A 72089-nucleotide genomic window follows, 5' to 3' on the forward strand; every position below is an offset into this window, starting at 1 on the left:
TTTTGAATGAAACCAATTGAATCTAATATAGAATTAAATGCAATGCTGAGGCTGTTATTTTCAACATCTACATGAATGTTAAAATCTCCCACTATAATGACTTTATCTGATCTAAGCACTAAATCAGACAGGAAGTCAGGGAATTCAGTTAAAAACTCTGAGTAAGGAACAGGTGGACGGTACAAAATGACAAGTAGAACTGGTTTTTGTGTTTTCCAGTTTGTATGTGAGAGACTAAGAGTGAGGCTCTCAAATGAGTTATAACTGTTCTGAGGATGAAAGTTTAATAATAAGTTTGACTGGAAGATTGCAGCTACTCCTCCACCTCGACCTGTGCTTCGAGGAACATGATAATTTTTATGACTGAGGGGGGTTGATTCATTCAGACTGACATATTCATCCTGCTGTAACCAGGTTTCAGTAAGATAAAGTAGGTCAATTTGGTGATCAGTTATCAAATCATTTACTAACAGAGATTTAGAAGAAAGGGACCTAATATTTAATAATCCACATTTGACAGTTCTGTTTTTCTGTTCAATAAGAGGAGTGGTCTTAATTTTTATTAAGTTTTTATGAATAACTCCTCTTCTGTTAACTTCTGATTTGTTTGATTTATATGTTCGAGGGGCAGACACAGTCTCTATGTGGTTTGAAGGGGGCGGCGGCTCTAAGGAAACTGCAGAGAAGCCTCCGCTACCAGCTTCCCAGTCCCCGACGCCTGCTTTCCCGTCTCTGCTGCCAACCTCCTAGCCTGCCTGCGACTATGCAGGCAGGCTTCCTGCGACTCATGGCTGGAGACACTGACAAGCTTTGTCAGTGACAAGCTTTGTCAGTGTCTCGAGCCAGCCTGCCAGAGTCTCCAACCATCATGCTAAAATCTCCAGTCCCTCAGACTGGGTCTCCAGTCCCTCAACCTGAGCCTCCAAACCCTCAGCCTGAGTCTCCAAGCTGCTCTATGGACTTGTGTGCCGACAGCTGCGTCCCCGCTGATGCTCTGCCCCTGCTACTCAGACTTCAGTGTGTTGCCTCTCTTGTTCTGAGTCTTCTCAGTGGGTCAGTTGATCCATATAACATATGAACATATACATCTTAAAGACCTCATAGTACCATATTATCCCAATAGACCACTTCGCTCTCAGAGTGCAGGTCTACTTGTGGTTCACAGAGATTCCAAAAGCGGAATGGGAGGCAGAGCCTTTAGCTATCAAGCTCCTCTCCAGTGGAACCAGCTCCCAGTCTGGGTTCAGGAGGCAGAGACTCTCTGTACTTTTAAGGCTAGACTTAAAATCTTCCTCTTTGACAAAGCATACAGTGGGTACGGAAAGTATTCAGACCCCTTTAAATTTTTCACTCTTTGTGTCATTGCAGCCATTTGCCAAAATCAAAAAAGTTCATTTTATTTCTCATTAATGTACACTCAGCACCCCATCTTGACAGAAAAAAACAGAAATGTAGAAATTTTTGCTAATTTATTAAAAAAGAAAAACTGAAATATCACATGGTCATAAATATTCAGACCCTGTGCTCAGTATTGAGTAGAAGCACCCTTTTGAGCTAGTACAGCCATGAGTCTTCTTGGGAATGATGCACAATTTTTCACACCAGGATTTGGGGATCCTCTGCCATTCTTCCTTGCAGATCCTCTCCAGTTCTGTCAGGGTGGATGGTGAACGTTGGTGGACAGTCATTTTCAGGTCTCTCCAGAGATGCTCAATTGGGTTTAGGTCAGGGCTCTGGCTGGGCCAGTCAAGAACGGTCACAGAGTTGTTCTGAAGCCACTCCGTTGTTATTTTAGCTGTGTGCTTAGGGTCATTGTCCTGTTGAAAGGTGAACCTTCAGCCCAGTCTGAGGTCCTGAGCACTCTGGAAGAGGTTTTCTTCCAGGATATCTCTGTACTTGGCCGGATTCATCTTTCCTTCAATTGCAACCAGTCGTCCTGTCACTGCAGCTGAAAAACACCCCGACAACATGATGCTCCCACCACCATGTTTCACTGTAGGGATTGTATTGGGCAGGTGATGAGCAGTGCCTGGTTTTCTCCACACATACCGCTTAGAATTAACGCCAAAAAGTTCAATCTTGGTCTCATCAGACCAGAGAATCTTATTTCTCATAGTCTGGGAGTCCTTCATGTGTTTTTTGGCAAACTCTATGCGGGCTTTCATGTGTCTTGCACTGAGGAGAGGCTTCCGTCAGGCCACTCTGCCATAAAGCCCCGACTGGTGGAGGGCTGCAGTGATAGTTGACTTTGTGGAACTTTCTCCCATCTCCCTACAGCATCTCTGGAGCTCAGCCACAGTGATCTTTGGGTTCTTCTTTACCGCTCTCACCAAGGCTCTTCTCCCATGATTGCTCAGTTTGGCTGGACGGCCAGGTCTAGGAAGAGTTCTGGTCGTCCCAAACTTTTTCCATTTGAGGATTATGGATGCCACTGTGCTCTTAGGAACCTTGAGTGCTGCAGAAATTCTTTTGTAACCTTGGCCAGATCTGTGCCTTGCCACAATTCTGTCTCTGAGCTCCTTGGGCAGTTCCTTCGACCTCATGATTCTCATTTGCTCTGACATGCACTGTGAGCTGTAAGGTCTTATATAGACAGGTGTGGGTCTTATATAGACAGGTGTGTGCCTTTCCTAATCAAGTCCAATCAGTTTAATTAAACACAGCTGGACTCCAATGAAGGAGCAGAACCATCTCAAGGAGGATCAGAAGAAATGGACAGCATGTGAGTTAAATATGAGTGTCACTGCAAAGGGTCTGAATACTTTTGACCATGTGATATTTCAGTTTTTCTTTTTTAATAAATTTGCAAAAATTTCTACATTTCTTTTTTTTTCTGTCAAGATGGGGTGCTGAGTGTACATTAATGAGAAATAAAATGAACTTTTTTGATTTTGGTAAATGGCTGCAATGACACAAAGAGTGAAAAATTTAAAGGGGTCTGAATACTTTCCGTACCCACTGTATATTTAGGGCTGGGTTCAGGCAACCCTGAACCATCCCTTAGTTATGCTGCTATAGGCCTAGACTGCCCGAGGACCATCGGTGCACTGAGCTCCCCTTCCCTTCCCCTCTCTTCGTCTCCTCCCACCTCACATGTATATTCCACCATTGAATGTCTCTAACCTTGTGCTCTCTCTCTCCCCTAGTTTGTGCTCTCTCTGTATCTTCTGCAGGTGTCCCTGGTCCTGGAGCTGTATATCGCTGATGTGCAGTTACTGGCCCCACCAACCTGCAGTGTCTTGATGTGTCTTGTTGTTTATTGTTGCTGTTCTTTTCTCTCTCTTCTATCCACTCACCCCAACCGGTCGAGGCAGATGGCCACCCAAGCTGAGCCTGGTTCTGCTGGAGGTCTTTTCTTCCGTTAAAGGGAGTTTTTCCTCTCCACTGTGGCTTGCTCATAAGGGATTTGTTGGGGTATTTTGTTTTTTGTAAATTGCCTTGAGATTGATTGTATTGTGATTTGGCGCAATACAAATAAATTTGAATGGAATCCTGCTGACACCACTGTGCCTGATGCTGAATCAGTAGATCAGCAGCCTATGGGTTGATGGACTTGACCAACCTGATGGTCTGCTCTAGGGGTCAACAGCTTTGTTGACATGGACTAGACACGCCCCTGTCAACAAGGCTCTTTTTGCTAAAAGTGACTTATACTCTGGTGTAATAGTTAAAATGTAATCATTTTAAAAAGTGGAAAGCCCAGTGGCAGTGAGTGATGCCATACTGGGTTATCTCTGTGTTCGGCATTATTTTAGAACATAGATTTGATTCTTAATCTACGTTGGTAGCGAGATGTGTCATGGAGATGTGTGTTTTGCTTTCAAAAGACCTGACAGAAATAAAGTTTAAATTATCAAAAAGATTCTACCCCAATGTAAATAGCTTTCACTTGACACACTGCAATGTCCTTCCTATTGTACTGGATAGCGGGTCAATTATATCAATTTTTTTGATCCACTCTACATGGACTTGTTGGAAATCATTGTCACATTCAGTGAACGAGTGTGACTCATGGTTGCCTGCTAGACTGTAGATTGACACTTTAATTGTAAATCACCTCTTAAAACACACACTGACAAGTATTATGTGAACTAAGGTTCATTATTTTTACAAAGTAATGCACTCTATTTGTATATTCTTCTGTTTTTTAGAATGCATTGTCCAACACATTGAGACAGCTTAGGCAGCTGATCGTGAAGAAGCATTGACGGACACCTGACTGCAGAGGGAGCCACAGTGAACATGTAGAGACCACTGGCCTGACGTTCCTGACATTCCTTTCCACTTCAACTACCCTCATTTGTATTCAGATATATTTGAGATTGATTAGAATATTACCTGTATAAATGTATGATTCAAAGACATGTTTATCTACTTACCATTGCCACAAAGCCACACATTATATATACAGTATACTGTTCTGTATACTTTTCCTTTCAATGCTGTTTATTTTGTTGTGCCTGGCAGATGAAGTTACACACACATGAACACGGCTATAATGCTGTACATGGGGATAAGCTGGAGCCTATCCCAGCTCTCTCAATTTGCTCTGCGAAAGGCAGGGGTACACCCTGGACAGGTCACCACTCTATCACAGTGGCTCAGTATGGTTTCTTTATAATAAAAGGTGAAAATATAAAAACAATACACAAAAGGGAATAAAAGATAAGATACACTTCTATTCCTAAAGGGAAAGTCAGAGATTAGAGAGGGGAAATAATTTTAAGTCAAATTACTTTTGATAGTGGCACTTCTTTTCAAAATGAATAAAGCCCAACAGTTTGACATATGTATCTAAATAAAGCTTATTTTGAAAGTAACTGACAGACTTCTGCTGTAAGAGGTAGGAGTCATACACAGTGAGCTTGAAAAGGTTGCTGTAGGTGGGTGTGTACCTCTGTGAAAAGTTCTTGTCAGCAGTACAAAAAGCTCTGATGAGTGTTTGAGTGTCTCTCTCAATGTCTAGTTTACTCAGCCACATTTACCACTTACACTGGCACCCCCCCCCCCCCCCCCCCCCCCCCCACACACACACACACACATACACACACACACATGCTTCAGACATGCATGATTATTGCTCAGCAGACATAAACCTCTTGAAGCTGTTCTCTCTGCTGTCTCCTACAAGTGTACAGGTTTGTCAACACAGGTAAAAACATTTCTTCTACCCTATATAGCTTTCTCTCTCCTTCACTTTGTCATTGTTTGTTTTTCTCTATATATAAGAATCAGATGTTAAAAGAGTTTTTGTTTATTTCCACAAACTGTTTCATTTCAAAGTTCATGGCAGAAGGAAGTCTTAATACATCTCGTTTCTCAAGCCTAAATACATTTTATTGCCAAAATGAATGCACAAAATTGTAAATGAAGAATGTGATTTTTGAACATGCAGAGGTAAGTGAACAAAAGTTTAGGGTGCACCTAAAAAGCAAATAATGCCACCATAAGTGCCATATTATCCCAATAGAGCACTTTGGTCTCAGAGTGCAGGTCTACTTATGGTTCCCAGAGTTTCCAAAAGTATAATGGGAGGCAGAGCCTTTAGCTATCAAACTCCTCTCCCGTGGAACCAGCTCCCAGTCTGGGTTCAGGAGGCAGACACTCTCTGTACTTTTAAGGCTAGATTTAAAACCTTCCTTTTTGACAAAGCATATAGTTAGGGCTGGCTTCAGGTAACCCTGAACCATCCCTTAGTTATGCTGCTATAGGCCTAGACTGCCCGAGGACCATCAGTGCACTGAGCTCCCCTACCTTAACCCTCCCCTTCCCCTCTCTTCCTCTCCTCCCTCCTCACATGTATATTCCACCATTGAATGTCACTAACCTTGTGCTCTCTCCCCTAGTTTGTGCTCTCTCCCTCTCTCTGTGTTCTCTCTCTGTGCCTTCTGCAGGCGTCCCTGGTCCAGGAGCTGTATATTGCTGATGTGCAGTTACTGGCCCCACCAACCTGCAGTGTCTGTTTGTTGTTTATTGTTGCTGTTCTTTTCTCTCTCTTCTATCCACTCACCCCAACCGGTAGAGGCAGATGGCTACCCAAACTGAGCCCGGTTCTGCTGGAGGTTTTTTCTTCTGTTAAAGGGAGTTTTTCCTCTCCACTGTCACCAAGTGCTTGCTCATAAAGGAATTGTTGGGTTTTTAGTTGTAGTTTTTGTAAAGTGCCTTGAGATGATTTGTATTGTGATTTGGTGCTATACAAATAAAATTGAATTGAATTGAATTGAACTGAATTGAATTGAATTGAATTGAACTGACATCAATGAAACTGGAGTAATGCTGCATATAGGTGCCCTGACAGGTGTTGGCCTTTAGGTACTTATTGTGCATGTGTGGGGTGGGGCACCAGATCAAACTATTGCATTTTCACCAATATAGCACTCTATTTCCTTTGGTTATTGTCCTTCTTTTCACTTTTTCCTTTTCTTCTCCAATGTATATTCCACCATTGAATGGTCAGTCATCTGCCATCAGCAGTGTTGTGGTCAAGTGAAAATTTTAACAGAAGACAAGCATTTGATCAGCCCTAAATTCTTCAAAGTACATTGGGTATGTCACATTTTTCAAAGTCTGTTTTTTAAGCTTGACTTTTGTATTAAAAGTCAAGCATTTAGTTGCCCTACTATAATAATGTAATAATTTTGAGGAAAACGTTTAATAACACCATATTTCTCAATCACTCAAAATTGTTAGTTTTTGTGTTGAAATAGTGGATGTGAAAAGAATTCTTCACTTTACATAATCTGACACTTCAGTGTCTTAATATGACAGATTTAGGGCACTGGAGTTATTGGGTTTGATCAGTCACAAATTTTTCACCTCCGACTGAAATAAATGTAAATCTGATTATTTACTTAATGTTGAGTGACCTGATATGTTTGAACAGTATGAGGCCATTTGCCTTCTCTGTCATCAGTCTGTTAAACACTTAGAATCAAATACATGTACAGTAACATGAGACAAGGGCATCAAGAAAGCCATATGATCGTGTGTTAGACAATACTCTAATCCAGTCTGTCATTGTTGTGAAATTGGTTCAGCATTCATTTAGAATGTGGAAGTGAAAGAGAGGCAAAGATACACACACACACACACACACAGGCACAGGGTGAGCAGTAAAGCAGTTCAGCCATACAACCCTGCAGACATGTGTGGCCTTAGATAGCTTGTTGTTTTTGAACATAAGAACATATGCAGTTACTGATAGGCAAATTCTCTGGGTGCCATCACTGACTTCACGCTACTGCAGCCTGTGAAGGAAGGAGCATATGGCTCAACAAACACAGGGACATATAGAAAGATGCACATCAGAAGATAGCAGGAGGTCAAACTGTCTTCACTGAGCTAAAGAACAGGCATTTATTGGACAGAGTTTTGCTATTGAGCATAGATAATTCCATGGTCTTTATTCCACCATTATCATTTGACCAAGATATCCACTTATGCACAAGGTAACTGCTAATCACACAGGGACCATTTACACAGGAGATGTAATGTGAGCATCATGTTATCAGAGTATCAGCAGCAACTTCAGAGTTCTGTGTGTCTGTTTTGAGTTATAGTACAGACTTGTAGGTCACCTGTTGTTTACAAACATTTACAGCCCAACACACAATCAGAGTACCTACATGTGTAAAATGCAGAAAAATAGGCCTGAAATATAAAATTGTTTTTGGTCAAGTTTATATGCGCATAAGCGCAGTATAACACAGCCAATAGACACTGATTTGTACAGAGACATGCATGATAGACAAAAAGTGAGTCCTCCAGCATTGCCAGTAGAGAGGTGTGTACCTTTCCAAATCATGTCCAATCAATTTACCCCGGTCCCAGGCCCGGGATAAAAATTGTATTTCCAGGTGTGTCACCAAAGATCGTCGGACAAATTACAATAAAGTCTGACAATCTATATATCAAATGAAAGGAGAAAGTCTCACAATTCAAATGATATAAAGCAATTTAGGGTTGGCTCCCCAGCCCAGGAGACCAGAGTTCCAGTCTCTGTCATCCCAGCCGCCAGAGTCCCTCCTGGCCGTCCAGGCCAGAGAAATTGAGTCCCTCGTTGCTGGCTAGCCTAGGGAACCAGAGTGTCTCTTCACTGCCCAGTCCAGAGAACCAGCGTCCCTCCTCGTTGCCCAGTGACCGGAACCTCAGTGTGCCGACGAGGCCGTCCCCGCTGAGATTACACTTCGGAATCCAGAACCTCAGTGCGCTGATGAGGACTGACTACAGTTTCTTAATGTTTAACAAGAGTGAAAATATTGGAAAAACGCTAGTTCTTACCTTTTCTGTCGTGTTACTTCATACATGTACTGAAATATCAAGTATTGCATGTCGTTTTTTTCATTCGAATCCAGGGAACATCCATGCATCCATGTGTTAGTCCAAAAGACCTATTATCCCTGAGTAAATCCATAAAACCATTGTCCTCCTCATGAAAAGCTTTAATCTGGTTCGTTTTATGGTTAATTTCCCCGTTTATTCAATAAAGATTGACATAGCAAGCTTCTGTGAATCACATGAGCCCTCATTCAAACCTGCTTGTTATGTTTTACAGCGTAACTAAACATAAAACTAATAGAAATCACCCTTAGAGCAAATCCCACCAGGGGGATAGACCAACTTCTAATGACAGTAGAATCAGCCAGTCGCATTGTTTGTCAATGATGACTGACATATCTTGTAGCCATTTCAAAACCCATTTTAATTTATCACAGGTGGACTCCAATCAGGTGTAGACACATCTCAGCAATGATGAAGAGAAATGGGGGGCACATGAGCTAATTTTTATGTGATGTGGCAAAGGGTCTGAATACTCACGTAAATGTGATATTTCAATCTTTTCTTCTGGGTAAATTTACAAACATTCCTAAAATTCAGTTTTCACTTTGTCATTATGTGGCACTGAGTGTAGATGAAAAAAAAAATGTAAACAAATGAAACAATTCAGACCCAAAGAATTGGGACAGAAAACAGACCCACGTTAATCAACTAATGCTACGACAAGGAACAAAGGAACACAGTAGGTATAAATAGACTGAGGACAGAACTAATTAACACAAGTGAAGCAAATCTAAACTGATGAACTAACAAGAAACAAAGTTACCTATAACTGATCAAAGGAACACAGGAAACCAGGACATCAAAATAAAAGTCTGACAGGAAATGGAAAACTAAGGCTGCGGCTCAGGCTGCTGCGGCCCTGGAGGCTGCAGCTCTGGAGACTGCGGCTCGGACTGCTGCGGCTCCGGAAGCTCGGGCTGCTGTGGCTCTGCCAGGTACTAAGGTGAAGGGATAGTCGGGGACTCAGGGGAGAAGCCCGCCGGAAACTCAGGTGGAGGGCTGGCTGAAGACTGAGGCGAGGGACTAGCCAGAGACTCAGGAGAGAGGCCTGCTGGAGACTCAGGGGAAGGGCTGGCCAGGACCTCAGCGTGGACGCTGTCGTCTGCGCACTTAGGCTCTGGATGTAGAACTGGAGCCTCAGCAGGGATTCTATCGTCGGTACACTGAGGCTCTGGTAGTGGCAATGGGACCTCAGTGGGAACGCTGTCGTCGGTGCACTGAGGCTCAGGAATCAGGACTGGGGCATGCTGCTGAGGCGCTGGAGGCTCTGGAAGTGAGAAGGCAACGCTGGACTCCGGCGGCGAGAAGGCACTGGGCTTGGGTTGCCGGACAGAGATGCGGCTACACCTCTCTGACGACGACACCATTGGTGACGACGATGCAAAACAGAAGACCCGGGCTGGGAGAGAGAGAGAGTTAGAGGGGACTCAGGCTGAGGGAGATGAAACTGCTCAGGCTGAGGGAGTGAGGCCTCAGAGTGAGGGGAAGGAACCTCAGGCTGAGGGAGAAGGTATTCATGCTCGCTAGCTGTAGAAGAAGCTGACCCCTTCCCACGTTGTCGTTGTGCAGCGGGCGTGCTGCAAGCGGGAACAGGAATGACGTCCAATGGGGTCAGGGGCTGAGTTATGAGTTTCTTCCAAATGCTGACACCTCTGCCGGCATCAGCGGGAATGGTCTCGTCGGCGCACTGAGGTTCAGGACGCTGGTGGGGAACCTCAGCGGTGACGGCCTCGTCAATGCACTGAGGTTCTGGATCCCGAGGTGTAATCTCAGCGGGGATGGCCTCGTCAGCACACTGAGGTTCCGGACACTGGGCAGCGAGGAGGGACTTAGGTTCTCTGGACTGGGCAGTGAAGAGACACTGGTTCTCTAGGCTGGGCAGCGACGAGGGACTTAGGTTCTCTGGGCTGGGCGGCCAGGAGGGACTCTGGCGGCTGGGATGACAGAGACTGGAACTCTGGTCTCCTGGGCTGGGAGGCCAGGAGGGACTCTGGTCTCCTGGGCTGGGAAGCCAGGAGGGACTCTGGAGACTGCAACGCTGGAGACTGGAACACTGGCAACTGGGACACCGATGACTGGGACGTTGGCGTGTAACCATGCTGAAAGGTCTGCAGAGAGGGTGGGAGTACCGCGAGGCATCGCCGCTTTGGGACATGGAAAGATAACTTCTGAAATTACAGGATTCTATAGTATGTTTATTCATTTTTCTTGTATGTTGTGTTCTTGGAAGTTGTATACTATTTGAAATTGACAAAATCAGATTTATTTCTGCTGGGAAAAGGTCATCATGCATGTGGAGCCAGGTATTTAATATGTGGAAAAGTGAAACAGGCGTAGTCATAACAGGCTAGCCTGTCTTACCCTCTTGCAGCTGATTTGTAGTTCTAAATTCCTTGTGTAGATTAATGATTGGAACACTGACAGTTATTTCCTCAATAAATATAACAACAAACACAAGACATCCAGTTCTTGTTGACCAGTGGAAAAGCTGCAGCCAGGCCCTCTAACATAAACAGTTAAATGGAACTGCCTGGTTACCTGAAATCTAAAATAAACAGAACAGTTTTTTACAGCAGCTTGTCAGGGCTCACATATGTCTCTAGTAAAAGTAACATCCCTTTACATTCATTCATTCATTGATCTTAGATTATCCTCATATCATTGAACTGAAACACACACACAAACACACATACAGCTACTTTTACAAGGTGGCTTGCTGATTATAAAGGCAGTAAAAATCAGTGGTGCAGAATGGGAACAGCAGTACAAGCATGTTGTAAAACAAGCAGCAGTTGATCAATTATGGCTTATAACTGAATCATTTAGGTCTGTTTTTATCTATAATCAGATGATAAGAAAATGTGCTATTCTAACTAGGTTCAAGCTATGTTGATCTTATTCACACATACCTTTACTGGGACAACTGTTACTTACAGGTACACAATTCATAAAATGCACTTTAGACATATATGAATGGCATCTGAGCTGGTGCAGTGATACTGTGTGTTTCCTGGCACCTAAACCCATTGCAGCAATGCACCTTGTTATGCAAATATGTTGCCAATTATACCCGTCTGGCCAATGTTAGAATAAGCACCAGAGTCATTTTTATCTTGTCTTGGGGCTGGACCCAATCCCAGTAAACAGAGGTGGGGTACACCCTGGATACATCACCAGTCTATTGCAGGGCTGGCAGGGCTGACACACAGAGACAGACAAACACTTACATCCACACCAATGGGCAATTTAGCGTCACCAATTAACCTACCCCAGTTACTACAAACTAACTGATCCATACCAAACCTGGGGCCAGGTTTATTCCAGCATAGAAGGACTGACTAATTTCCGAGTCTCTGGGCAACTGATAATGCAAACATGGATCCTCTTGTTGATAAGACATGGTTCATAAACACTGCACAAAAGCCAGTAAATACAGGACACCTTCTGGGCTCTATCGGGACCGAAAAGCAAATGTTGGCCCAAGGTCCCCTAATATGCTGGCCTGATCATGGCTGCTGTAGACCAGGCTTAGTGTTAAAACATTACAGAGGACAGACAATGATTTACAGTATAATAGAATCACGCACCAATAAAATACTTACTGTTTCTTGCTGATATTTTAGAGTGTATTTGAAGATCTCTTCGGTAATAAAACAAGACACAAGGGCATAACATCTGGGCATTTTAAATTAAACTGTACTCTAAGTATATTTCTAAATGCTGGGTATTGGGCATGTTCATATCACCCCCATTTTAGCTTAATTAGACTGGCTCCCTGTTATGGTGAGAGTGAATTATTAAATTGTATTACTTTAGTAGGTATTAATTGTCACGGCTCCAGCGAACATCTGAACTTTTAACCCCTTGCCATCTTCTAAATAAACTTGCACCACCTGACAAGGATTTATTAGTAGTTCCAGCCACCTCCCTAAAAACTAAAGGGGATAAAACCCTTGCTGATCAGGCCTGATAGATCTGGAATACCTTGCCTAAAGAGATAAGGCAAGATGAGCCTGTTACCGTATTTGAAACCCTCTTAAAAACATGTTTCTTCAGGATAGCGTTTATCTGCCTTTAATGTTTTTATTTTTGTCTCTATGGGCTTTGCTACTTATTCTAAATATCTGTTTAATTTAATTATTTATTTATTTTTGCTAGTTTTACTAGTTTATTTGGTTGTTGTTGCTTGCACTTTGGACTCTGTAATAAAAGTTATTTTTTTTATTATGATTATTACTGTATTTAAAAATCTCCGTAACATCCTAATAGCCCTGCAAACGGATGTTTGCAACATTTAGCTATAACTATTTATTATCAGTGTGTGTGCCCTGGCAAGGCAGCTTGTTTGAGCAGCTAATCGTTCAGATGGACTCTAAATTGGATAGTGAGGCAGAAAATCCTGCACTCTTTTAACTAGCATGTGAATACTTTTAAAACCTCCCTATCTTCCATTTGGATATGGCCTAATTGAAAAGCAAATAGAACACTTGAGTGCACCCATGAATCAGTGAGTGATATCTCCTTAGCTGCAGGAGGAATGGATCTCTCCTGCCAGGCCTCCTGTTTTCCATTGCTTCAAATGGCCTCCCTCTTGCATTACCAATTGGATTATTCTTTTGGGGATTAATGTCTAGATGTGGGTCCTTTTCGCACACACAGTAAGTGGTTTCTGGGACATCTTCAGGCCACACTGTTGACTCACCATATGGGATGCTGAAGAAAAGGTGGGCTGACAGAACAAAAAGAAGAGACAGTAGTGAATATGAAGGGGATTTTACAAATGAGAAATACATATGAAACAAAGTGAGGATTATCACCAACTATTCAACTTCCTTTTCAAACTGATCAACAAAATAGTAGCTGATTGCTGACGTAATTTATTATTGGCATATGTTTTATTCAGGGAATTTCAGTTTCAGTGGGTAGCAATTTAAATTAAATTCATTAAATTAAAGAAGTTAAAAATTAAAGAAATGAAATAATTAAATTAAACAAGTAAAACAAGGTAATAAGTTAAAAAAATAATATAGTCTATAGTATGAAATTGCTTTTTGCAGTGTTTTTACAGAACTAAAATCTGCATCCAATTATCACTGAAAATTTGTACTCCTTGCTTCTTTGGCATTTCTTGTTTGTTTAAAATAATGACCTGATCATTGCTTCAGTCAAAACTGTAGTTAAGATTAAGTCCCATTTGTTTCTAATAATTTAGGATAGCTACCAGGGCATCTGATGATCCAACAGTAAAATGCAATGTCTATTCTTTTTGTTCCAATGATCTGACAAATATCAATCTATGTTCCTACTCTCACCTATGGTCATGAGCTTTGAGTCATGACCGAAAGGACAAGATCTCAGATACAAGCAGCTGAAATGAGCTTCCTTCGCAGGGTGGCCGGGTGCTCCCTTATAGATAGGGTGAGGAGCTCGGTCACCCAGGAGGAGCTCGGAGTAGAGCAACTGCTCCTCCACATCGAGAGGAGCCAGCTGTGGTGGGTGGGTGGTATACCAGATACCTCCTGGGCGCCTCCCTGGTGAGGTGTTCCAGGCATGTCCCACTGGGAGGAGGCCCCAGGGAAGATCCAGGACACACTGGAAGGACTATGTCACTCAGCTGGCCTGGGAACGCCTCGATGTCCCCCAGATGAGCTGGAGGAAGTGACCAGGGAGAAGGAAGTCTGGGCATCCCTGCTTAGACTACTGCCCCCACAACCTGGTCCCCAGATAAGCAGAAGAAGATGGATGAATGGATGGATCTGATAAATTAGTATTAATGCATTTAAAAATAGGAAATTGTGTGTGTATGGGTATTTGTTGGCATAGGACTGAATTCAATTCAATTCATCCATTATCTATACCCGCTCCATCCTTAACCAGGGTCACGGGGATCTGCTGGAGCCTATCCCAGCTCTCTTTCAGGTGGAAGGCTGGGGTACACCCTGGACAGGTCACCAGTCCATCACAGGGCCACATAGAGACAAACAACCACACACACTCACACTCACTCCTATGGGCAATTTAGTCACCAATCAAACTGACATGCATGTTTTTGGACTGTGGGAAGAAACCAGAGTATACAGAGTAAACCCACGCAAGCACGGGGGGAACATACAAACTCCACACAGAAAGGCCGGGTTGCGAACCCAGGACCTTCTTGCTATGAGGCAACAGAGCTAACCTCTCATCCACCATGCTGCCTCAATTAAATTTAATTTATTTGTATAGCGCCAAATCACAATACAAATCATCTCAAGGCACTTAACAAAATCAAAAAACACAACAAATCTCTTATGAGCAGCACTTGGCGACAGTGGAGAGGAAAAACTCCCTTTAACAGAAGAAAAGCCACCAGCAGAACCGGGCTCAGTTTGGGCGGCCATCTGCCTTGACCGGTTTGGGTGAGTAGATAGAGGAGATAAAAAAGAACAGCAACAATAAACAGCAAATAGACACTGCAGGTTGGTGGGACCAGTAACTGCACATCAGCAATATACAGCTCCAGGACCAGGGACACCTGCAGAAGGTACAGAGAGAGAGAACAGAGAGAGAGGGAGAGGAAGAGAGCACAAACTAGGGGAGAGAGAGAGCACAAAGGTAGTGAGTTAGTGAATGTGACTAATGTATTTATTTGCTAATATACAGAAGATAACTACAGTAGAGGTAAATGAATAGTACTTGTAGCAATGGGTGCCTGAAACAATACTATACTATATTTATTAAGCATTTATTGTTAACCTAATAGTCATGTGAGACAGCATCACTATTTTCAGCAAATGTCCTTTACATGTGTATTTCTGTCACACTCCATTTTTTCAGACATAACTATTTCTGTCACTTTATGAATCATTAAGTGCAACACTACGATTGGCTTTCATGGAGTGTAACAAAGACATAGGCACACTCAAAGGTTAAATTTCTATCTAAAACGCGGTTTACCTTGTCATTTGTATGTTTCATGTTTTTACATCCTCCTCCTGAATCCTCCTTAATGTGCGTCGCTAAATTACTACCCCTTTCTTTCACGCTATAATTAGTTCCTCTTCGCTCGCAGATCGGTCAGTGGCCTAGTTAACTTAGTGTTATGTCTAACAACGCCACTGGTAAGGTCAGTGGACACTGTCAAGTGAGACATTGTTAACACCAGCGCTCAAAACCAAGTGACACCAGTGCATATGCTAAAGACAACACCATTGTGAATGTTAGCAGCGCTGAAGCAGCAGTGTAGAATAGCTCTTTAGATATGTACACTTTATACACACTACAAGGTTAGCAAATACTGTTAGACATAGGTACTGCCAATACAAATCAAGTTCCACCAGGGCTGAACGATGCTAAGGGTAAAGCATAGACAACTCCGGCTAGATTGGAATGGTCTTCCTTTATCTAAAACCATAGGAAGAATCTTAAAGGATGGCAATTAGTCTGCAATACCAATTATTTGCTCCCCACAATACCTGTCTCTAGTCCCAATAGAAACAAATGTGGATGGAAGAAACCAAGTGGCAGTGGTGTAAACACATGGACAACCCCATTACCATCCACCACCAGTGGACAAACAAAACAAACAAACAAAACTGTTTACAGTGGTTCAGAATGGCCACACTGGAAGGTATAGTGAACAGCCAGCCATCATTGAGATGATGGAGACATGGCATTGTTTAAATGTGGGGATAAAATCACATACTTTCAGTCTCCCAATGCCAGCACCTCTAGAACTTTCTAATTCTAATGTGCACAAAGTGCAAATCTTCACTATGTATAATTACAGTTTCAGTTTTAGAATTTAAAAATTATTATGGCAATAATTAGCCCTGCACAATTCACCTACTTTATGAGCATATATGATGAATTAAAATGCCGTTTTTGCAGGATCCACCTAAATACAATAAGTGCTGGGCTAACTGGCAATACAGTATTTCAATGAAATAACACAATAAGATGACAGACAACACAAAGTACTTACATGTAACAATGTATGTAAGAATTATTGCTTGGTGTAAACAGCTTTGAAAAAAGCTGGAATGAACAATATAACTATAAAATAGTTGTTAATAAAAATAAACATTTCAAAATAAATGCTTAAATGAATAAACAAAAATAGCTTTGTTTTTTTTCATTTGTGTATCTAGTGATATTTACTATTGATAATTGTCTGTATCCATGTGTCCTCATCTCCCTTTCTACCCCTTCTTCTCCTCTGTGTGTGTGTGTGTTTGTCTGCTGGCGACAACAGTATCGATGTAAGCGATGTTTTCTCTCATTAATTTATCAGCTCTGCATGGGGAGGGAGGCCTCAGCACAGGGAGATAATGGCTTCCATTTAGCCAAGGTCAACAGTTAACACATTCCTCAGTCGTTCAAATATAACCACACATTAACTTGTGTCCACCAATATCACAAAGTCGCGCAGACACACACATACATCTTGTAAACTATAGTAACACGGTCTGGCCTGTGAAGATTTCATCCTATTAAAAAAGTAATATTCTTGATACCTGAACAGGAAATGAAGTGAAAATCAAAATGGTTAATTTTTAATTGAATAATAATTTTAATTTAACTTTGCACATATTTCCATATTATGATTCATATTTACTATTAAAAATTAGTAGTGTATTAGAAGTATCCATCCATCCATTATTTATACCTGCTTATTCCTATGTAGGGTCACGGGGATCTGCTGCAGCCTTGTATTAGTAGTACATAATCACAATTTCCATGAGGCAGTAATGATTTTAAAGACTCCACATCAAACAAAATTAAAGGTATGAACAACACACAACAGTTTATGCTGATTAATCAGGTTTGCCTGGTGACTCTTCAGATACCCCATACTTTTTTTCATAGCCATACTTAAAAATTGCCATTAGATATTTATACATTATGTATGTATCACATTTATTGCTTAACTTTTTGTTTTTGTGGGGGGGGGGACACTAATTTTATTTCCTATTTCAGTTGCATGTTAATAATTAGAAAATGATTCTAAATCAATAAGTCAATGTAAAATCCCTGTGTGTGGATGGGGGTGAGGGGTGGAGGAGTGGGAGGTAATTTGACTAGATTGGTTGGGTACTCTGGAACCAGCTGGTTATCTGTTGGACATTTTACCCACCAACTGTGTGTGCTATTCCTCTGAATATTGACTTTACCCTGCACAATTTGTGAACCATTACACAATACAGAGGCTGAGATCAATGTGCATACCGTTGGTTTTGGAGTAGTCTTGTGTGTGTGAGGCCATTGAACCTCAGTAATGTAACTCAAATAAGGTTATGAGAGCAATGAGCTTTAATTTTTAAACTATCACAGATATTTAAAAATTAATTTTCTATTATTTCAAAAATTTCAGCCCCAACACTTCAGTTTAACTGCCAGTCTCAGCAACTCTAATCATCAATTATTAAAAAGCACTGAACATGTTCTATGACTATCAATCAGTCTCCTGTTATCTGGTTGCTGTCGCAGCTGTTTTGAGGGTTCACTCAATCATTAACCTAATCTACTCACTGAAAAACTCCCACTCACTGTGTTTGCATGAGGGCTCAATGATAAGCTATTTGAAGTTGAATGTGGTGATGGGAAGATCATTGACATGGGCTGAAAGCTTTGCTAATTTGAGTTTGCCTGCAGGGTTTTCTGTCCAAATGTTGTCAATCGAAATTTGCTGTTTAGGCATAGATTGCCATGGATGGGAATAAGATCTCCTAAACCAAAACCAGGGGACAACAGGAAATAGTATTATATTACATAGTAATAATAAGGCACTTCTTGACCAGGTATACATATAAATTAATAATGTTTCAGTAATAATATGTTAATAAATTATACTGAATCTGAAAGGGAAATTTCCATAATGATTAGCTTTACTTTTGATACTTGAAATACAGTTTGTTGATAATACCACCATATTTCGGTTTATGTAAAACAGTGCAGCTCTGTTGCTTGTAATTTCATTGTTTTATTTTATTAATTTACCAATTACAGGTTTACTGTTAGAATTAAATCATCTACTCCATCATTGCATTTTATACTGATTTCAGATAAAATCAAACCAATGGCTCAGATAAATTACTTAAAAATCTAACCATTTCATGCCTAGCTATATAGCCTGCTGTTTTTGCATCTGCCATTGTTTTGTCTCAAAGATAAAGCCATGCAAGTACACAAGGACACTGGAGAGAGGGCCGAATTTGTTTCCTGGGACCGATTAAAATGCACAGAAGCATGTCAAACCAAACTCAACCAAAAAGTATATGGTTTAAGAATTATGATAGTGGATAAGCAAGACACAAAACATTCATACAAGTAACAGTGGAAAAACCTTAGAGATCAAAGTTTACAGAAATGTCTCATCTAAGTTATCAGGCTCATCTCTGCCAACTGAATTGTTTTTCGCTCGTCTATTGAACAGTTTTACTAACTACAGATGATCAAGGATTTTAATCATTAAAAAATTTGTAATTTTCTCATTTTCGGTAACAATTTTAAGAAACAGACTACTAAATAATAGGTAACAATCTAAAATGAGCTACATCAAAAAGGTAGACATTTATTCTTATCACAAAAATATTTTATTCACAAAAAACTTAATTGTGCTACATTGATTATTAATAAAATATCACATTTTAAGGCAAAGGTCTATAGACTTAAGAGCGTTTATTATCGAAAATGATATAGGCCTACAGCACGGAGAATCTATAAGCCTACTGTTTATTTACAGTAATGGACACAGGCTAACACAATCAGTACAAATCGAACAGAATACTATGCTTTATACAAGCTACAAAAAGAAACATTTGAAACAAAGTGAAAGTAAATTAACAGGCTCAAGAGTCAGAGTAGACCAGTGGTGTTCATCATCCAGCTCTAAATGTCCGACTGGATCCAGCCTCAGCCTGGGACCAAGTGGTTCAGAAATGGGGGTTCAGTGTGAACTCGTCGTCGTCCTCTATATCCAGCTCCTGGTCTGTATCGTCCGACACCTCAGAGTCCAGCGCTGTGTGGGGCTGCTGCGGGCCCACGGAGCGAACAGCGGCCTGGGCCAACCCGGTGGGCGAGCCTGTATGTCTCTGCTCCGGGCTGTGGATCCCAGCCGTCTCGGTGGACTCGTCTCCTTTGTTACTGCTCCCGACTGAACGGTCATCCCCCGCCTCCCGCTTACCTCCCTGAGGATTCTCCTAACGCAAGTGGAAATAGATAGTCTAATGAATGATAAGACCTCTAGTGAAATTATACTAATCAGGTTAAATAGATAATTTAATGGAGTAGGGTATAATGTGATATTTTTCAAAACCTCTAACCTGTTTCAGTCTTCGCCACTTTGCTCGTCGATTTTGGAACCAAGTTTTAACCTGAAATGCAAAAGGGATAAAAGAATTATTCTCCTGCATATTAACGAAAAACCGAGAATGCCAATAACACAAATGAGTTGTTAAAATAATCCCAAACTCTTGTAAAGTGGAGTGAACTCCAGCTGAGGGGTAATAAATCATTAGCTATAGCTTACGTAAAGTTTTAATCCAAATGATTACAGCACATTGGAAATTTGAATTTATTCGATATCAATGGCCTAATGAAATCGATCTGACAGTTTGTTTATCACCCTGTGTCCTAGAAATGAGCTTTAGGCCTAAACAGGCCCTATATCCGAAATTGGTTTAGGTGGTGAACGCTTCATGTAGGTAGATAAATATTTCACTGTGATGAATAAAACTATGCTGAGTAGAATCTTCTTTGTCTAAAATAATATGAAATTTCCAGCCATCACTAAAATCAATAAATGCTTCCAGGCATGAAATCGGTTTATTGGGGGGCGACGAAATGAATTAGAAAGATTACCTTGTGTCATGGTAAAATTAAACTGAATTTAAACTAGGCCCACATAAGGGACAATCCAGTTTCTCATTTGATAAATAAAATAAACTGCAGCAGGGCCGCTCACCTGTCTCTCGCTGAGCTGCAGCATCTTGGCCAGACGTTTCCTCTCCGGGGGGGACAGGTACTTCTGGCTCTCAAACTTCTTCTCTAATTCAATGGTCTGGTCGTTAGAGAACCGGACCTGACCGCCTTTTCTTTTATGTAAGGGTCGCTGGATGAAGGGAGTCCATAGCAGAGGTTTACCTAAGGAGAGGGAGGGGGAAACAGGGCCGACATTTTATTTAAAGTTCCTAAGGAGCGACGAAATAGACCGGGGGAAGCCTGTTAATCTGAAATGTCTATAGTAAGAGTGTGTCTATATTGGACAGGTTTGTTTAAGAGAAGCCTAATCATGAGTGTTTTTGTCTTGACTGGTTTCCTGTCCGGTTATTAGCCGGGGACGAACAATAGCCGAGGCCGCGACCGCCGCACCAGCCTGCTGCACGCTGTCATTTAAGGAAGGTCGTGACTGAGTGAAAACTATGGCCAAATATCCGCTTCATGTGCTTCCTGCTTTGCGGTGTGATTATAGGCGATGGCATCCACCATCACACACACACACACACACACACACACACACACACACACACACACTGATGTCCTATGCGCTCACTGACACAATATAAATCTGTTGTGGTCGAAACTGCTGTCAAAGACCTCTTATTGCTGCTCTTTTCCAAAGGAAGTTAGCTAATCCAGTTCAATGAGACATGATTCTCGAAACAAAATAGCCTGTCTTTAAGGGGAAGCTTTAGCTCGCTTTAATAAGCAGCTATCCTAAATGAATCTAAGCTTTTGCAAGCGCTTGACTGGAATGATATTTAGGCTTTTTACGAAGTAGCTAAGTTGAAACAAAGTCCGCAGGTGTGTAGGGCCTAGTTCTGGTGGAACACGCTCCCTTTGTGTTCACATTTCTTTGGTTAGCTGATGATTCTGTCTAAAGAAGGAAATGTTTAGCTATGTATTGTAGCTGTTTAGGCAATTGAAATTGAAAGAAACTTGTTTCCATTATTACACTTCTATTTTCTTTTTCTATTCAAATATTTGTAGCTGGTTGTTAAAACATGCAGCATAATAAAAGGAAAGAATTGGTCAGTTATCCTAACTCACCTGTCATAATGTGACAACAAAAACTAATAAAAATCGAGCCCTTACCGCGATTTGGTTTTAAGAGATAAAAAAATGAGAAATATTGATGACTAAATAACCTGAAGACAAACACAAATAAATGCACGGATATCGTATCACCGTATCATTACATGATTACTATAAAACATCATAATCAACACTTAATTACATCACTTCTTTTACAAGACATCGCAATTGTGACATAAACGAAAGGATTGTTAAATTATTATTCTTATTCTTACTTTGTACTTAATCTCAGAGTAGTGTATGATGGTGGCTTGTTATTTTATTCACATCTATATTTCACTTGAATCCGTGATTGATTTTTGCAGCTTACTAGAATTTTAACGAGACTTTAGCTTTTCTTTAAAGTCCCATCAGGCTCAATGTGGTGCTCTGTTTGCTTTATTTTCCTTTTCCCCAACAGCCATAAAGAAAGTCAGCCACATCCTCGCTGGCCAGGCAGAGGAAGTGCAACAATATGTGAAAAACGGATCCCGGGCTATCAGCGGCCGAGTGTTTCCTGAATATGTCTGTATTGAGGATGTCGATAAAATAATCAGCAGCGTGCAGCGGGCTCCCGAGGAAGCGGCTGGCCGGGGTGAGCCAGGAAAACATTTAACAGCTTCTGAAACCAGATTTACTCCTATCGACAGGCTCACGGCTTCCGCTAGACGGAAAAAGGCCCGGTATGTTTAGCTCGACACAAAGTCAGACGATCCGCTTGTCACACTATACTTAAGAGGACTAACACTCTGCAACTATTTCATCTAATAACCACCCTGTCTCCAGTGTCGCTGGACTTCCATTTTTCAACATGTTATATGATGATTATTAGATGATAAATTAGGCTAATTAAACCAATTCAGTTCAGTTTTATTTGCATAGCGCCAAAACACAGTGCAATCATCTCTAGGCACTTTACAAAAACTAAAAACCCAACAAATCCCTTATGAGCAAGCACTTGGCGACAGTGGAGAGGAAAAACTCCCTTTAACGGAAGAAAAAACCTCCAACAGAACCGGGCTCAGTTTGGGCGGCCATCTGCCTCGACCGGTTGGGGTGAGTGGATAGAGGAGAGAGAAAAGAACAGCAACAATAAACAACAAATAGACCAGACACCACGTGTGAAAATACCCCTGCGTCAAGATTTTTTGTTTAGGGAGATGCATAATGCAATGTATACTATTACCTGTCATATATGGCATCTACAAAAACTGTAGAATGTTGCATATAATTTAATAAAAAGTTTAATAAAAAGCACATGTGTGTGAACGTGGTTTGACCGTGTAACGTGTGCGTAATCAAGGATGTGACAACAGGAAATAAATTCCAATTCGTCCACAAAAAGGAGTGAAAACCTATAATGCGCCTATCTAGAATATTTTTTCTTCCCTGTAGGGAGACGGCATTTGGTACTCACAACTATATGACCACACACACACACACACACACACACACACACACACAACAGTGAAATAACAAGTGATTTACAGTCCAGTTATGCTTTAGTCACCGTCTGACTTGCTCCTCTGATGTTTCAGAACAATGGAAGTCAGGAAAACGAGTCAAGGCTGCCATGCCCCCACAGCCACCCGTTATCACCACTAGCAGAGTGAAGGGATAAGTCTGTTGCTTTGGTGCCCCCAAATATGTCTGACACAATAACAGTGTGATTCATATATGCGCGGTCAGGCATCATGAAGAACTGTTCCTTGGGAGTGAGATAAGTTAGCCCCACTCTCAGGCCTGTCATGTACTCTGAAGTCTGTTTCTGTGGGCTATATGTAATGGTAGATGGGCTTGAGTTCGATATGCATGCATGACCAAGCGTGATATACTTATGCAAAACTGGTTTCGTTGGCACTGAAACGAAGTTTGTGAAGGCAGAAAACAGCTCTTACTGCCACATTATAGAAGCACATTTCATTTAACTGTTTCCCGCTAACACTGACTAAAGTATTAATCAATTTCTCACAGAATGCAGCAGAAAGTCATGGCATGACAAGGCGTGATAAAGACACTTACATGGAAGATTCACACTTGTGAAAAATAAAGATTTTTATGTAGCCTGACTGCACAACAGACTGTCACACTGCTCCAGCTGCCCAACTCACCGAGAGGGTCGTGTCTCAGTAGAGCCTGAGCGTACTCGCCCATGGAGCGGTGGTGCTGGTGGTGGAAGGGGTAAATAGGGCCGGAGAACGCACCGGTAGAGGCGTATGTCGCTGTCAGCGCCGCGGCGGCGTGGTGAGACAGTGCAGGGTGAATCGGAGTGGGTTCATAAATCGGTGTCCGATACGGCGAAATGAGACTGGTGAAGGATGAGTTGGACGATGGAAGAGTCGGCGTAGGGACAACGGTACAGGAGGAGGATGAAGAGATGGAGGAAGAAGAAGTAGAGGAGGCAGTGGCAGCAGTCCTCCCCAGAATATCCTCGATATAGAAGGGAGTCGGATGAGTCGGCTGGATAGGAGTCGGTGCGTAAACGGGGACGCTCATGGTGCTGTTTGCCGCCGCTGTGCGCTGGAACTGAATTGCCGGAAAGCTGCGTCCCTCCCTTGCCTCCCTACAGCCTTCCTCTTTAGCAACAGTAGCCTGTCTTACAAGGACCCCTTACATACTACCAAATATCTACTGAAACTTTCAGCACAAACTTCAGTCTACAGACTGTCCTGTACGGACCAAAGGGAGAGTCTTTCTGGGTTGTGCAGAAGACCGTTAAAGTGGTTTGGTGTCTATTGGGCCGCGTTGTTGAAGTAGCTGGTACTTGATTCAACTGTTGTGGCTGTTATCTGGCTGCAGGCGCAGAAGGGAGGAGATAAGTGGACGACCAACTTCCTGCGAGTAGCCAGCGGCCGTTTCTGATTGGCTTAGTGGCAACTCCAGTCGAGTTACACAGTGAACAGACTACAGGGGAAAAGATATAGTCTAATTATTTCAGGAGAAATTCACTGCTGCTATTGAGAGACACGCAATTTAGAGATTAAAAATGAAAGATATATCTTTAACTCGTGTAAGGTTTGGCTCATTTAACGTAGTAGCCTACGCAAACACAGTCCGTGAGTCGTTTTACTATAAGACTCTCGATGCAACTTACAAATATTAGGATTTTACATTATTTCCAGCTGACATTTAGGCTTCTGTGCGTCAGTAATAGCCTATAATACACTGTAACTCCATAATCTTAGTGCAAAAGTGTTAATCAGCAAAATATTTGTCAAGTGGAATAATTAGCTACAGCATGTCATATACTATTTTAGATGAATGAAAGCATAGTCATTTTAATGTACTAGAAGTAAAAGCGCATTAAAATAAATGTCACTCAAAAAGCAGTAAACTGATACTTTCCACCAGTGGTGTGAAAAAGCATAAAGTATGCTCCATGTTATAAAGTAATCAAGTGTGGCCATAATATGCAAACGCCAAAAGGGGTTTATCTTCCTGCTTCTTGTATTATGTTTTTTTTATGTGTATGAAGTTCCTCAATTAACGTTGACGTTAGTCTGTATGCATTATTCAACTCTAGATTGGATAATGACATATTTCGACCCTGGACAGACACAAAGTAACTATTTGCAACTTCCATGTTGTTGGAGAACGATATAGCCTAGGCTAATTATGATCAGACGGTGTATCAGCAAATACTGAACATTAAAATATCACACTTAAAACACAACCAATACCTATATTTGACTTATATAATCTTTAAATCAAAAACGCACCAACAGTCCTATAGAGGCGGGTAGCGCAGTGAATTAGTGGTTAGCACCGTTGCCTCACAGCAAGAGGGTTCCTGGTTAGAAACCCATCAGGGGCCTTTCTGTGTGGAGTTTGCATGTTCTCCTCGTGCTTGTGTGGGTTTTCTCCAGGTACTCCAGTTTCCTCCCACAGTCCAAAAACACGCATGTCAGGTTGATTGGTGACTCTAAATTGCCCATAGGAGTGAGTGTGAGTGTGAGTATGTGAGGTTGTTTGTCTCTATGTGGCCCTGTGATGGACTGGTGACTTGTCCAGGGTGTACCCCTGCCTTTCACCCAAAGAGAGCTGGGATAGGCTCCAGCAGATCCCTGTGACCCCGAATAGGAATAAGCGGGTATGATGGATGGATCCTCAAACACCTTGGGTTCATGAGCCCAGACCTATTAGCCCCTTTCAGGCATCTGTTGCATTCGTTCTAACGCACCCACACACACTCTTTCTAAATTTGACTCTGCCTAAGTAGCCAGACGTAGCCTAAGTATACACATATATTTTACATAGCCGATTATGTATTTATCGTTAGTTCTCTTTAATTGTAATATTGCTCAGCACAAAAAAAAATAAATATACAAATCGGTATTTCATATTTGGATTTCATAAGGATCAGACCATTGCGATTAGTCTTCACCAGACCAACCTTCCTGTCACATCGCTACGGCAGAAAAAAAACTGAGTTACGCGATCCTGGATTTCCACAGAGCCTACACGTGCGTTAAATGGGTCTTTGACTAATCAAACAGTTCTTAGCGTTATCGTTGTGTGTAATACAAGTTAACTGCAATCCACATCGCTAACAGTGCAGTTGAACAGCGAGTGATTAACTCATGGTTTGAATGTTTTGGCGTTTTCCTGTGAAATGCACCGCCTCCTCCTCAGTGCTGTGCAGGTGATATGGTAATAATGGCTGTAAATGCAACTTTCTTTAATGGTTCACTAAGTGCGTGATTTATTCCCTAAGACACGTTTCTGCAAAATGCTAAACAATAACCGATAACTTCTGTTTGACACTGCATATAACTACAACTTAAGCATCTACCGGCACATGTTGTGACATTCTTGATATTTCATAGTCAAAGGCCTATCTGTTTTACAGATACTTCATTAATGTCATTAATAGTCACAAGTCATGCCTCATCATATGGAGGAAGCCCATCGCTTCTCACTGACAAATGTTCGCACAAATACAATCTAATGGTTCGATTTTCTGATGCGTCTTTAAAGCGCGCACCACTGACTGCCAACTTTCTAACCACTGTTCATTTAGATAAAGTGGACTCAGAGCGCAAACAGAGATATGAACAGCCTTGAAGACATAAAAGAAGTCACCAAGTGGCTAATATTTAGACTGAGATAATCATTGCAGCTCACTGATCCGGGCAACTTCCCGTGGCGTCAGACTCCTGTCCAGAAAGAGGATTGATAGCATGTCATCAAAGGCGCTCCTGCTGCTCCTCGGCAGCCGGCGCCATATAGTTCACCTTTAACAATTTCAAAGAGTCAGAAATCCATATATTTCTAAAAGCACTGAAGCATACTGTATGTGAAGACGACACAACAGCGAAGTAAAACGGTGAGTTTTAGGCACTGTTTGCTAATTAAACATCTGTCTGTTTTTTTTTTAACTTTATTTTGATGAACTTCAACAAAGTAACAAACAACAGTCCTTCATGGGTACATACATAAACATAAGTACTACCACAAATAAAAATTTGGTCAGGTCAACTGGTTACTAAATAGGTAAATATTTGTAGGCATGTGTAGGTCTACATGAATATTTGTGGACATACCTTCTTAAACAAAATACTCATTTCCATAGGTATACTATCAGGCAGACATTGATCCTAGTTACATACATTTAATGAATATACATTTTCCACTTTGGCATTTATCCATCTTCTCTTTGTTTTGATATATAGATGGTCCACTTTCTCCAATGTTTCTTGAAAGTCTCTTCTTGAAGTCTCAACCTGAACGTCAGTCTTTCCATCTTGTAAATTTCTGTCACTATTTGTTCCCACTGAATTCTTAGTGGGGAGCCGCTGAAGCCATAAACGGGTAATTGCTTTTTTTGCTGCGGCTAGTAGAATCATGAGTAAATATTTATTCCCATTATTAACTGAATCGGGTATATTGCCGAGAAATAGGATATGAGCTGTTTTCTCTATCTCAATTTCCAAGATTTCATCTATGCTGGAATGGATTTCTGACCAAAACGCATTTAAGACGGGGCAAGAGCAGAAAACATGTACATGATCAGCCTTTTTGTTTTGCTTTCACTTTGGGCGTAATAAAGAAACGAATTGTACTTTTCCAACAAAATTCTCTCAGAGCCCTGGAATAACTAGTTACACACTGTGAATGCCATAAGTTCTGCCATTCTTCAGCTGGGATACAAATCAGCATTTCCTTTTCCCACTTTTCTTTGATATACTCAGTAGAGTGGCCTCTAATACCTTGAATGCAAGTATATAAACCAGATATTAATCGTATTTTGCAGATATTTGTATTATACACTTTAATAAACATATTTATCAAAGGGTATTTTCTTATCGTAATAGTGTCTAACTTGTAAGAACCTGTAAAAGTCCTGTTTCAGCTTTGTTGCACTTGTAATGGCAGGGCTAATGAAAACATTAATGATGGCTCAGTTCCATCAGATCTCCATTTTAGTCATGTCATTGAGCCAGCATGTACAATACAGGTGCCTGGAAATGAATCAGACAAATGGAATGAAGTTATTGTTAACGATTAAACCTGTACTTTCCTGAATTTGCTTGTTAGTGTCTATTGGGGAATATATATATATATATATATATATATATATATATATATACACACATACATACATATTTATCAATATTTAGAAATAAGATGTGTTCTGTATACAGCAGTGCTGATGCAACAACCCTTTAAGAAGAGCCAATCAATTTTTGGTTTTGTTATTAGGGGGAGCACTGATCAAATAGAATGACATTTTCACAAATAATTCTCTCTATACTTTTATTGATACAGTATATTTAACTGGCTTTGTAAGACAATCTAAATAGGGTCCTGACCAAACGCATAAAGCACTTTTCATATCAGGCAATATTAATGTGCCTTTTTCTAATTAAGCTTCTAAAGTCATTATTTCCAGAAGTTTCCTCATAACTGTGACTGCAAAAGGAAAATATATTTTACTCCAGAAATTATACAAAATTAATAAATTCTATAAATCCTGAAGCATTCCGTGTTTTTTCTCCAAATCTTAATACACCACTTACGTTTCAAATTCCAAATGTAGAGTTATTTACAAATGTAGCTAAACTGATAAACTTGCAGGTGAGACAGACACAAGCCAGAAAACACATTCATATGGACTCCAAATGACCAGGCCAGTGTAATGACACTGGTTTCGTGAGTCCAAAGAGCTGTTTTGATATTTGTCTCGATTTTCTAAGAAACACACTTGAAAATATCCAGTAGAAACAGACAAAATCCATGCAGGTGAGTCACGAGTAACCCTAAGGCAGTAACTACCAGATTCTTGCTTAGAGATTGGGTTCTGTTCTGAGTGTTTTCCTCAGATGGTTGTCCACAGTCCATGCACTGTGCTACCTTTTAGCAGGGCAGCAGAGATTGCAGCACATGTTCCAATGTCCACTTCTCCTCATGTAAGGTGTGCTCCTCCAGGGTGAACTGCCCCTGCTTGGTACGGACCAACTCCTTCACATGAGCACACGACGACAGAGCTGCAGCACAAAGACACTAATTATTCTTACAGTTAAGTGTTAACAGGTTGATTTCTAATCAGCTGGTTCAGTGTTTTGATTTAATGTGCTGATGAGTAAATTGTGAAATGTGAGAGAACTAATCTCACCTTTACCCAGGTCATCCACCAAGCTTCTGACATAAAATCCACCACCACACTCAATATCTGCCATTAAAAAGAGAAATACTGTGATTGGTTTTTAAATCTGTATTTTAACATAAAAAACGAAACTGCAGGAAATGCCATGTTATTGAAGTCAGTCTGCTACAGAGGAAGCAAGAAAGATGTCTTTATGCAATATGTACTAACTCAGGGTGAAGAGCGGAGGCTTGAACTCCTGCAGCGTCAGGTTGTACACAGTGACTGGCCTGGCTGGTTTGGCCTCCACTTTGTGACCATTCTTCAGTAAGACAGACAGACGTTGCCCGCCTGTTTTTAGTGCAGAGTAGCTGTAATTGCAAGAATCAATAAAGCAGTGAAGCTGCCTGTTGTCTTTAATTAAAAAAATACACTGCAAACAGTGGTCATATAAATTACATCCATGGGAGTGTCTCATGCCATGGAATGGCACTGCTGCAGAAGCACTTCCCTTTTCTTTGGTGCAAAAGGTTTAAATTTTACACTCTTTGCCTACATCAAGTGCCACAGGCACAAAGACTTAGTCACATGGGAAGTGACAGGGGCACAATAAGCCACTCTAGCGACCTCTAGAGGTTTCATGGTTCACTACACCACAATAAATTATGCTTTATAGTTCAGATTACGGAGTACAGTATATTGTATACATGAAATTCACAAGTCACTTTCACATACAGTATGAATATTAAGGCAATTTGTTTGGCTGTCACTGTGTGAAAGAATGCATGTAGGTGAAAGAAGGTTCTGCTGAAATGTGGCTTTAAAAGTTAGTTAAATTCTGTTTTTACTTGTGATAAAATCAGTACAGCACAATTATTTTCATAACCTAGTTACCTGCTGATTGTTTCATCTAAAACCCCCAAAATAAATAATTACGTTATACAAGTTAATTACTTTATTAATTACTATTAACTAATGTAATTTAAATAATATTAAATTTAATAACTTTAAATTAGAATAACTGCTGTAACAATTGAATTTCCCCTTGGGGATTAATAAAGTACTTCTTCTTCTTCTTCTTATATTCTACACATTGTCCAAACAGAAATTAAACTATATTAAAATGACACAATGCAAAACTCTATGGGAGCAGTAAGAAGAAGGGATTTGTTGGTTTTTTTTAAAGTGCCTTGAGATGACTGTATTGTGATCTGGTGCTACACAAAAAAAATGAATTGACATTCTGTTGCAGAGAGATGGAGACGGCAAAAAAATTACACATTAAGGTAACTCTAGTAAAGAAATAGAAAAGTGGAAATACATTTTGAACAAAATCACTGTTAGCTTTATTTATCTGTACTACTGGGCAATTTGAAATAAAGGAGCACTAGCAAAACTACTATATTCTAAATTATACACTCTGCTTCATGACTAAGAAAGAAAATAAGCTAGCTTTTGCTAGTTAATTTTTTTTTTGCATGTGCACAAGTAGAGACTTTTCCTTTTAAATCCTTGGAAAGTTTGATCATACTAGTGTCAGGGAAACATTTTCTTGGTGTGGAAACCTTACTTACAGTGGAGGAACTTGCATGATGTCACCAATAAATGATTTCAGCTTCTCCTCAATATCCAACCTGGAGATGTGTTCTGTGGGATAAAAAAAACAAAAAACAAAACAATGTAACAGAAGCTAATGACTGTATATGTTCTAGGAGAAACAGTGGCTCATTGAGTAAATTGGATTGCTAAATGAGGTAAAGTGCTCAGATAAAATGACATGATTAGAACTTGCAGTATTACCAAAGTCTTTCTCCAGAATCACACTGCCAGTGGCATCAAGAGTGTCTGTAGCTTTTCCCAGTTCCCCCACAGCAACATATTTCTGTAAGACAAACAATCACATTTTCATTTGGTCTTGTGGAGAGGCTGAGTTATAAAATGGCTGAACAAATATTGGTCAATATGAGATTAGATCATTTTGGATGATCAGTATAATGTCAGCCAATGAATTCCAAGTGCTCTCTGTCCCACAATGGACACCTCCAACCACAACTGTCTTTCTACTTTTTATCTGCCTGACAGTTCTGTTGCTTACAAAGTAAACTCAGAGAGTTTAGATAGTCATCTGTAAAACAAACTATTTATAAATGGAGATCAATTAGTTATATGGCTACTCGATAAGATTACTCTAAAGGCACAACACAAAATGCTCAATGAGATTAAAAAAGCATCCCAGTGTAAACAGTTGAAGGCTTAAAGCAGGGCTCTCAAACTCCAGTCCTCGAGGGTCCTGGTTATTTTCCAACTATCCCTGCCCAATCACAAGCTGCAAGGGCAGGGACAGAAAGGGCTCACATCCTTTTTCTTGCCACTGTAGTTCTGTGTAGCTCTCTTTTAACTTATAAGTGTAGATAAACTCACCTTTGAACCACTTAACATGGTACTGAGCAATTTTGTACCATTCCCAACACCAACAACTGAAAGAAAGAAAGACATTGGTAGAGTCATTGAAAGTCGTGCTAGTCCTGCCCTTGAAGCCATTAAATTAAGACTGAAAATCCATGCATCCATCCAGTACATTCAGGCTTGCATGGGGTGGAGCCAATCCCAACTGACACTGAGCAAGAGGCAGGGTACACCCTGGACAGATTGGCAGTTTATCACAGGGCTGACACATAGAGACAGAAAAACACTCACGTACAGGCTTTTTGGAGTCACCAATTAACCAAACCCCACCCTGCACCCCAGCCTTTGGCCACAGTACTTAGAGAAAAATCCATGCAGACTGAGAACGTGCAAACTCCATGACTGAATCTTAACATAGTAAACAGTCTATGTCACTGAAACCAGAAATTGGGTAAGCTTAGTTGGTGCTCAATAAATAACGTACTGTAACTGCTTATTAGCCACATCCAGCAGCACGCTACCAATCCAGAAACTGAGCTAAATACATAACAACATGATACTGAAAAACTAATGCCGCCTTCTGTGATTTCAATTTCTACCAAGCAACATTCATTGTTTACTAAATTAAACCATGTAACCTTTAATCTACGTGCCTCCTTTGATATAACCGATTCAAATCCAAACCAAACTTAAGCTCTAATAATCTAATAATTAGGAAACAAGTTAAGCATTCGGGTGAAACTCTCCCTAAATAGCTGCCCAACCGCAGCCCAGCCATACTGCAGGTGTACCAACACATGGGTTTACCTGGCACAGCTGACTTACCCAACACCCCACTGGCTGCGCTGTCCAGCGTCCCTCCATGCCCCATTTTCAGGCTCTGCTTCTTTCTCTTTCGCGGGTTAGGGTTTTGTTCACCAGCTTCTAAAACACAGAACACACCAAAGCATTTCACTGCCAGTATAAATTAATGGCAAAAGACGTACTGCCTGATGCTGCCCACTTGTATTACCCTTGAGTAAAGCTTTTTTGAGTGTATTTAACACGTCGGTAGATGTAGGGCCTTGTTTTTTATATATCGCAAACAGCCCATTTAAAGACTGTAATTTAGACAGCGTACTCGAAACAGAAGTTGTAGTATTGCTCATCTTTGCAGCCATGCTTTTCATTCTTTCTTCCCTCCCCCTTCTTCTTCTGCTTCTGCTTCTTCTTCTTCTCTCCAGTTATTTTGGCAGCCGACATCTCAAATGTTTCATTGCTGCCATCTAATGACTAATTTCAGTTGTACACGATCCATTTATTTATTAACAATTCTGTTATTTGAAATAAACAAAACACGTTTCCCTTGTTCTCCACACTCAAGTATTCATTTTAAACCATTCCTTCTAAGCTCATTAGGGAGCAGGAGGACACTGGACAAACTGCTGGACAATTCTTCACACCCACTTCGCCAGATCATAGAGGATCAGAGGAGCTCATTCTCCAACGGACTCATCCAGCCTCGCTGGATGACAACGATGTACAGGACGTCATTCATACCGTTCTCCATCCTTCTGTTTAATAACGCCCCCCTTTGCAGCAGATGACTCCACCATCCTCCACCACAGTCTCTTCTGTGGTGTTTACTATTTATGTTTGTATATAGTGTATATTTACTTCTATCTGTGTGTATATTGTACATCATAAAAATTAGTCATAAAAATTATCATGTTCCTCGAAGCACAGGTCGAGGTGGAGGAGTAGCTACAATCTTCCACTCAAACTTATTATTAAACTTTCATCCTCAGAACAATTTTAACTCATTTGAGAGCCTCACTCTTAGTCTCTCGCATCCAAACTGGAAAACACAAAAACCAGTTCTACTTGTCATTGTGTACCGTCCACCTGTCCGTTACTCAGAGTTTTTAACTGAATTCCCTGACTTCCTGTCTGTTTAGTGCTTAGATCAGATAAAGTCATTATAGTGGGAGATTTTAACATTCATGTAGATGTTGAAAATAACAGTCTCAGCATTGCATTTAATTCTATATTAGATTCAATTGGTTTCATTCAAAATGTTAGTAAACCATAGGCCGAAACAATAGTGAGACACCTATCCCTGACCTGAAGGCGCAGGGAAACGACCCTTTCACTCTGGGGGGAAAACTCCAACATGTGGCGGCTGAGCTGGGGAGCTATGAGCAAGCCCACACCAGCTCGCCGCCACTCACCGCAAGCAACTCCAGAGTAGAAGAGAGTCCAGCCCCTCTCAAGGAGCTGGGTTCCAGAGCCCAGGCTGTGCGTGGAGGTGAGCCCGACTATCTCTAGTCGGTACCGCTCGACCTCCCGCACAAGCTCAGGCTCCTTCCCCCCGAGTGAGGTAACATTCCATGTCCCTAGAGCCAGTTTCAGCATCCAGGGATCGGGTCGCCGAGGTCCCCGTCCTCAACCACTGCCCGATCCACTATGCACCGGCCCCTTATGGATCCTCCTGCAGGTGGTGGGTCCACAGAAGGGCGGCCCCACATCACTCTTTCGGGCCTTTCCCGGCTGCGCCCCATGGGGGTAGACCCAGCCACCAGGCGCTCGCCTACGAGCTCGGACCCCAGGCCTGGCTCCAGGGTGGGGCCCCGGCTTCGCCATGCTGGGAGACATCACGGTCCTCAATTGTCGCTCCATAAGGGCTCATCAGACTCCTCCTGTGTTTTTGCCTCTGACACCGCCCAGGCCACAGTACGCTTGGCCTGCCGGTACCCCTCAGCTGCCTCATGAGTCCCACAAGCCAAGCAGGCTCAACAGGAGTCCTTCTTCAGCTTGACGGCATCCCTTACTTCCAGTGTCCACCACCGCATTCGGGAAGTGCTGCCATGACAGGCAGCAAAGGCCTTATGACCACAGCTTCGAGCGGCCGCATTGATAATAGAGGTGGAGAACATGGTCCACTTGGATTCAATGTCCCCACCCTCCCTTGGGATCTGGTTGAAGCTTTCACGGAGGCGGGAGTTGAAGACCTTGCTGACAGAGAGTCACCTCATAATTCGTTTAGGTCTGCAAAGTCTGTCCAGCTTCCACCTCTACCGGTGGAGGCAACTCACCATCTAGTGGTGATCTCAGCTCCTCCCTTCACCTGATTGTCCAAGACATACGGCCAAAGATCAGATGACACGACCACAAAGTCGATCATCAACCTCCGGCTTAGGGTGTTCTGGTGCCACATACACTGATGGACACCCCTATGCTTGAACATGGTGTTTGTTAAGGACAAGCTGTGACTAGCACAGCAGACTAACAACAAAACACCACTCAATTTCAGATAGGGGAGGCCGTTCCTCCCAGTCACGCCCCTCCCGGTTTTACTCTCATTGCCCACGTGACCGTTGAAGTCCCCCACCAGAATGATGGAGACCCCATTTGGAGCACCTTTCAGCACCCTTACAAGGGACTCCAAGAAGTACTCTGTACTACTGCTCAGCCCATATGATGAAACAACAGGAAGAGACCTGTCCCCGACCTAAAGGCACAGGTCTTGTTCATCGGGGAAAACTCCAGCACATGACAGCCAAGCTGGGGAGCTACAAGCAAGTCCACACCAACCCGGTGTCTCTTATCATGGGCAACTCCAGAATAGAAGAGGATGCAGCAGTTCTCATGGAGTTGGGTTCCAGAGCCCAAGCTGTGCGTGGAGGTGAGCCTGACTATCTCTAGTCGGTTCCACTCAATCTCCCACCCAAGCTCAGGTTCCTTCCCCCCAGCAAAGTCACACTCCACGTCCCTAGAGCCAGTTTCAGTATCCAGGGATTGGATTGTCAAGGCCCCTGCCTTCGACCACCGCCTGATACACAACGCACCAGCCCCTTACGGCTCCTCCTGCAGTTAGTGCGTGTGAGTAGTCAGAAATACATGACAGATATCAAAAATGTGAATTCTGTGAATAAATGCTGAATAAATGCTGCTGTAGGGTTCTGCCTGCCTGCCGTGATCTGCACCATGCGGGAGTGCGCACGGCTAAAGCATAAACCCCCAAATTAATTTTTATAAGGCAAAGAGCTGTTTAAAAGCAAAAATGATCAGGGTTGATGATGGGTTGATCAGTGATTATAAATGATCCTAGCTTAATTGTAGTTTATGAATGTTTACAGTCATCCGTGTTTTATTAGACTAAACTCTGTTCCAAGTAGCATTTCCCAAAGCTGTTTCTGAAGCTAAACTCTTCTGTGTTCATTATACTGTGTTTAAACATTTTTATAGATTGCGGTTTTAATGTGGTTCCCTGGATGTTGGATGTCATGCCAAATTCGATAAATATTTGCTCACAACACATCTGAGTTCTTCAGCCTGATATTAAGAGACTTTAAGAGTGTGAGTTATGAGTTGATATTTGCAGAATCTGACACCAAACATACATTGTCGCCCCTGCAACCTTAACAGTTTTAACAATGAATCGTTTTTAAACAGTTCTTTGTCTTAGAGGCCATTAGTTTGAGGGTTGGGCTTTAGCTGTGCGCGTTCCCGCGTGGTGGACTGCAGGTGACTCGCCGCAGGCAGAACTCGGCATAACACCTGTCAAAGACTTTCTACTGCTTGTTTCGCTGCCTGCGTATTATTTGTTCCATTATCTCAGTCAGCTGGTTCAGTACATCAAATAGATGTGCCTTGGACTCCCACAGACCAAACAGTAAATTATATAGTATAGTAGTAAATAGTAGTATGTCGTTTTAGTTCGTTTTCTTTCCATTGGAGGGTAAATGTCTGAAAATGTTGACGTCACAAAACTACTCTGACCAAGATGCTTTGCGCCGAAATACACTTCCTAGTTACTTTGTCGCTGCCTTCGCCTATCAGCTGTATTGTGTACAACAGAGACTGCTAGGACATTTGTGCTGTAATCGCCGAGGTCTGTGTGCTTTTGTTTTCAGACTTAATGTATATGGCGATTGATCGTTTTTTTAGACCCGTGCGAGCATTTTAATCGTGCTCTCGAGTTTCCGGTACTCAACACCCCCTTTCAAAAATAGGCAATTGATAATTGGCTTGCTTGCAACAGTGTTGATCGTTTGTAAATTATGACATTGTACCCTGTCTGAAAACACAGCATTATATTCGACAACCATAATATCCACCAGACTGTATTTTGTTTTCTTCTAAGAACGAAAGTTCTTTTTTAGTCACATGATGTTCTCTAAACTGCTACAGCTTTATTGCTTTAAGAGTTTGACATAGCGTTAGCGAAGTACTTGTAGTCTACCAGTTTGTAGTCAAAATGTTAACGTTGGATATAATTGGTATAATATAACTGATTAATGATGAGTAGCTAGCACTAGCTAGTAGCTAGCTAGTTAATCGTTAATGAGTGGATCGTGGTATTTTTTAGTTTAGAACAGCCATGACTCCTAGTAGTTAGGACATCTCCAAGTTGTTGTTCCTACAGTGAGTGTAACTGCTTAGTCGATGGGTTATTTTACTAGAAACAAGAAAATGTTGTGTTGGTTGGTCAATATGGTAGAACTGAAAAGCAGATTTGTGTGCAGTTGAGCCTCAGACAGCTGATTCCTATTATTTGACTCATGCTGCACTCCCCCTGTATGCATGTCCACTTATTTACTGATGGTAATGACCTGCTAATGGATCGCTATATTTTTATTGAAAGTATTGAAAGTATGTGATATAGTTCAGGACAAATCTCTTTGTTGTTCTTGTTCTGGGAGACACTGATTTTTGCTAATACTTCATTAGTAATAGAGTTGTTACTGATAACTGATTTCCTTATTGCATGATCTGTGTATTATGTTTTTCATTCATTTGTTAAGCCTTTGCTAAATAAAACATAATGAAATGGTATGCCTACTTTTTCTATTCATTAATTATCTGACTAAATCATCTCAGCCTTGCTTTTCCAGCAGGTCACATCCAAGACGAAGGAAGGAAGAAGTAAAGAAGGGTTTGTGCACTTCAGATGAGAAGGAGACTCTAGCACCCCAAAATGGAGGATTTCAGGAAGATGTACCTGCGTCTGTGTAAGGAGGGAGGTGTGGAGCCCCAGGAGAGTGTTGTGGCTCAGCTCCAGGACAGCACAGCTCAGAGCCCCAGACTGGACCTGAGTGGACAGAGCCTGTCTGCAGATACCTGCTCTGTGCTGGCCAGGGCCTTCCAAAATGATATTGTCTTCACTGAAGTGTTGCTCAGTGACTGCATGCTCAATGAGGAAGGTGTGTTAGTTTTAACATGCTTATTTCTTAACATAAATGTCCATGAAAAACATAAATTCATGTTTAGTGCTGTGGTGGATATATGGGGCAGCAGCACAGTATATGTGATACTGAGTGAAAATAAAATATAGGATGTGTGATCGTGGTAATAATAAAATAACATTATGGCTTACTGATGTATTTTTGCACAACAATGATAACACAGGAACAAGATAAAGCAGACTTTGCATACACACACACTACTGGGTAATAGGATACATTCATTGTTGTTTTGACTTTACATTATGACTAACAATGTCTGCTTCCATGCTTGTGTGTGATTCTCAGGTGTAAAAGTACTCCTGACTGGACTGTTTGGCAACACAACCGTGAAAGTCCTAAATCTAAAGGTAACACCTGCCAAATTAGTGAACACTCAGACACTAAATGATTATATGTCATCTGTATTAAGATGGTTTATACAAAATATTATTCACAGGGGAATAACCTGGGATCAGCAGGGGCTGAGGTGTTGGGGAAGTTGTTAGCACGCAACAAAACTCTGCGTAGGTGAGAATGAAATGCTTCACATGAGAATATTTTTTGTGTATGATATGCATGTGGAGTTTTCTCATTTGTCTTCATATAATCTATTTTTGGAACTTTTATGCCAGTGTGGTTTTGGCTGCCAGTTATGTGCAGGTCAATCAGTGAACATTGCAGCTTACCCCATTGTAACATTAAGTACTATGAAGTTTTGGCATAAGCTGTTTGAAATAATTCATTGTTTTTTCTGCTGCCCACATTAGCTTGACTAAACAGATATATTTAGTTGCTTAATTCAGCTACTATGCCTAAGTAGAACAAGTTTTCCTTTTTCTCAGTTAGCTGTTAAACAGCTAAACTTCAGGCATAGGTGAATCCTGTACTGATAGATCTGAACACACATTGGTTTGGTCAGAGATACACTCATTAAAGTTGCTGCTATATAATCTAGCAAGTCACCTCGTCTGAGAAAGGATTCTTGACATAGAGCAGATTTTTGAAACCAAAATAACTCCACAGTGCTGCAGTGGTGAAGGCAGCCCCATCACCGTTACTTAACATATGATAAATGGTGTTTGCAGGGTGGTGTTGGAATGGAATGCGGTGGGGGTGTGGGACGAAGCCTTCTCACTCTTTTGTGCTGGTTTGGCCTGCAACAGTGTGCTGACACAGCTGGACCTACGTAACAATCAGATCAACCACCATGGAGCATATGAACTCGCATTAGCTCTGAAGCGCAACAATACCCTGGAAGTGCTAGGTGATTCACACTGAAATAAACAACCATGTCAGTTTAGCTAGGTCAATAAGTAACTTTAGCCGTAAATAGTATCATGTTCCTGCTTTAACTAAATATTTTTCATTTCTCATTTGTTAGAAGCATGAGGTTTGACATGTCTAATTCCTAATCTGTAGAAACAGAAGTCTTTAAATATTTAATAATAATAAGTAATAACTATATTTGTATTTAGTCAATGTTCCATTCTTTCATACCACAGACTGCTGCCACAGGAAATGCTCAAATTTAAAATCCACATATGAAACCAAAAATAAAATATAGCTGTGTTATTCACATTTTTCTCAGTTTCAAAGTGTGATGAAAGCAACCAGGTTATCTGTCTACATGAATATTTCTTAAATCAGATTACTGCAAAAAGCAAGAAATATGCTTTGTTCGTTTATTCATTCAGCTGGGCTTGTACTTGACATATGCTGTGAAGTGGAGCGTAAAGTACTTGGAGCACAAGGAATGCATCATAAATACACAAATTCTGAATTGTACAATGCAGGAGAAAATATGAACTCATGCAAAGTGTTCTGGCTTACACTTGATAATGATACTTATTTAAGGTATAAGAAAAAAATTGAATTTCTTTAACATATATCACTTAAAAACAAATTTTCTATTCAAGTAACTGTCATGTCAAGGTCAGCTGTAGTTTATAGTTTTGTTTTAAAAAAATCATTTTTTGTGACTGGTGTTCTTAGAAAAATATTCAGGCCCTATGTTTACTGCTTTACAGTGGTAGATTATAGATTTTGTTGTCTGTTGCAGTCAGTCTGACATTGTTGCTGTTCTGATTAATTGAATTTTGAACAATGGTCCACTATAACTTCCCTCGCTGACTGTTCACAGATCTGAGGTGGAACAACATTGGTCTTCTGGGTGGCAGGTCACTGCTTAAAGCATTGCAGAAAAACAAGAGCATAGTGCAGCTGGAGATAGCAGGAAACAATATACCCAGTGACACACTCAAAGCCCTTGGTAGGTTTTTTTATTCAGTAATTCAGAGTAATAGTAAGATCCAACTGTAATTGTAACTGTGACCATGTGAATTCAGTTTGTGCAATAATTTATTACTGTATGTCTCTTATTACTAGGAATTGTAGTGTGGGCTGAAATGAATGTAGTACAGGTCATCACACTGTTATAACAATGTATGCTGGACCCACGTTTCTCTGTTTATTACTGTTTTGCTCTTGTTGTTTAACCCTTTCAGAGCAAATCACAGGGCATAATTCCGACAGACAGTCCACTCTGAGAGAGAGCCGCAGCAGGACTCAGGTCCTCAGCAAGGAGATTCAGACACTGAAGGAGGAGAAGAGCCGCCAGGTAACATGCAATCTAAGGAATTAAATACCTTTGATACTCTTCAGGTGCTGTCACACCCGTACTTTGGTTTATTTGGATTCAACAAAGGAAAGATGACAAATTGTTGCATTTTAATCCAGATCCAGATCCTGGTCACTCTCAGAACTATGAAAACATGACATCACATGGGCTGACAAATAACTCCTTGATGGCACAGTTTTGGTGAAGTGATTCTGTATCATAAGCATAGACCCATATGGTGAAATCTAATACAGCCTGTTGCACTTTACTGAACTTGATGTGTCATGAAGGGCTCAACAAGAAACAACTAATTATGAGAAATATTAGTATTATTACACTGCATATCATAGAGATAATGAGTAATGTTGAATAGGTAGAAACAGGAAGACAAACAGCTGGTCTTGGGGTTATTATTTGAGCTGCACAAGCTTGATAGAAAGCTTTCCCATGAGCCTAAAGAATCCACTTCAAAAAAGGTTGCGATGATGTTTAAATTGCAAAAAAAGTTTGAGTGTAATTATGCAAATTATTTTAAATATTGTAAATAATACATAAGTAGTACATAAGACATCCTATCAGTAAAACTGATATGTGAATAAAGATTATTTTTAAATGGTTGAAATAGTTGCCCATGCAGTTTTTCACAGAGTAGTGGTCATTTCACCATCCTTAATTCTGAAAGACTCTCTGGGATGCTTTTTTGATACCCATGATACTGACCTGGAACCAGTTAATCTAATTTTATTTTCAATTTTTTTTGGAACATGTTTCTGGCCTCACATTAAGTATAAGCTTATATATAAGCTTATCTAAACCAAAATATTTAAAATTTCTTCATTTGAAAACTATCAGGCTAAATTTTTGGTCTACCAAAGAACATAATAAATCAGTTACAGTTAATGTAGAATTCTGCTGCACAAGTGCAGACTAAGACCAGAAAAAGAACATATTACACCCATCTTAAAGTCTTACATTGTTTATCTGTTAGTTTTTATTACTATATGTAGCATTAGCACTACTAGGTTGGAGCTATCTACATTAATTAGGTTAGTTTCATGTTGATTTATTTTGTAGCTGTTTCTGGCTTTTCACCCAGTAACACCACCTATTAACAGAATTTTTGATTTGATAAGGGATTCCAAAGAATTTAGATTTCAATGTGAATTTGAGATTGGATTCGGATGTGAAAAAATACTATAAAATGCTATAGAACATACCGTTGCCGAACATAAGTTACACCGACTTTGCATTGGCAGCAGAAGTGCGGTCAATGTACCGGTCCGTTGTGGTGAAGAAGGAGCTGAGCCGAAAGGTGAAGCTCTCTATTTACCGGTCAATCTACACTCTTACCTATGGTCATGAGCTTTGGGTCATGACCAAAAGGACAAGATCTTGGATACAAGCAGCTGAGATAATCTTCTTTCTCAGGGTGGCTGGGTGCTCCCTTAGAGATAGGGTGAGGAGGTTGGTCACCCAGGAGGAGCTCGGAGTAGAGCAACTGCTCCTCCACATCGAGAGGAGCCAGCTGAGGTGGCTTGGGCATCTGTAAAAGATGCCTCCTGGGCACGCTGGAGGGGCTATGTCTCGGCTGGCCTGGGAACGCCTCGGTGCCCCCCCAGATGAGCTGGAGGAAGTGTCCAGGGTAAAGGAAATCTGAGCATCCCTGCCTAGGCTACTGCCCCCATAACCCAGCCCCAGATAAGTGGAAGAAGATGGATGGATGGATATACAGTGGGTACGGAAAGTATTCAGACCCCTTTAAATTTTTCACTCTTTGTGTCATTGCAGCCATTTGCCAAAATGAAAAAAGTTCATTTTATTTCTTATTAATGTACACTCAGCACCCCATCTTGACAGAAAAAAACAGAAATGTAGAAATTTTTGCAAATTTATTAAAAAAGAAAAACTGAAATATCACATGGTCATAAGTATTCAGACCCTTTGCAGTGACACTCATATTTAACTCACATGCTGTCCATTTCTTCTGATCCTCCTTGAGATGGTTCTGCTCCTTCATTGGAGTCCAGCTGTGTTTAATTAAACTGATTGGACTTGATTAGGAAAGGCACACACCTGTCTATATAAGACCTTACAGCTCACAGTGCATGTCAGAGCAAATGAGAATCATGAGGTCGAAGGAACTGCCCAAGGAGCTCAGAGACAGAATTGTGGCAAGGCACAGATCTGACCAAGGTTACAAAAGAATTTCTGCAGCACTCAAGGTTCCTAAGAGCACAGTGGCCTCCATAATCCTCAAATGGAAAAAGTTTGGGACGACCAGAACTCTTCCTAGACCTGGCCATCCAGCCAAACTGAGCAATCGTGGGAGAAGAGCCTTGGTGAGAGAGGTAAAGAAGAACCCAAAGATCACTGTGGCTGACCTCCAGAGATGCTGTAGGGAGATGGGAGAAAGTTCCACAAAGTCAACTATCACTGCAGCCCTCCACCAGTCTGGGCTTTATGGCAGAGTGGCCCAACGGAAGCTTCTCCTCAGTGCAAGACACATGAAAGCCTGCATAGAGTTTGCCAAAAAACACATGAAGGACTCCCATACTATGAGAAATAAGATTCTCTGGTCTGATGAGACCAAGATTGAACTTTTTGGCGTTAATTCTAAGCGGTATGTGTGGAGAAAACCAGGCACTGCTCATCACCTGCCCAATACAATCCCTACAGTGAAACATGGTGGTGGGGACCTCAGACTGGGCCGAAGGTTCACCTTTCAACAGGACAATGACCCTAAGCACACAGCTAAAATAACAAAGGAGTGGCTTCGGAACAACTCTGTGACCGTTCTTGACTGGCCCAGCCAGAGCCCTGACCTAAAGCCAATTGAGCATCTCTGGAGAGACCTGAAAATGGCTGTCCACCAACGTTCACCATCCAACCTGACAGAACAGGAGAGGATCTGCGAGGAAGAATGGCAGAGGATCCCCAAATCCAGGTGTGAAAAACGTATTGCATCATTCCCAAGACGACTCATGGCTGTACTAGCTCAAAAGGGTGCTTTTACTCAATACTGAGCACAGGGTCTGAATACTTATGACCATGTGATATTTCAGTTTTTCTTTTTTAATAAATTTGCAAAAATTTCTACATTTCTGTTTTTTTCTGTCAAGATGGGGTGCTGAGTGTACATTAATGAGAAATAAAATGAACTTTTTTGATTTTGGCAAATGGCTGCAATGACACAAAGAGTGAAAAATTTAAAGGGGTCTGAATACTTTCCGTACCCACTGTACAAAAATCACTATTTTCGTCAAGTTTAAAAATTGGCCTGATGATGTTGCTAGAAGAAACATCAGGGACCACCAAAGTCATAAAGATTTGTTGACTAGGAACCTGAATGTCATCTCATGACTGTCCATCTGATACTAGTTGATATGTGGTTGCTGACATTTCTATGCACAAATGATCTAGCTAGCATGTCTAAAAAAATCTCTTCCTTTCTGAGAACAAAGGATGTGGTCACTGTGAATTTATGTGTGTTAAGAGTGAATTCCAAGAAAAAGGGTATCAAAACAACCAAAATGTCTCGAATCTGTTCTGCTGCATAACATATCTTAACTGACATTAGCTGGAGCTGAAGGCAAACTTACTCAAGCCTACAGGAGTGTTTAATTTTTAGGCCTTTTTTCTTATACACAAGATTTTGGGTAGAATGAGACTGAATTATTGAGGAATGACAGATAATGTTTGTTAAAGGTCTGGTTGTTCTGGCACCCTTTCAGTTTCTCAGCCTGATGGAAACCATAGACAGGCAGAGGGAGGAGATGGGACACTCCAACAGGTGAGAGCAAGTGGTAATATGTTCAGTATTTCAAATAACCGTGGGTGTATCACATCTTATATTCATTGGAAGATAAATGTATTTGCAAGAAAATCTAATCCAGTCTAATCTATATCCAAGCCCTCATGGCAATGACCTCATTACTTCCTGTCTGTTACATTAGGTCCACTTACATTCAGATAGGCCAACTTCAGGAAGCTCTGAATGAGAGGAAGTCAGCTGTGAACTCTCTCACCGCCAAGTAAGCACTTTATCTTCTTTTATCCCATGGCCACTGTATCAACAACAGTAGTCTTTGTTTAGGTATAGTGTGTAATTAAACTTTTATACAGTCTTGTGTTTGACTGAGCAATGATTATAGTGTATGCCACAATTTATTTTATGTCTAATGAGAGGTTTCTCCACTTAATCTTCAATCCTCTCATATGACTGAATCTGAAACCAACCTGTGAAAAACATACCCAGTTCTAGACATCTGTTGAAGTGATTTAGCCAACTCATAAAAAAGGTGTGCATGGGTTTTTCACCATAATACCAGGATAGAATACACCCGTTCCCAGAGAAAATCCACAGGTGATGGAAGGTGACCATATGTGACCACAAATGTAATGTTATCTGTATTTTGATTGCTAAATGTAAAATCAGCATCCAAAATGACTGCATAATTTTTAATGTGTATTTGCTGCAAAGGTTTTAAGCCATCTAGTTGTCTGCTCGTCTTATTAGCTGATGAGACCTCATGAGTTATGAGAAGTGGTGTGTAGTCAGAAAAGCTAACAGTTTGCTGATGATGTAACCAAGGGGCATGTTGGAAAGACTGAGCACAAACAAACAAAGAATAGACCTCCATGGGACCCTACAGAGTGATTTGACTCTTTCAGAGTGAGTCCCAAAGTACAACAGTAAAGCTACATAAAAGAGCAGGAATGCGTGATATTCATTTTTTATAATTCATATTTTTCCTCTGTAATAATTTGAAGCCAATATGTGACCAGAGCTGAAAGTCCACTTTGATATTTTGGTGTTTTTTTATTATACAGTACCAAAAGTTTGGACACACTTTCTCATTCAGAGAAATCTCAATCAAACTTTTGACTGGTAGTGAACAATTTAACATTTTAATTTTAAAACAACTGAGCCCTGTGCCAACACCATCCTGTAAAACCTATTCAAACTATTCAGCATAATTTGTACCTCACCTGACTCATGTACTCACTTGTGTCCTTGGAGTCCAACTAGACCAATGATGGTCTATGAGCAAAACATGTTAAAACAGCTCTTTCTTCATTTTGTGAAGGCAGTTAAGTGATGTGACAGAAAACTGTGTTTTCTGTTATCGATTAATATGGTGTAAGAGGTAGCAAAGAAGATATAAAGTGTCACGGTCTGAAATTGTCTTTGTGTTTATTTACAATTGTGCTCAGTGGAGAAAAATGTGAGAATAACGTTGTTGTTTTCTTCTCGTGTGTACTGCTGTCTCCTGTCTTGGCAATCTTCCTGAACTGCACTCACTAAATAAGTTATGTACACTACCAGTCAAAAGTTTGCACACACTTTACCACTGAATTGAATGAGAAAGTGTGTCCAAACTTTTGACTGGAACACTTACACACACAGTCACGCGCACACATGCTCACACACGCACACACACATGCTCACAAAAATGCCCCTTACATAACCACCTGCAGTTACCTGCATCTCAGAGATGACTCCATCTCCACATATAGCAGTTATTTAGTTGATTCATTGTTCCATGCACAATGTCAGAAAATGGTTAAAAAAATGCCTTCATAATTTCCCACAACCCAGGGTTATGAATTTCATTTTGTCTGTCCAATACATACAAAGATACATAGTTTGAATATTGTACTGTATATGAAAATCTGAAAATGTTTGGTCTTTATGCTTAAAAAATTACAAAGAATTTTTTCATTATTAAAATGCTTATTAGTTTACTAACAATGAACTAATCATGACACCACTATCAATAACTCTGGTTATATAATGATTTGATGTGCAGACTGCAGATGACAGAGGCAGCCCTTGCCCTCTCTGAGCAGAAAAATCACAACATGGGACAACTGTTGACCCGTGTAAGAGCTGAGAAAGAAGAACAGAGGGAGCAACACATCACAGAGAGGAACAAAAAGCAAGAGGTATGGACAGATGGGAGGAGAGAAAATGTAAAAAGTAATTTCAGTTGAAATTTTGTGTGATGTGTGTAGTTAACACACACACCTGCAAGAAGTAGGTTTTTTCAAGAGTGCAGATCAAAACTTGTGAAAGAACCACCACCTTTTGGTTTAGTGCAGCCTAATATTTAAAAGAGAGCATGATTAGGTTGAAATTGCTTTATAAGACTGGCTCATGGGTGCAAGGAATTAGATAAGTAAGGTCATCTAATAAGGATATCTTCTTTCTCAATAAGGACATCTGTCTCTTAACAGTATAGTCTAAAATGCAAATGTAGAATTAGAGTAAGAAAAAGATTAACAAATTATTGCATGTGGACACATGCAAAATCATGATCATTTATGACTTTTACAGGTATGATTTTTATAAGGGAACACTCAGCATCATCATTGTTTTCCATCTTGTAGGACAGTGCACTCAGAGAAGACAAACTCCTCAGAGAGATCCAAAACCTGTCAGAAACAAATGTCCAACTCAGGAATAAAGTAAGATAAACAGCTGTTCAGAACAGTTTGACTGTCTGAGTATTTTCACTAAAATGAGCAACACAGAAAATGGTAAAAAGTTGGGCCATGGGCACTGTTAGATGGGAAACTGTTTTGTGTTTGTGTGTAAGGTGGAGGAGATGGAGCGCAGATGTAAGTCTCAGCAGCAGCAGGTCTTTGAGCTGAAGCAGGAGCTGACTAACTGCACAGCAGAGCTCAAGTTGCGACTAGCACAGGCAGAAGGTAACACACTAACACACACAGTCTTTTTCACGTGAAACTCAGCAAACATTTTTTGTGTGTCACCTTTTGACAGACCGTTTGGAAGTAGAGAAGCGAAGGTCCAAGCAAGTACTGGAGGACATGGATGGTCTTCGACAGAAAGAGGTGCTATAAAATTCCAAGCAGGGTGCATGAGAATCTATTGAACCTAAGTTGTAATAAATTATCCTGAATATGTATACTACAACTGTTTTATTTAGACTACTTGTAAATAGACCAATTGCAGATATTATATCTCAGTGAATATGAAAGGCATCTTGTGTAGTTATTGTTCTCTACTAGTGCTATGAAGCAGTTTTTTACAAGTGAGTCCATCATCTCTTCGGTTGTGCAAGTGATAAAAATGGAGCAGAAATATATATAAACAGGTCAACATTTTTAGAAATGCGTTTCAAATATTTTATGGTAATGGAGATGCATTCATCATATTTGTTATACAGTAAACCCCCAAAATTCGCAGGGGTTACTTTCCTAGAGCACCCTCAAATTTCGGATGTCAAAAAAATGCCCATTTTTATAGTTTAAACCCTAAATATGCCCGCAAATATGCTCCCAAAACATGTAAATTTAATATTAAACTCAGCTTAATAAATTATTAGTAAATAAATTAGTGACCTAAATTAGTAAATTGTATTGTTCTTAATAATTTAGCATTAAAACAGATGAAAAATTATATATTGCCACGAGAAAAGCCATAAAAAAATCGGGGAGGATATTTGAGGTTTCCACAAAATCGCAGGGCTTTCCATGAACAATTATTTGTTAGGTTCTAAGGATAAATCCATGAATGACTGAGGCCACGAACTACGAACTGCAACTTCATGGTGTACGCTGTACCTCAAGGATACATACACTTTATATCAGTGATTAACACCGAATGTAAACATAAATTTTGTGCCCCTTTAATGATGAAAAATGCTGGTCTATACCACAAAATAAGTTGTCTTTTAAACACTTTATTCCAGGAGCTTCAAAGGCAGCATGGTAGTTTGGTGGTTAGCACTATTGCCTCACAGCAAGAAGGTTCCTGGTTCGAAACCCAGCAGGGACCTTTCTATGTGGAATTTGCATGCTCTCCCTGCGCTTGAGTGGGTTTTCTCTGGGTATTCCGGTTTCCTCCCACAGTCCAAAAACATGTATTGTTGCTTGATTGGTTATTCCATATTGCCCCACAGGAGTGGGTTGTATCAGGAAGGAATTGTGCCAAACAAATCATGCAGATAAAAGAAAAGAAAAACTTTAAAAAAACAAACGATTCTAGGAGTTTCACAGTCTTTTTGTCATTCTGTTACAACTTGCATAGGTATTCAAGGACATTACTGCACCAAATAATACAAATAAATAAATCTGTCATATAAAACTACGTAGGAAGGACCTGCAGTATGTCTTTTTCAAATGCTGCAGATGAAGCAGCTGGTTAGTGAAAGACTTGCCCAGTGCTGTCAAAATATCCTGATTGGGGTGGATGTTATTCATTAGAGATGATAACTTTAACATCATTCCCACCTTTGCTGGGTTCACACTCCATGCATAAAGGCCTGGGATTTGAACCCTGAAAGACCTGAGTCTCCCCTGCAAATGCTGTTTTGGCCTTTCTTATGTAGTGCATGAATCTTGTCAGACCAGTTTATTATTCAAGTGCACATTCAGATGCTTGTACGGTTAAACCATTTTAAGAGTGAGAGCTGCTGTAACTTGTGTGGTGTGATTTTTCAATGGTAAAAATACTAAAAATTCAAATTTCTATAAAGGTGGCGCATGTGAATCAACATTTGGAAGACAGCGAGAGAGCTCTGCAGGAACGCATCTTCAAACTGGAGGGACAGCGGATACAACTGGAAGAGGTCAGAGCTCAGTATATCAATGTTTAAAAGATAAAAATATAATGTGGGGCAGCTGAATACCAAGCTGGTTAAGGTGAATAGTAACCACATAGTAAAGTTAGTAAATTAATATGATTCAAGCTAGGGATATGTGGGGCTACAGAGATACCACATGGAGACGGAGACATTCAGCAATGTGATTGGTTAATTTTTGTTTTTGGTGGGGTCAAAAGATGATGTATTTCTTTAATGGGGGAAGTTATTATTTTCCAAACTTTATTTTGTGGGAACATTTTTGTGTTGGATTTTAAAATTCAGTTCAGTTTATTTTAGTTTCATTTGTATAGCACCAAATCACAATAAAAATCATCTCAAGGCACTTTACAAAAACCCAACAAATCCCTTATGAGCAAGCACTTGGTGACAGTGTAGAGGAAAAACTCCCTTTAACAGAAGAAAAAACCTCCAGCAGAACCGGGCTCAGTTTGGGCGGCCATCTGCCTCGACCGGTTGGGGTGAGTGGATAGAGGAGAGAGAAAAGAACAGCAACAATAAACAACAAATAGACACTGCAGGTTGGTGGGGCCAGTAACTGTAGATCTTATCTTGGTTGTTTTTGGCAGGGTGCAATGAAAACGACAAAAAATTATTCCTCACTCTGATAGGTACACCTTAAGACTAGTGTTAGAACCACTGCCAAAATCTCTGTGCTGTAAAGTGGCCTAATATTCATGTGATAACCAAAGGACCATAATTTCTAGGAGCTGAGTAAAGTTAAAGCAGCCTGTGTGACAGAAAGGGCCCAGGCAGAGGAGGAACTGGGACGAGCGCGAGTTCAAGTGCGCCTGGAAGAGGTGGGTTATAAGATCTGTACTATTGACGAGTTTTAGAGAGGACACTAACCAAGTAAAATAAAGTGTCTAGTGACTGGAATGAGACATACCAGAAAAACCGATGGCCAAACTAGCATAAAACTTCCTCAAGTGACCCCCTGAACCTTTCTGTCTGTATATGCAAGACAAACCGCTTTGCTATTTGAGTTTCTTCCTTTGTCTTCCTTCATCTTTGTTTTCTTGTTTGAGCAGCAAGAACATGTGTCATCCTTGGAGGAGAAGCTTCGCTCAGTGCGTTCCTCCTTGCAGGAGGTCCAACTCCACTCCTCCCATCAAAAACAGACCATTTCTGACTTGCAAGCCAAGAACACCCAGCAGAGCATTGAGATGGACGCACTACGGCGTAGGATAGAGGACCTCCAGCAGGTCAGGATTCACCAGCTAACTTACACATAAAACATTCCAGGTTTGCACTGCATATTCACACTGATATAACTGATTCTTAACAAATGTATTTATTTTAAAAAATGAATTAAATGTGAATGTGGGCCTATGAAAACACTGGATGTTGCATTTCCAATGAAGTTGTTAGAAGTGAAAGGACTGTGCTTGAAGCCATCTTGGCTACATGGAGTCCTGTCTTTGTCTGTGCAGTTTAAAGAATTAACTATACTGTAGATCAGAGGTTTTAACATGACAGGGGGAGACTGGAGACAAAGGTACTGAATGAAGTAAAAGAGACTGGTGCATAAAGGGACATCTGTAGGTTAGTTTTTGTAGTTGTCCTAATTTGACTCATTCAACAGCAATTAGAGCTGCAGGAATGGCTGTGACATACATCCTATGAAGGAGACCCTTAGGATCTGATTGCCACAATGTGCTTCAAATCATTAATTCATACTGTTTCTCTGAGTCAAAAGTCAGATCTGAACTAATGTGCGTGTTTTTAGATTCAGTGTGACTGGTGTGCACAACAGTGGTTTCTCCCATGTCCAGACAGAAATCCACTTAAAATCACAGAAACAATATGCTCCTTATAACTGTAAAAGTTGAGCCATCTGGTCTCAGTTTTGTTTAGAGTTGTTATTCTGACATTTTGACACAGATAATGGACTGGCTTAGACACTGTATGGGCCGATATAATTTATTAATTTTTAATTAACATTCTGGCCAGTGTTTATTTTGGTTGCTTTATTTTCTATAATGGGAGTCAGTCAAGAGAAAGTCAATACACTGGTTCCTTACAGTGGTACATGTGCTACAGCATTTATTATTCGTTTTGGGTGGTATTTGGCCACTGACCTTGTCCATTTGAAAAATTAGCAGAAGTGTACAACCAGAGCATGTTAGAATCAGCATGATTTGAACGTTGAACAGGTGGTGTGCTGTTGTAGGAGCTGTTGGATAAGGACCAGGAGAAGGTGGCCGACGTGAGCCGGGTCAGAGTGGAGCTGCAGGAGCAGATTGGACATTTACAGGCAGAAAGGACAGCACAAGGAGGGCTAAAAGAGAAGATCAGTGCTCTGGAAAGAGAGATTAAAGGTACACCCTCTGTGTTTCTTTGTATAATTTGTTCCATTTTAAATTAATTTGTCTAAAGAAATGTATTTATACCAGTAGCATAAGCTGCACTAGTGAAATATCTTGATAGGCAAGTTTTACTTCAAATGCTTCCTACACATTTTAACTCAGGTCTGTTAGTAATATATATAACTAATATCAAGCTTATATCTAATCATATCTGATCTGATCTCACCTCACCTCACATCACCTCATCTTTCTATAATAACGCCTTCTGTGGCTTGCTGTCTTTCAGTACTAAGCAGTAACCACAGAGAGGCACTCCTCGACAAAGAGAGTGAGATTTCTCACCTGATGGAGAAGCTGCGGCTAAGGGACGCAGAGATCCAGAGGATGAAGGAGGATGAGGCCAACAGAGCCAGCTACCTGCAGAGTGCCATCCTCACCTACATTCAGGGCTCCCCTCTGGGACACTATAGCAGCCCCATGAAATGACCCAGAAACCCCAACACTTCAGCTGAAATTTCCAACCCCTCACTTGGTAGTATGGGAGATAGTGTGATTGAGCAAAACAAAATGTACAGAGCCAGCCAAGATATAAAGAGTTTAAAAACTTTTAGAAAGGTTTGAATTGTGTTGTTAATTCCAGTTATTGCACTTCATTTGCATGTGACTTTTACTTTTGCCTTTCGTTAGTCCAGTAATAGGGCACACGAAGTAATCTGATTTTGTTTCAAATTGTTTTGCTGCAGTGCTGGTCAGTTAGACAGTATTGAAAATGTTTGCTGATAAGGGTAACCTGTTTCAGGCAGAAAGGACAGCACAAGGAGGGCTAAAATGTAGTTCTAGTTGAAGGCTACAGGTCATTTGTAAAGAAAATTGGGCCTGATTTTATGGAAGTGCCTGGAAGTGTCATTTCTGGTTAAAACTGTATTATTATGTAAAAACAAAGTTGTGGGCTGTAATTTCAGCCTCTAAACGCTGCTACCAGTGCATTAGACTTTTACACTCTTTTATTTGTTTTAAAAAAACTTTTCCTGCTGGATGTGATTAAGGTCAAAAGTGCATGTCGTAGTCCTTAAGGTGAATTGATTGGACTATAGTTCCATTTATGCTAAGCTGAGAACAAATTCTGTTTTATTTCTATGATGTATGCTATTTCTCCTCTAAAGTTGCATCACAGTACTCTAAACATCAAAAAGAAGAAAAGTGTAAAGCAGGATCTATTTTATGGTCTAAAAGTAAGGTTTAAACTTTCATCCTCAGAACAGTTATAACTCATTTGAGAGCCTCACTCTTAGTCTCTCACATCCAAACTGGAAAACACAAAAAACAGTTCTACTTGTCATTGTGTACCGTCCACCTGTCCCTTACTCAGAGTTTTTAACTGAATTCCCTGACTTCCTGTCTGTTTAGTGCTTAGATCAGATAAAGTCATTATAATGGGAGATTTTAACATTCATGTAGATGTTGAAAATAACAGTCTCAGCATTGCATTTAATTCTATATTAGATTCAATTGGTTTCATTCAAAATGTTAATAAACCCACCCACTGTTTCAATCACACCATTCCATCTTTATTTACATCTATGCCAAGTATAAACATAGTGGAGGGCAGCTGCTTCAATCCCACTCCCTACCAAATTGATCATATTGTTGACAGCGCTGTAACCTCACTGCGTGAAACGCTTGATTCTGTGGCCCCTCTGAAAAAGAAGTTAGTGAATCAGAGAAGACTAGCCCCATGGTATAATTTACATATTCGTACCTTAAAGCAGGCATCGCGAAGGCTGGAAAGGAAGTGGCGTTCCACAAACTTAGAGGAAATTTTTCTAGCCTGGAAAAACAGTCTACTAACATATAAAAAAGCTCTCCGTAAAGCCAGAACTGCATACTATTCATCACTAATAGAGGAAAATAAGAACAATCCCAGGTTTCTTTTCAGCACTGTAGCCAGGCTGACAAAAAGTCACAGCTCCGTTGAGCCCAGTGTTCCCTTAGCTCTCAGCAGTGATGAATTTATGAGTTTCTTTACAAATAAAATCACAACTATTAGAGATAAAATTCAGCAGATGCTTCCTATACCTGCAATAAATGAATCTTCTACTACAGTAGCTCTTGAATCATCTATAGGACCTCAGTTATGTTTAGACTGCTTCTCTCCCGTAGATCTCTCTGAATTTACATCAGTAGTTGCTTCATCGAAATCATCAACATGTCTCTTAGACCCCATCCTGACTAGACTGCTTAAAGACACCCTGCTATTAATGAACTCATCTTTATTAGACTTGGTAAATTTATCTCTAGTATCAGGCTACGTACCACAGGCCTTTAAGACTGCAGTAATCAAACCCTTACTCGAAAAGCCTAGTCTTGATCCAGGAGTCTTGACTAATTATAGACCAATATCCAACCTACCATTTATTTCTAAAATCCTAGAAAAAGCTGTTGCTAAGCAACTATCAGACCACTTACACAGGAATGAACTATTTGAAGATTTTCAATCAGGATTTAGACCACATCATAGTACAGAAACAGCACTGTTAAAAGTCACCAACGATCTTCTCTTAGCCTCAGATAATGGACTTGTTTCTATACTTGTCCTCCTAGACCTTAGTGCTGCATTCGACACCATTGACCACAACATCTTATTACAGAGACTGGAGCATGTGATTGGTATCAGAGGAACAGCGTTAAAGTGGTTCCAGTCCTATTTATCGGACAGATTCCAGTTTGTTCATGTCCATGATGAACCTTCCACACGAACAAAAGTTAGTTATGGAGTTCCACAAGGCTCTGTGCTAGGACCGATTCTGTTCACCCTGTACATGCTTCCTTTAGGCTATGTTATTAGGAAGCACTCTATTAATTACCACTGCTATGCAGATGACACTCAGTTGTATCTATCTATGAAACCTGTTAACACAAACCAGTTAACCAGACTTCAAGCCTGTCTAATTGACATAAAGGTTTGGATGACCAGTAACTTTTTACTTTTAAACTCAGAGAAAACAGAAGTCAATATATTTGGGCCAAAAAATCTCAGAAATAACTTTTCTAAAATTATAGCTACTCTAGATGGCATAGCCCTGGCCTCCAGCACTACTGTAAAAAAACTTGGAGTTATTTTTGACCAGGACATGTCCTTTAACTCACACATAAAACAAATCTCTAGAACTGCATTCTTTCACCTGTGCAACATTTCCAAAATTAGGAGCTTCCCGTCTCAAAATGATGCAGAAAAACTAGTCCATGCATTTGTTACCTCAAGGCTAGATTACTGTAACTCATTACTATCTGGATGTCCCAATATCTCCATAAAAAGCCTCCAATTAATCCAGAATGCCGCAGCCAGAGTCCTGACAGGAACTAGAAAGAGAGATCATATTTCTCCTATATTGGCTTCTCTTCATTGGCTCTCTGTAAAATATAGAATAGAAATTAAAATCCTTCTTCTCACATACAAATCCCTTCATAATCAAGCTCCTTCATACCTTAAAGACCTCATAGTACCATATTATCCCAATAGACCACTTCGCTCTCAGAGTGCAGGTCTACTTGTGGTTCCCAGAGTTTCCAAAAGCAGACTGGGAGGCAGAACCTTTAGTTATCAAGCTCCTCTCCTATGGACCAGCTCCCAGCCTGGGTTCAGGAGGCAGACACTCTCTATACTCTATAAGGCTAGACTTACAACCTTCCTCTTTGACAAAGCATATAGTTAGGGCTGGCCTCAGGCAACCCTGAACCATCCCTTAGTTATGCTGCTATAGGCCTAGACTGCCCGAGGACCATCGGTGCACTGAGCTCCCCTACCCTAACCCCCCCCTCTTTCCCTTCCCCTCTCCTCTCTTCCTCTCCTCCCACCTCATGTATAGTCCACCATTGAATGTCACTAACCTTGTGCTCTCTCTCTCCCCTAGTTTGTGCTCTCTCCCTCTCTCTCTGTTCTCTCTGTACCTTCTGCAGGTGTCCCTGGTCCTGGAGCTGTATATCGCTGATGTGCAGTTACTGGTCCCACCAACCTGCAGTGTCTATCTGTTGTTTATTGTTGCTGTTCTTTTCTCTCTGCTCAATCCACTCACCCCAACCGGTCGAGGCAGATGGCCGCCCAAACTGAGCCCGGTTCTGCTGGAGGTTTTTTCTCCCGTTAAAGGGAGTTTTTCCTCTCCACTGTCGCCAAGTGCTTGCTCATAAGGGATTTGTTGGGTTTTTAGTTTTAGTTTTTGTAAAGTGCCTTGAGATGATTTGTATTGTGATTTGGTGCTATACAAATAAAATTGAATTGAATTGAATTGAATTGAATTGAAAAGTGTAAGTGCTAATGCATCAAACGTACAGTCTTATTTTAAGTATTTTACTGCTTGAAATTAGACTAAACCGTTGTTTTATCTCCTATAGTCACAGCCCTGTTTTGATGTTTGTCAGGTTACTTTTTTTAAAGAAATTCCACTCTTGTCTTAAGCTGTTGGACTAACTTAAATGAACTGTGCTTAAAATTAGCTGTAAGTGATTATTTATGTTTTTGCTGTACAGCTCAATCCTGCTGAACATAATCTTTTTTTCCTACAGTCTAACTAAATTAAAGACGGTGTAGCATGTCTAGATTTACTGTGCCTTAATTTTGCATCTGTCAAAAGAGACAGCTGCCCATCTGCAGCTCAAACAGAGGGTTGACATTGAATTTTATTTGCTGTTTTTACAAATTAGGATAGTCTAAATTAAATTCCAACATTTTATATAATACAAATAACAGTTTTACATCTTGATACACTTTTGGTTATGAGATGGATGTTTATGATTTTATTTTTGTAGTTGATTACATGTGTTTTTAAAGTGTGTAAGAAGAATGTTTTAGTGGCTGGACTGAATAATTTTATTATATATAAGAGATAACAGTATCCATAGCATGGTGTAAGTCCATGTATGTGGTCAGTGGATCTTGAAACTACAGCCAAAGAGCCAGAAGGTTCAAGATAATTCATGCTAATTTCAGTCTGCTCTGCTGTAGTTTGACTGCTATACAGAGGCCGTAAAGTGCAACACTCAACAAAATCTGCAAAACAGCAAAAGAGAAACCACAATGACAGTTTACAAAACAAAAAAAAATTCACAAAACAGCATTTTAGAGAATACATTTCACAAAACAGCAACATTTCAGAAAACTCCATCCACAGTCACTAAGGACCATGTTTTTAAAGTGTGGCAATGAAACATGGCAATGAAAATATAGCCTGCCACTAGGGGGCAAAACAATAGTGTGGAGTGTCGTGAGTCTAAGAATAACTTCTGCTATTTGGGAAATATGCCAATGTCAGAGGTCACAGTCCCTGTGCAAACCTGGCAGAAAGAATTCAAAAGGGAGTGGCTCCTTTGTTTGCAGTTATCATCGAGGAACCGCAGACTGAGTGCATGTTTGAGATAACAGGCAAGGTTAAAATAAGATTCTAATTCCATTAAATTATATACTTATATGATATACTTTTTGTTGCTTACAGTCATTGAGTAAATGGACCATGTAGCCTTACCTTAATTGTGCTGCTATGTGTTACCTCCTTTTAATACTACCATATCTTAGTCCAGGTTCTAGAAAAAAAAGATAATTCCTTTCCTTATTTGTGAGGTGTTACTTCACCAGTATTGGTGGAGCATGTTTAAAGAGGCTGTACACATTAAATAAACTGCCTTTTAAGGATAAAAAACAGTCAATAAAAGGATGTTTAATGAAGCATTTCTGTGAGCAAAACCTACATCTAATCAGTATGTACAGAACTCCCCCTCTGCCATTAAACCAGCACCAGTTCTTTTTGGTTTGACCTGCACACAGTTTCTCCTGGTACTTTGCAGTACCTTGGAGAAGCTGCTGCAGTTCTTCTGTAGATTCAGGCTGTCCCAGTGTTTCCGTCTCTTTATGTGATCCCAGACTGACTCCACACTGCTCTGATCAGACTCTGTGGGGGTCAGACCATCTGCTGCAGGACTCCTACTTCTTGCCTTTTCATGAACTCTAGTGGGTTCTTTATGGACTTGATGTCCTGCACAATGGGCTGCACAATAAACCTGGGATCAATCAGACATTTAATGGTGTTGTGGGATAAGAATCTCAAAACACCTAAACTGCCTAAAACTTCTGCATAATGATGTACGTAACATAATGTTCACATATAATGAAATAAGCATGTAAATATTACAAAGGTATAAGTCTATAAGTTCTAATACTGATATTTCACCATTTTAAAAACTGAAAATCTTTTTATTGCAGAGTATGTGGATGACATTATAGAGCTGATCTTTGAGATGGTGTTTTTGAATCCAGGCCCATATGCAGAGACAGTGATGAAGATCCCCATCCCCGAGCCTCTCTGTGTACAGTTTGAAAGTCCAGAAAAACAGGAGAGAGGCACCAATTGCTTGAATTGTTTTTGTGACAACAACGTATTAATCATTGCTGTTTTCTCCTTGTGTGGTTTGGCTATATTCTACATTGCCTATGCCATTGCCCATGGAGGATGAATAAAGTATCTATCTATCTATCTATCTATCTATCTATCTATCTATCTATCTATCTATCTATCTATTGAAAAATGAGTTTCAATTATTAATTATTCATACTGATTATGATTTTTATTGTTTCTTACTGTATTCTTGGTTTTTCATGTTTCACAGGTTTTCATTGTTTTCATTTACAGGTTGATTCACAGAGTTCACCAAGGCTCATGTGTTTTCATAATCATATCTGATGTTTATGTTCTTCTTGACCTAGTATAGTCTGGCACTAAAGGACACAGTGTTCTCAAGGATGTTGGTGAGGAACATCTGAGAGAAAGGTTCCTTAGGACACCAGGTGTGAGGAAGGAACCAGTATAATAGAGCAGACCCAGGATGGAGAGTTAACTGTCAAATGAGAATATAGAGTTTTAGAATATAACCTTATTAGGGAATCACTTTGTAGAACAATAGGGAAGTACAGACTTAATTATCTGATTATGTGAATGGTTATTTGCATTTACTTTGCATGTCTGTATAAGTAGCGGTCTCAGCCTAATAGGAGCTGAGCAACTGTTTTTCAACAGCATGTAGAATAAATCGAAAAAAATAATAGGCCTATAGGAGAATACTTACTGCTCTGTTCTATATATATATATTCATAAGCGCCGGCTCTATATTTCAAATATAGAATGCATTCTACACGGAGAAGACATTTAAACACACAAGTTCCACCAAGCATATTAATGGCTGCTCAAGCTGGTGTTCTCTTCTGGTGATCTAGCATGGGCAAACATGTGAGTTGAAGTTTACTAAAGGCAATGATAAAAAAATGACTAAATACGTTGATGTTTAAAAAATAAGTATAAGGGAGTTATGCTATATGTGGTATCGACCTGCAGCATTCTCGGCCTCTGTACAGTAGGCACAGTGGCACAATATCTACATCTAGACCTGTGCCACAAAAGAGATTAATAAAATCACTACATCATGAGGTCTGCTTTGGTAAACTTGTAATGTACTAACTTCATAAGTTATCAAAAGGGCACACATGTTCAATTCAATTCAATTTTATTTGTATAGCGCCAAATCACAATACAAATCATCTCAAGGCACTTTACAAAAACTAAAACTAAAAACCCAACAAATCCCTTATGAGCAAGCACTTGGCGACAGTGGAGAGGAAAAACTCCCTTTAACGGAAGAAAAAACCTCCAGCAGGACCGGGCTCAGTTTGGGCGGCCATCTGCCTCGATCGGTTGGGGTGAGTGGATAGAGGAGAGAGAAAAGAACAGCAACAATAAACAACAGATAGACACTGCAGGTTGGTGGGACCAGTAACTGCACATCAGCAATATACAGCTCCAGGACCAGGGACACCTGCAGAAGGTACAGAGAGAGAACAGAGAGAGAGGGAGAGAGCACAAACTAGGGGAGAGAGAGAGCACAAGGTTAGTGACATTCAATGGTGGACTATACATGAGGTGGGAGGAGAGGAAGAGAGGAGAGGGGAAGGGAAAGGGGGGGGGGTTAGGGTAGGGGCTTACAGTGGGTACGGAAAGTATTCAGACCCCTTTAAATTTTTCACTCTTTGTGTCATTGCAGCCATTTGCCAAAATCAAAAAAGTTCATTTTATTTCTCATTAATGTACACTCAGCACCCCATCTTGACAGAAAAAAACAGAAATGTAGAAATTTTTGCTAATTTATTAAAAAAGAAAAACTGAAATATCACATGGTCATAAGTATTCAGACCCTGTGCTCAGTATTGAGTAGAAGCACCCTTTTGAGCTAGTACAGCCATGAGTCTTCTTGGGAATGATGCAACAAGTTTTTCACACCTGGATTTGGGGATCCTCTGCCATTCTTTCTTGCAGATCCTCTCCAGTTCTGTCAGGTTGGATGGTGAACGTTGGTGGACAGCCATTTTCAGGTCTCTCCAGAGATGCTCAATTGGGTCTAGGTCAGGGCTCTGGCTGGGCCAGTCAAGAATGGTCACAGAGTTGTTCCAAAGCCACTCCTTTGTTATTTTAGCTGTGTGCTTAGGGTCATTGTCCTGTTGAAAGGTGAACCTTCGGCCCAGTCTGAGGTCCTGAGCACTCTGGAAGAGGTTTTCTTCCAGGATATCTCTGTACTTGGCCACATTCATCTTTCCTTCAATTGCAACCAGTCGTCCTGTCCCTGCAGCTGAAAAACACCCCCACAACATGATGCTCCCACCACCATGTTTTACTGTAGGGATTGTATTGGGCAGGTGATGAGCAGTGCCTGGTTTTCTCCACACATACCACTTAGAATTAACTCCAAAATTTAAATCTTGGTCTCATCAGACCAGAGAATCTTATTTCTCATAGTCTGGGAGTCCTTCATGTGTTTTTTGGCAAGCTCTATGCGGGCTTTCATGTGTCTTGCACTGAGGAGAGGCTTCCGTTGGGCCACTCTGCCATAATGCCCCGACTGGTGGAGGGCTGCAGTGATAGTTGACTTTGTGGAACTTTCTCCCATCTCCCTACTGCATCTCTGGAGCTCAGCCACAATGATCTTTGGGTTCTTCTTTACCTCTCTCACCAAGGCTCTTCTCCCACGATTGCTCAGTTTGGCTGGACGGCCAGGTCTAGGAAGAGTTCTGGTCGTCCCAAACTTTTTCCATTTGAGGATTATGGAGCCCACTGTGCTCTTAGGAACCTTGAGTGCTGCAGAAATTCTTTTGTAACCTTGGCCAGATCTGTGCCTTGCCACAATTCTGTCTCTAAGCTCCTTGGGCAGTTCCTTCGACCTCATGATTCTCATTTGCTCTGACATGCACTGTGAGCTGTAAGGTCTTACATTAACAGGTGTGTGCCTTTCCTAATCAAGTCCAATCAGTTTAATTAAACACAGCTGGACTCCAATGAAGGAGCAGAACTCAAGGAGGATCAGAAGAAATGGACAGCATGTGAGTTAAATATGAGTGTCACTGCAAAGGGTCTGAACAGTGATATTTCAGTTTTTCTTTTTTAATAAATTTGCAAAAATTTCTACATTTCTGTTTTTTTCTGTCAAGATGGGGTGCTGAGTGCACATTAATGAGAAATAAAATGAACTTTTTTGATTTTGGAAAATAGCTGCAATGACACAAAGAGTGAAAAATTTAAAGGGGTCTGAATACTTTCCATACCCACTGTACATGTGAGGTGGGAGGAGAGGAAGAGAGGGGGGGGGGTAGGGGAGCTCAGTGCACCGGTGGTCCTCGGGCAGTCTAGGCCTATAGCAGCATAACTGAGGGATGGTTCAGGGTTACCTGAAGCCAGCCCTAACTATACGCTTTGTCAAAGAGGAAAGTTTTAAGTCTAGCCTTAAAAGTATAGAGAGTGTCTGCCTCCTAAACCCAGACTTGGGAGCTGGTTCCACAGAAGAGGAGCTTGATAACTAAAGGCTCTGCCTCCCATTCTGCTTTTGGAAACTCTGGGAACCACAAGTAGATCTGCACTCTGAGAGCGAAGTGGTCTATTGGGATAATATGGTACTATGAGGTCTTTAAGGTATGAAGGAGCTTGATTATGAAGGGATTTGTATATGAGAAGAAGGATTTTAAATTCTATTCTGTATTTTACAGGGAGCCAATGAAGAGAAGCCAATATAGGAGAAATATTATCTCTCTTGCTCGTTCCTGTCAGGACTCTGGCTGTGGCATTCTGGATTAACTGGAGGCTTTTTATGGAGATATTGGGACATCCAGATAGTAATGAGTTACAGTAATCTAGCCTTGAGGAAGATTAGACATTTGGTGTCAGACATTTGGTCAACTATACAACCTAGAGGTTACAAATACAAGTAAAATACAGTACCAGTCAAAAGTTTGGACACACTTACCATTGAACTGAATGAGAAAGGGTGTCCAAACTTTTGATTGGTACTTGTAAGGTAAATTCTTTTAACAAATAGACTCAGAGGACGAACTTCGGTAAGATTATATAGAAGTTTTACTTGCAAGGAGTAACAGTCACACAGCACCTTGGTACAGCAGGAGGATCACTGGCTGCTTGCAGCCTAACACATCAGTTTTCATGGAAATACAAAAGGGAGGGGATTTCTCACAGAAAGACATCTGGGCCCTTTCAAATAGTCAAGGTTAGAGCAAACTGTGCTCACTGAGAGCAACAATTATATTTCCACAATACACAATAGGCCCCATTCAGAAGTGTTTCAGTTATACTAAAGTAAGGTGGATCAGGTCACAGGAGGGTAAACATTTTAATTTCTCTAACACATCCCTCCTGTTTATGCTTAGTATAACTACTATATGAAAATGTTTAGCAGATCATTAATGATAATTATTCTGGTAAAAGACACAGAAAGATCAGAATTATTACTATTATAGGAAAAATAGTAAAATCATAAATCATAACTATGATCAAACAAACAAACAAGATCACAATCACAAATCTAAAATGATTAACATGCTAAAATATAACTTGTAGAAGTGAGAAATAAACGTCATAACTTTCTGTCTTTATGGGCAAACAGTCATCACAACATCACTTCCTGTAGGAATTTTCAATGTTGGAGTCATTTGTGCCTTACAGTTCAGAAGTTAAGACAAATTTATCACAGTCGGTAAAAGACACAGTCAGGTCTTCCTTCATTGGCTCTGGAGGAGTTTCAGGGTCCTGGTCATCCTGTGAAATGGACTGATGCATTTGTTTGTTAATTGCTGTATCAATAAGGCTTTGACAAAGGCCTCTAATACATGGAATGCAACAGCAACCACAGGTAACCAAAATAGCAGTGATCACAGCCATTGAGATGAATATGGACTGGACTGGACTGCTCCATTTACCAAACATTCCCTCCAGCCAAGAAGTGAAGGGGTTGTCAACACCAGCATTTTCAGCAAGCTCCTCAGAAAAGGCTTGTAGTCCTTCTAAAGCTCGATTGACAGATCCATCTGGGGAAGTTTTGTTAGGAATAAAGGTACAACAGGCAGATCCAAACATTTTACAAACACCTCCCTCCTTAGCCAGTAACATGTCCAATGCCATCCGGTTCTGCCATGGTCATAAGACTAGTTTTACCTAACTGCTCTGCTAAGGCTCTGACAGCATCTCTAGTGTAGTTAATGAATCTCTGCTGGTTGTAATACAAATAATTTATCCAATCAACATTTTTGTTAATGTTTGACCACCAAAACAGAAAAGATTCAAACCCTGCTGCAACTTGGTTTCTAGCTTTGTACTTGTCGGGAACTCCTCTGGGCACTCTGATGGCATCAATATATACTCTGTTATCAAAACTGCCGGCTGCTGCAGTGTCTCTTTTCACACGGTGTGGGCTGTCTAGGGAAGAACTAGACAGAGGCAACACATAAAATGGCATCACCAACTGTATAAGAGCACAGGTTCCCTGCCAATCAGGTGGGAGCACTGGTCTCATTTGGTTTCCCCCACAACACCACCATAGGTCAGCACGTGCAGTAACATGGTCCGTGAACCAGGAAGGGTCATAGCCTGCCCCAGGAGTGGTCACATTGGTGGTAGAGTTGCACCAGTGGAGATCACAGATCTTTCTCCCTGAAGTGGAATTTCTCAAAAACAGGAATTAGCACTATAAGGTAAAGAAAGGTATAGTAAGAGCAGGAATAGGTGGCACCAAATAATGCAAAGACATTGTTTACTGGCTGGAGGGCAGGTGGAAGCAAACAGCTGCCTGTTGGATCATTGTGTGGATTGAGTCTTATCAGTGTAACCTACATATGTTAGTGACATAAATATACTTGTCTGCCCATGTTAGCTGTTCCTGTCACACATTACCACAGTTAACTACTTTACAAAAGTCAAACTGGACAGTTTGAGTCTCATTGGCCCAAAAGATAAAAGTGGGCACATCATTAGCTCTCTTTGTCCTAGGTTTGGTTTTGGTGTTGTTCATGGCATTACCTGGCTGTAGCAATTCCTTCTCAAGGGAGGAAAAGATACCAGGTCTTATCTCAGTGGAGTGAGTAGCATTCTCCGGCTGTTGCAAACCTTTCTCAAAGAGAAACAAAATGAACATAACTGTGGTCAGTGATATGACAGTCAATATGCTTATTGTCAGTGTCACCCCACAAAATAGTCTAAAGGGATGCCAGGGTCGATATATTGGACCCTCCATGGCAAAATGTACTTCTGAGCAGTCTTCTCCCCAGGTCACTCTACTCCTCACTCACCTAATTCCCCTGGGTGTGGTTGATTTCTTCACTGGTTTGAGACGAGTGGTCCCTATTGATCCCACCCCGCTTTGTAGCCAGACTTCAATTCAATTCAATTTTATTTGTATAGCGCCAAATCACAATACAAATCATCTCAAGGCACTTTACAAAAACTAAAACTAAAAACCCAACAATTCCCTTATGAGCAAGCACTTGGCGACAGTGGAGAGGAAAAACTCCCCTTAACGGAAGAAAAAACCTCCAGCAGAACCGGGCTCAGTTTGGGCGGCCATCTGCCTCGACCGGTTGGGGTGAGTGGATAGAGCAGAGAGAAAAGAACAGCAACAATAAACAACAAATAGACACTGCAAGTTGGTGGGGCCAGTAACTGCACATCAGCAATATACAGCTCCAGGACCAGGGACACCTGGGGGGTAGGGTAGGGGAGCTCAGTGCACCGATGGTCCTCGGGCAGTCTAGGCCTATAACAGCATAACTAAGGGATGGTTCAGGGTTGCCTGAAGCCAGCCCTAACTATATGCTTTGTCAAAGAGGAGCCTGAACCCAGGCTGGGAGCTGGTTCCATAGGAGAGGAGCTTGATAACTAAAGGCTCTGCCTCCCATTCTGCTTTTGGAAACTCTGGGAACCACAAGTAGATCTGCACTCTGAGAGCGAAGTGGTCTATTGGGATAATATGGTACTATGAGGTCTTTAAGGTATGAAGGAGCTTGATTATGAAGGGATTTGTATGTGAGAAGAAGGATTTTAATTTCTATTCTATATTTTACAGAGAGCCAATGAAGAGAAGCCAATATAGGAGAAATATGATCTCTCTTGCTAGTTCCTGTCAGGACTCTGGCTGCGGCATTCTGGATTAATTGGAGGCTTTTTATGGAGATATTGGGACATCCAGATAGTAATGAGTTACAGTAATCTAGCCTTGAGGTAACAAATGCATGGACTAGTTTTTCTGCATCATTTTGAGACAGGATGTTCCTAATTTTGGAAATGTTGCGCAGGTGAAAGAATGCAGTTCTAGAGATTTGTTTTATGTGTGAGTTAAAGGACATGTCCTGGTCAAAAATAACTCCAAGGTTTTTTACAGTAGTGCTAGAGGCCAGTGTTATGCCATCTAGAGTAGCTATAATTTGAGAAAAGTTATTTCTGAGATTTTTTTGGCCCAAATATAATGACTTCTGTTTTCTCCGAGTTTAAAAGTAAAAAGTTACTGGTCATCCCGGCCTTTATGTCAGTTAGACAGGCTTGAAGTCTGGTTAACTGGTTTGTGTTAACAGGTTTCATAGATAGATATAACTGAGTGTCATCTGCATAGCAGTGGTAATTAATAGAGTGCTTCCTAATGACATATAGTAAAGGAAGCATGTACAGGGTGAACAGAATCGGTCCTAGCACGGAGCCTTGTGGAACTCCATAACTAACTTTTGTTTGTGTGGAAGGTTCATCATGGACATGAACAAACTGGAATCTGTCCGATAAATAGGATTGGAACCACTTTAACGCTGTTCCTCTGATACCAATCACATGCTCCAGTCTCTGTAATAAGATGTTGTGGTCAATGGTGTCGAATGCTGCACTAAGGTCTAGGAGGACAAGTATCGAAACAAGTCCATTATCTGAGGCTAAGAGAAGATCGTTGGTAACTTTCAACAGTGCTGTTTCTGTACTCTAAATCCTGATTGAAAATCTTCAAATAGTTCATTTTACGGAGAGCTTTTTTATATGTTAGTAGACTGTTTTTCCAGGCTAGAAAAATTTCCTCTAAGTTTGTGGAACGCCACTTCATTTCCAGCCTTCGTGATGCCTGCTTTAAGGTACAAATATGTAAATTATACCATGGGGCTAGTCTTCTCTGATTCACGAACTTCTTTTTCAGAGGGGTTACAGAATCAAGTGTTTCACGCAGTGAGGTTACAGCGCTGTCAACAACATGATCAATTTGGTAGGGAGTGGGATTGAAGCAGCTGCCCTCCACTATGTTTATACTTGGCATAGATGTAAATAAAGATGGAATCATTTTCTTAAATGTATTAACAGCGTTGTCGGATAAACATCTGCTGTAGTGGAATTTTCTTCCAAACGCTGCATGATCCATCATTTTAAATTCAAAAGTTATTAAAGAGTGATCTGACAAAACAGGATTTTGGGGAAAAACTATTAGATGTTCAATTTCGATGCCATAGGTCAGAACAAGATCAGTAAGATAAAGTAGGTCAATTTGGTGATCAGTTATCAAATCATTTACTAACAGAGATTTAGATGAAAGAGACCTGATATTTATTAATCCACATTTGACAGTTCAGTTTTTCTGTTCAATAAGAGTGGTATTAATTTTTATTAAGTTTTTATGAATAACTCCTCTTCTGTTAACTTCTGATTTATTTGATTTATATGTTCGAGGGGCAGACACAGTCTCTATGTGGTTTGAGGGGGGCGGCGGCTCTAAGGAAACTGCAGAGAGGCGTTTTAGACTGAGTCTCTGCATCCCGGTCCCCACCCTGGATTGTCAGGCTTTAGGTCGGCTAAGAAACTCGGCCAAATTTCTAGAGATGAGAGCTGCCCCATTCAAAGTGGGATGGATGCCGTCTCTCGCTACCAGACCGGGTTTTCCCCAGAAAGTGGCCCAATTGTCTATGAAGCCCACATTGTTTGCTGGACACCACCTAGACAGCCAGCGACGGAACGACGACATGCGGCTAAACATGTCATTGCTGGTCAGATTGGGGAGGGGTCCAGAGAAAACTACGGAGTCCGACATTAATTTAGCAAAATTACACTAAATCAGTAACACAGAAACCACTGCCTTTACAAGCTACAGTTACAGTTGAACATCTTGATGAGCAGATATTTAAAGACATGTAGAACAGTGAACCTTAGAAATGAAAAGACTTATTGATACTAAGTAACAACAAAAACAAGACTGTAAACTATGTAAAGATGAAAAGTATTGTTACCTAAATGTTGAATAATAAAAATGTTGTATCTGTGATTAATGCACAACAGGAGGGTCCTGAGCCTGAACCTGACTCTAGAGTGAAACCAGGAGACTGGGTCTTTGTAAAATTATCAAGAGAAAGTATTGGTATTCTCTGTGCTGGGAAGGACCTTACCAAGTACTGCAGTCTATACTCATGGTTGTGAGAATTGTTGAAAGACCTTCCTGGATTCATTTAACACACTGTAAAGTACTGTCTGAGTAATTCTGTTAAACCAGCAGGGACTCACTCTAAACTTCAACTAACCTGTGGTGAAGTGAACAATCCCAGGTTTCTTTTCAGCACTGTAGCCAGGCTGACAAAAAGTCACAGCTCTGTTGAGCCCAGTGTTCCCTTAGCTCTCAGCAGTGATGAATTTATGAGTTTCTTTACAAATAAAATCACAACTATTAGAGATAAAATTCAGCAGATGCTTCCTATACCTGCAATAAATGAATCTACTACTACAGTAGCTCTTGAATCACCTGTAGGACCTCAGTTATGTTTAGACTGCTCCTCTCCCATAGATCTCTCTGAATTTACATCAGTAGTTGCTTCATTGAAATCATCAACGTGTCTCTTAGACCCCATCCCAACTAGACTGCTTAAAGGCACCCTGCCATTAATGAACTCATCTTTATTGGACTTGGTAAATTTATCTCTAGTATCAGGCTACGTACCACAGGCCTTTAAGACTGCAGTAATCAAACCTTTACTCAAAAAGCCTAGTCTTGATCCAGGAGTCTTGGCTAATTATAGACCAATATCCAACCTGCCATTTATTTCCAAAATCCTAGAAAAAGCTGTTGCTAAGCAGCTATCAGACCACTTACACAGGAATGAACTATGAGTTTTTCCTCTCCACTGTCGCCAAGTGCTTGCTCATAAATTGTTGGGTTTTTAGTTTTAGTTTTTGTAAAGTGCCTTGAGATGATTTGTATTGTGATTTGGCGCTATACAAATAAAATTGAATTGAATTGAATTGAATTGAATAGATGTTCAGTATCTTAAGGCTGGACACACTAGATGATTTTATGGCAAATCTGGGGCCTGGAATTGCCGATCTGACTTAACAACTTAACCCTCCTATTATGTTCGTTTCTCAGGAACAGCAATAATGTTCCTGGGTCAATTTGACCAGGGGCATGTTTAATTATCCAAAAGTGTCAGAAATCAAAAAATTCCAATAAACATTGTTTATATCTCATTATTAACTCCATCACTAACCATTTCAATCAATATTTAGTGCAGTGGTGTTCTTTACCTCTCACAGAAAAGGTTGCCGTCAAACGTCATAATGACACCTGCATTCTCGCACTTTACAGATGAGGTCAAGAGAATAGGGAAAGTGTGTGTGTGTGTGCGCATGTGCATGTGAGACTGGGATGAAATATGTCTCACAGTTGCAAAGAAACAGTATTTGACACTTCTGACCCCTTTTAGCCTCCACTTTCACTGTCGGGTCAAATTGACCCGAACAGTATCTTTGTAATATAAACATGCAGGGGGGGTTGCAAATATGTGAAATGAATCATTTTTATTTTATATGTTGATTACACTTATTAAGCCAAGCAGAAGAAGTTTCATACTGAAAAAATACTTTTAACTATTTAAAAAAAAAAAATTTAACTTTAAAATGGATCAATTTGACCCACAACATAATAGGAGGGTTAATATTTGACTAAATAATGTTGCATACTTTTACAGCTCACTAACACGAAATGAGAGCCAAATGGAGCACTGACAAAGAAGTGAGGTTTGTTGAATTATGGCAACAACATGAGTGTCTTTTTAACGTATCAATTGAGACATATAACAAAAGCGCCGACAATGAAAAAGCCTGGATCACATTATTATTATATTATTACATTAAGTCACAAAATCACGTTTGATTATGCGGGTTTCTGTGAAAAAAAAAACGCCAGGTGCGTGGTGTTCACAGGATTATAATGTTAAAAATCTGTGGAAACTGTTCCTGTGTCTGTGGTCTCCCATGTTCTTATACTTATGCAAGATTGAAAAATCGTCCAGTGTGTGGCCAGTGTAAAGCTATGCTCAAACGAAGTGAACATTTAATAACACAATGAAGAGGAGATTTCAGTGAATGTAACTTTATTATGTAGACTATTACTTTAAATTGATATTGCACTGTAAATGTTACCGGCCTCAGAGCTAGGGGATATCTGGGCCAGCAGCAAAGGATACACAGGAGTTAGGCACTGTGGACCGGTAAGTAAACTGTGAAAAAACACGAGAGGACAAGAAAGTTGCATCTTAACACAGCGGCATTCAGTTTATTACTGAGCCCGCTTACCAGGGGGAAGTAACTCTCTCGCATCTTTCACAAGCGCTCATTGCTTGTGTAGTCATCTATTGGCATGGCGGTGTAAGGCCACACAGATAATGTTTTACATTAGAAAAGTTTTCGTGTTGTAAAAAAATAAAAAAAACAGTACACACAAATACACACATATGGGGGTCACTCATAAATAGCATTTTCTCACCCCATTACACTCTCCCCTGCTTTTAGAGATGTCTCTGTACATCTAAAACTAACTAGTTAGGTAAGTACAGTTGTCACTGAAGGTGAACTATTAGGTTGTTGTTCATAGTATGTATGTTCACGTTTTAGAACTTCAAGTGACTTGTATTCTTTCATGACTTTTTTTTTTTTATTTTTAGAACGCCCATACCGTGGGCACTGGGTAGTGGTGTATGTCAGGTAGTACAGGGTAAGTCTGGACTGGATAAAATACACAAGCATGCATCGCATTAGCTCCTAGTCTGCAAGCTTGATATGTAGGTTGGCCCATCTGATTGTATGTGAACACTTCCTTTGGTTTTACTGTACGTGTAGACCTGCGCAGGATGACAACTTCCCCGTTCGCTGGCTGTTGCTGTGCAGCCAGGTCAGTTTCCTCATCACTGTTAGCTGTGCAGTCACCCAATTGTTCCTGCGTTTCCACAGATGGCAACTGGCTAGCTGGCGCTCGTGCTGATTCTGGCGTCACAAAGTGGGGGTGCTGCACATATGTCTCAAGGTTATCAGGCTCTGGCCTGTGGCATACCGGGTCAAACTCTGGGGCTGCTACTCGAAGATGACTGAGTGGCTCATCGTGGGACTGTTTGATAATGACTTTCTTTCTTTCATATACTGGTACTGGTCTGGGATTACATGCATAACTTTCCTCATCCCCAGAATCACTGGGTTTGTTCTCCAAAGTATCAGACATTTGAGGCTGACTGTTCACGTGGTGTCGTTTCTGTTTTGGTTGATTCCATGTCTGATTGTCTTGACCGTCATGTTCAAGTGGAAGATCGTTCACAGGCAAAGGAGATTACGATGCAGTACTCGGAGGGTGCGGTCACCAGTTTCAGCTTGAATTTGATATACAGGACCATCTCCCATCCTCTCAACAACACGGTGAACTTTGTTTTCCCAGTAAGGACGAAGTTTACCAGGCCCGCCTCTCTCAGAGAGGTTGCGGACAAGCACGCGATCACCTGGCTGAAGCACAATTCCTCTGACACCACGATCATAGTATTTTTTCCCTTTTGCAGAGGAACTCTTACTATGTTCGGAGGCGATCTTATATGCCTCCTGCATCCGGGAAGCCCACTTCTGCACATATTCCTGATGGGTCTCAGTCTGTGGTTCAGGTTCAAGGTTAAAGAGCAAATCAATGGGTAAACATGGGGCCCTTCCAAAGAGAAGAAAAAATGGTGCATAACCTATGGCTTCATGTCTCGAACAATTGTATGCATGGACTATGTGTGGTAAGTGGTCCTTCCATTCAGATTTCTTTTCCTCTGATAGTGTTCGAAGCATTTGAAGCAGTGTTCTATTCAGACGCTCAACAGGGTTCCCCTGGGGGTGATAGAGGGTTGTTCGAGAATGAATAATGCCAGCTAATTGCTGAAGTCGTTGGAACAAGTTATTCTTGAACTCCCGGCCCTGATCATGGTGGAGCTTTTGTGGATACCCAAAGCGTGGTATAAAGTCATAAAAAATCTTTTCTGCTGCCGTTTTGCCCGATTTGTTCCGTGTGGGGTAGGCCTGGGCAAAGCGGGTGAAATGGTCTACAAGAACTAAGATATACTCGTAGCCTCCTTTACTTGGTTCAAGATGGAGATAGTCAACGGACAGTAGCTCAAATGGGACACTAGTTGGAATTGAGCCCATTGGTGCCTTTCCGGGAAGAGTGGGTCACTTTTTCTTGATGCATGGGCATTGACGGATGACGTAATCTTCTATGTCGCGCTGCATGAAAGGCCAATAAAACCTTTGCCTTGCCAGGTGGATGACTTTGTCGACCCCGACATGCCCCATGTCATCATGAAGGTGTTTAAGCGCAAGAGACTTTAAAGAGTTCGGGAGAACCAGTTGTCTATGTTGTCCTGTCTGTCTGTATAAGATTCCCTTATCCAGTAGAAGTTTGTTCCATTCGTGTATCAGTCGTCGTGTGGATGGTCCCATGTGTCTTTTGTCTTTGTCACTGGGGTTCCATCCTCTCTCTTTCAAAGTAATGACCTCACTGATGGACATATCTTCCTTTTGGGCAGATTGAATGTCCTCAGAAGGAAACATGGATGTGCTGTGTTAGAATAAGGGCATTGTAAATTGCTAACTGTGTTATGAGAATTGTCATTTTGCAGACAGATTTATGTAAAGGGTGCAACCAGGCATATCACAGTCAAGGATGTTCTCTGTTTTTCTGTGCAAATCACCAAGACATGTAAAGATATGGATGTGAACTCTGTATGAACTTTGAAGTTAACCTATGTTTCAACTTTCCCCTGTTGTGACGGTGCCTGGAACCCATGTAACCACATCACATATAAATTAAAGTGTTCTGGGCGAGTTCGGGGCTGCAGCCGGAGATAAGCAACAAGTTTGCATCTCCTAACAGTCACGAGCTCAACCTAGAACAAAGAAAAGAAAGTCTCTGTTTAAATGTTTGATTAGAACCAACATTTATTGGTGTTTCCGCCCGGTTTCCAATACAGCATCAACGGTGAAGAGGAGGACGAGGACGCTGGAAAACTGCGCGCAGTCGGTCCCATAGGGGACCGAGGAAAATCCACCCTCGTGAATTCGACGGGAGGTCGGTGTCTACTCGCCTGAAAAGATCCTCTTCACTTCTGCTGCTTGACGGAAGCCGGACAAGAGACGTATCTGCAGGAATAGGTGAGCTGCGTTGACTTCTATGTCTGGGACATAGCAGTGTCAGGGACACTAGAAAGCAGCTGCAGAGTTCGTCAGGGACGAAACCTATGTCAGGGACATAGCAGTGTCAGGGACACTTGAAAGC

General features: G+C 40.8%; 3 protein-coding genes across 6 annotated transcripts; 1 reads left to right on the forward strand and 2 right to left on the reverse strand.

Moving 5' to 3' along the window:
- Window positions 1–18982: 18982 nt before the first annotated feature.
- Window positions 18983–24190, reverse strand: hhex (hematopoietically expressed homeobox). Its single transcript, XM_026315618.1, has 4 exons — window positions 23505–24190; window positions 20285–20463; window positions 19644–19694; window positions 18983–19520 (listed from the first exon to the last, which is right to left on the reverse strand). The coding sequence occupies exons 1-4, from the start codon at window positions 23887–23889 to the stop codon at window positions 19254–19256; spliced, it is 882 nt and encodes a 293-aa protein (XP_026171403.1). The 5' UTR covers window positions 23890–24190; the 3' UTR covers window positions 18983–19253.
- Window positions 24191–27225: 3035 nt separating this feature from the next.
- Window positions 27226–32592, reverse strand: trub1 (TruB pseudouridine (psi) synthase family member 1). The gene is made up of 8 exons (XM_026315619.1): window positions 32397–32592; window positions 32210–32308; window positions 31400–31455; window positions 30779–30860; window positions 30553–30625; window positions 29210–29349; window positions 29009–29065; window positions 27226–28880 (listed from the first exon to the last, which is right to left on the reverse strand). The coding sequence occupies exons 1-8, from the start codon at window positions 32551–32553 to the stop codon at window positions 28750–28752; spliced, it is 795 nt and encodes a 264-aa protein (XP_026171404.1). The 5' UTR covers window positions 32554–32592; the 3' UTR covers window positions 27226–28749.
- Window positions 32593–35987: 3395 nt separating this feature from the next.
- lrrc45 (leucine rich repeat containing 45) lies at window positions 35988–51688 on the forward strand. Of its 4 annotated transcripts, none has more exons than XM_026316202.1 (18): window positions 35992–36257; window positions 37247–37569; window positions 37897–37958; window positions 38048–38118; window positions 38676–38854; window positions 39731–39859; window positions 40095–40207; window positions 43939–43997; window positions 44161–44238; window positions 46018–46153; window positions 46598–46675; window positions 46807–46918; window positions 46992–47062; window positions 48709–48801; window positions 49542–49634; window positions 49866–50039; window positions 51008–51155; window positions 51430–51688. In XM_026316202.1, the coding sequence occupies exons 2-18, from the start codon at window positions 37344–37346 to the stop codon at window positions 51627–51629; spliced, it is 2022 nt and encodes a 673-aa protein (XP_026171987.1). In that variant the 5' UTR covers window positions 35992–36257; window positions 37247–37343; the 3' UTR covers window positions 51630–51688. The 4 variants fall into 4 exon arrangements, with proteins under 4 accessions (XP_026171988.1, XP_026171987.1, XP_026171984.1 ...); XM_026316199.1 differs by having other exon boundaries at window positions 37261–37569; XM_026316201.1 differs by having other exon boundaries at window positions 37264–37569.
- The last annotated feature ends 20401 nt before the right edge of the window (window positions 51689–72089 follow it).

The sequence above is a fragment of the Mastacembelus armatus genome, chromosome 19, assembly GCF_900324485.2.
Source record: "Mastacembelus armatus chromosome 19, fMasArm1.2, whole genome shotgun sequence".
Classification (NCBI taxonomy): Eukaryota; Metazoa; Chordata; class Actinopteri; order Synbranchiformes; family Mastacembelidae; genus Mastacembelus; species Mastacembelus armatus.

Bases quoted from the DNA above. Each gene is read 5' to 3' on its own strand.
- hhex (XM_026315618.1), bottom strand. From the start codon at position 23,889: ATGAGCGTCCCCGTTTACGCACCGACTCCTATCCAGCCGACTCATCCG. The intron at 20,464-23,504 runs GTGAGTTGGGCA...CCCTCTCCTTAG, and splicing joins ACTGAGACACGACCCTCTCG to GTAAACCTCTGCTATGGACT. The intron at 19,695-20,284 runs GTGAGCGGCCCT...TTTGCATTTCAG, and splicing joins TGCAGCTCAGCGAGAGACAG to GTTAAAACTTGGTTCCAAAA.
- trub1 (XM_026315619.1), bottom strand. From the start codon at position 32,553: ATGAAAAGCATGGCTGCAAAGATGAGCAATACTACAACTTCTGTTTCG. The intron at 30,861-31,399 runs GTGAGTTTATCT...TTTGTCTTACAG, and splicing joins CCATGTTAAGTGGTTCAAAG to AAATATGTTGCTGTGGGGGA. The intron at 28,881-29,008 runs GTGAGATTAGTT...TTTGTGCTGCAG, and splicing joins GGTGGATGACCTGGGTAAAG to CTCTGTCGTCGTGTGCTCAT.
- lrrc45 (XM_026316202.1), top strand. From the start codon at position 37,344: ATGGAGGATTTCAGGAAGATGTACCTGCGTCTGTGTAAGGAGGGAGGT. The intron at 44,239-46,017 runs GTAAGCACTTTA...TTTGATGTGCAG, and splicing joins GTGAACTCTCTCACCGCCAA to ACTGCAGATGACAGAGGCAG. The intron at 48,802-49,541 runs GTCAGAGCTCAG...CATAATTTCTAG, and splicing joins AGCGGATACAACTGGAAGAG to GAGCTGAGTAAAGTTAAAGC.